This window comes from Schistocerca cancellata, chromosome 2 (assembly GCF_023864275.1).
Source record: "Schistocerca cancellata isolate TAMUIC-IGC-003103 chromosome 2, iqSchCanc2.1, whole genome shotgun sequence".
Taxonomy (NCBI): domain Eukaryota; kingdom Metazoa; phylum Arthropoda; class Insecta; order Orthoptera; family Acrididae; genus Schistocerca; species Schistocerca cancellata.
Genome location: NC_064627.1, coordinates 655874943 through 655947031, shown reverse-complemented (window position 1 = coordinate 655947031; position 72089 = coordinate 655874943).

The window sequence follows — 72089 nt, the reverse complement described above, 5'->3', positions numbered from 1 at the left end:
ACACTACTTCTAGCTACAAAGTCCTGAGTAACTTGGCTAAGTAAGCTGCACTTCAAGTCTTATATATTTAACGAGTTGATTTTGCTATCTATACATTCAAAAACAATTGCATTTGACAGTCGCCATTACTATGTTTCAATTTCATGTGAAGTTAGATGAAATTTTACGACTCAATTAGCATCCGAATTAAGTCGGTTTGTATAGCTAAGTGTCCTGTTCATTCCGGAATGTATTTTGATTAATGTTTCAAAGGTTCATAGTGCTTTTATCTCAAGGAACACAGAGTTGCCATGACGATATTCTATACTATCTCACAGACTGTGCACGTTGAAACAGAACGGATGTATAATAAGAACCTGTAGTCGCTGTTGCGTGTGGGTGAAGAGAACTGTATTTCCCAAACGAACTACTGTTTTCTTTTCATTGAATTTTTATATCTACGTATTAGACATCTATCATCCATTTTTCATCGATAAAGCCGTACTTGCTCACATGTGGATTCCGGGAAATCAACAAAGACCGATTTATGATAGTCTTATTGATCCCAGCTTCTGAGATCCTTGTAGCACCATCGCCTGCCAGATCACCAGGTTCTTCAGAAAGCTGCACAATAAACCTCAGAAAATTAATAGTATGTTAAATGGAAGAGTACCGTTAACTTATGTGAACATGTACCATTAACATAAGGAAAAAGTAAACTTAAGCCCGATTAAGTTTCAGGATTTCTGCAAAGATCTTTTAAAGTACTGAATTCTTTTGGTTTTCTGTGGTGGTTATTAGTACTCAGACTTCCGAGACTTCACAATAAGAATTCATTTACACTGATTCAATTGACGTGACAGTTAATCACAACCAGTTAGAGGGATTATTTCGTTATTTTATTTTATTTATTAATTTATTTACTTCACCTGGTCTGATTATGGCTGCCAGACCTCCTCTTAACACTGGACCAGGTTTTCACACATACAGTATCTTTTTTACACCACAGTTTATTATTATTACAAGATTAATCGATACAAAGTTTAATTAATAACAACATCTTGCTGTATTCCTGTTATCCTCCGCCAAGCTTCTTCACCCAGTGCATCTTCCTGATCGATGCTGCGATGTTCCATTACTTCATTTATGTGGTCTGTCCAAGAACGTCGTGGTCTTCCGCGCTTACGTCTGCCGGTAGTTTCCATTCATAAACCTTCTTAGGCCACCGATGATCTGACATTCTCATCATATGTCCAGCCATTTTAATGATTTTCTTTCAGTTCTATCACTATATGATTTGTCTTCATTCTAGCTCTTACTTCATCATTAGTTTTCCTTTCGATTCTTGATATTCTGGCACTCCTACGCCAATAATCCATTTCCACAGCTATTAGTCTTATTTTGAGATCCGCATTTAAGACCCATAGTTCTGGTCTATAGCATAGCACTGATTCAACCATTATCTTACCTACTCTTTTCTTATTTCTGTTGGAAATATTCTTATCCCACCAAAAAAAATTCATACAGCCTAACACTTTTCTGCCTTGCTGTGTTCTATATTTTACTTCTGTATGGCCCAATCCATTTTTATCAATATGTGCCCCGAGATATTTAAATTTCTCTACCTGCCTCATAACTGCTTTGTCATTGACGTGTACTTAAAATTATACTACAGTTACCTATGAAATAACCATTTTAATATATGACAAATACAGTAACGCAAGAAATGGCAATACTAAAAAATAATCTAGAGTAGTGAAATTTCGACAGTGGATTTGTCTAGGTAACATATTTAAGAGATTAACATTGTAAGCTCACAGGTTAATGTAGGCTTGAGATAAGCCATCACAAATGTGAAATCCTGGTACATCGATAAGCGATATAACCGCCAGAATTATGAATGCAAGTATGCGAACGTGCAGCCATTGTGTTGTACAGGTGGCGGATGCCAGTTTGTGCGATTTGGTTCCATGCCCGCTGCACTTGAACGGTCAACAGAACGACGGTTAATGCTGGTTATGGATGACGTTGTAGTCGGATGATGTCTCATATGCGCTCTATTGCAAACGGATCTGGTGATGGAACAGGCCAAGGAAAATGTCGACACCCTGTAGAGCATATTGGGTTACAACAGCGGTACATGGCGAGCAGTAACCCGTTGGAAAACTCCCATTCGTGATGTGGCATCAGTTTTGTCCTACTTCAAGTACCACAGGTACGCTGATGACATCCAGTTGTATCTAAAAGCGCAGAATACGTGGTACAAGCTTAACCCATCCAGAACCCAAGCGGTATTGGTTAGTCATTCTAAACTCATTAGCCTTCCCTTTTTAACCCTAAATGGAACAAATATCAACAGCTCTCCCTCAGTAAATTCTCTAGAAGTAATAATGGATGAATATCTAAATTGGAGTGAGCGCGTAACGGTAGTGTGCAAAAAGGCATCAGCATCTCTCTGTGCCCTACAAAAATATAAAACGTTCTTCCCTCTTGAACTGAAAAGAAATTTGGACAAATACTTATGCTTCCAATTATTGATTACAGCGACGTTATCCTGCAAGGGTCTTTCTCAGGAAAGCTGAGGGTGCCTGGAACTGGTTGTGAATATCTGTGTTTATTATATAAGTGATGTTAGACTCCTTGATCACATTTCACCATCATAAGCGCAGCTACCCTATCTGCGTGCAAACAAGTGCAGAGATTTACGAACCCTCTGTCTTCTCTACCGTCTTATCAACGTACACTTCCCTCATCTCTGTCTCTGACCTTAATGTTCTTGTCTGAACAACACGGCAGAAACACCCATTCCTAAAAGAGCAAAATACTTTCTGTCCCACTCCAACCGTCAGCCACATTCTCGAACTCCTCCTTAGAAGCAGGAACCTGACTCTGGAATAACGCTCCGAATTGTATTAGAAAAGTGAGTAACGTCTGCAGCTTCAGACGACAGTTACTGACATATCTACTAAAGCAACAATAATTACTACCACTGTATGTCTACGCACTCGTTACTCCTGTACGTTCTTTTCCAACCAGTTCCACTTCATTTCCCAGTATTAGTAACTGGTGCAGTCTCCTTAAATTTCCGTTCGCCAGAATCCGCTATATGGGAGAAAATCTATTTTGAACATCTATAAATCCTTTGTACATCTATCACTGTCATCATCATTATTATTATTATAATTCTCATTCCCATCACTGTCATTTTTATTATTATTGTCATTATCATCACTGTCATTATTATTATTATTCTCATTACCATCACTGTTGTTATCGTTATTATTGCCATTACCACCATTGTCATTATCATTATTATTGTAATTACCACATTACCATCACCACTACTACTACACTACCGTTATTATTACAATTATTATTATTAAAAATGTGCTCGGCAGATGGGGACGGAACGTTGAGTTTTTATGTGAAATCCATTCGGCCACGTTGTAATAGCCCAAAACATCTTATTAATTGTGACATTTCTCGCCAATAAGGTTAAAATTTTACTACTACTACTATAATTATTATTATTTCTTTCCTTTCTCAGACGTTATGTCTGGTTAAAAATGGAAAGTGGCGCAGACCTTTATCAAGCGTGACTTCCTTTTAACTGTACGGTATATGTTACATTGCATTTAGGAACTTTTGGGTAGCTGAACATGTATCAATAATTACAGATTTCTGTAGTTGTATGTATACGGTGGATGTAGCTGTATTGCGTTGATGTACTGGTGCATATTGTGTGGTATGACTCCTGTAGTTGATAGTATAAGTGGTATAATGTTAACTCTATCCTGATGTCACATGTCCTTGACTTCCTCAGCCAGTTGGATGTATTTTTCAATTTTTGTCCTGTTTTCTTCTGTATATTTGTTGTATTGGGTATGGATTTTTCGATTAGTTGTGTTAATTTCTTCTTTTTATTGGTGAGTATGATGTCAGGTTTGTTCTGTGGTGTTGTTTCATCTGTTATAATGGTTCTGTTCCAGTATAATTTGTATTCATCATTCTCCAGTACATTTTGTGGTGCATACTTGTATGTGGGAAGTGTTGTTTTATTAGTTTATGTTGTATGGCAAGTTTTTGATCTATTATTTTTGCTACATTGTCATGTCTTCTGGTGTATTTTGTATTTGCTAGTATTGTACATCCGCTTGTGATGTGATCTACTGTTTCTATTTGTTGTTTGCAAAGTCTGCATTTATCTGTTGTGGTATTGGGAGCTTTAATAATATGCTTGCTGTAATATCTAGTGTTTATTGTTTGATCCATGTATTGCAATCATAAATCCTTCTGTCTCACTGTATGTATTGCATTTTCTTAGCTATGTGCTGGATGCATCTTGATCGATGTGTGGCTGTGTTAGATGATACGGGTGCTTGCCATGTAGTGTTTTCTTTTTCCAATTTACTTTCTTCATATCTGTTGATGTTATGTGATCTAAATGGTTGTAGAAGTGGTTATGAAATTGCAGTGGTGTAGCTGATGTATTTATATGAGAGGTTGCTTTGTGCATTTTGCTAGTTTCTGCTCCTTCTATAAGGAATTTTCTTAAATTGTCTACCTGTCCATAATGTAGGTTTTTTATGCCGATAAATCCCCTTCCTCCTTCCTTTCTGCTTAATGTGAATCTTTCTGTTGCTGAATGTATGTGATGTATTCTATATTTGTGGCATTGTGATAATGTAAGTGTATTGAGTACTTCTAGGTCTGTGTTACTCCATTTCACTACTCCAAATGAGTAGGTCAGTATTGGTATAGCATAGGTATTTATAGCTTTTGTCTTGTTTCTTGTTGTCAATTCTGTTTTCAGTATTTTTGTTAGTCTTTGTCTGTATTTTTCTTTTATTTCTTCTTTAATATTTGTATTATCTATTCCTACTTTGTGACTGTATCCTAGATATATATGGACATTGTTTTTTCCATCGCTTCTATGTAGTCGCTGTGGTTATACAATATGTAATCTTCTTGTTTAGTGTGTTTTCCCTTGACTATGTTACTTTTCTTACAATTGTCTGTTCCAAAAACCATATTTATATCATTACTGAATACTTCTGTTGTCTTTAGTAGTTATTTGAGTTGTTGATTTGTTGCTGCCAGTAGTTTTAGATCATCCATGTATAGCAAATGTGTGATTTTGTGTTGGTATGTTCCAGTAATATTATATCCATAATTTGTAGTATTTAGTATGTTGGATAGTGGGTTAAGAGCAAGGCAGAACAGAAAGGACTTAATAAGTCTCCTTGGTATATTCCACACTTAATCTGTATTGGCTGTGATGTGATATTATTTGAATTTGTTTGGATATTAAGTGTGGTTTTCCAATTTATCATTACTATGTTTAGGAACTGTATCAATTTAGGATCTACTTTGTATATTTCCAATATTTGTAGTAACCATGAGTGGGGTAGTCAATCGAAAGCTTTTTGGTAAACAATGTATATGTAGTGTAGCGACCTTTGTTTAATTTTAGCTTGATATGTCACCTCTGCATCTATTATCAATTGCTCTTTACATCCTCATGCTCCTTTGCAGCAGCCTTTTGGTTCTTCATTTATAATTTTGTTCTGTGTTGTATGTGTCATTAATTTCTGTGTAATGACTGAAGTTAATATTTCGTATATTGTTGGTAGGCATGTTATGGGGCGATATTTTGCTGGGTTTGCTATGTCTGCTTGATTTTTAGGTTTCAGATAAGTTATTCCTTGTGTAAGTGTATCAGGGACTGTGTATGGGTCTGCAATGTAACTGTTAAATAATTTAGTTAGATGTGAATGTGTTGAGGTGAACTTCTTTAGCCAGAAATCTTTTCAAGGGGCTTTCCAATTGTGCATAGAATTAATTGCTCGGTCCGACTTCATGTTGTAAAATTATCACTTCAGGCATTTGTGGTATCATCTTGTATGCGTCTGTTTCTGCTTGTATCCACCGTGCATGTCTGTTATGTTGTACTGGGTTTGACCATATGTTGCTCCAGAAGTGTTCCATGTCTGTCATGTTTGGTTGATTGTGTATTTTAATGTGTGTGTTATCTATTGTCTGGTAATTTTTTTTGTTTTGTGTTGAATGTTTGGTTTGGTGTCCTTCTATTTTCACTTTTTTTATCTTCTAAGTCGTTTTGCCAATGCTTGTAATGTCTGCTTATTTTCATCTAATTTCTCTATCGCTTCTTGTTGTAAGATTTTACCTAACCTTTTTCGTTTTTTGTCTGATATTTCATTTCTTATAAATTGTGTTCGCTGTCCGATGTCTTTTCTCAGTTTTTCTATTCTGACCTGTAGCCTGTGTTGCCATGCTGGTTTTGTGGGTTTCTTCTGTGTGTTGATTGGTTCTGATCTCTGACTAGTGTGTATGTTTAGTGTAGAGAGTGCTCCTATACAAACCAGTAGTTGAAACTCTTCCATAGTTGTATTTTCATTTATTTTGTTGTGTATGATTGTGTTGACAGTTGTTATTGTTGTTTGGACTTGTGGGTTATTTGGTGGTCTATGGAAGAATTGTCTAATGTCTTTATTTGTGTCTTTGTATTCTATATGTCAGCTGAAATTTTTCTTCTATATCTAACATGTGTGTCACTTCGTGTTCTATTTGTGCTTGTTTTGGTGGCAGTCTTAAGATTTCGTTTTCCTCTGATTGTTTAACTGATGCGTGTTGTTCTTTGTTTGTTTGCTCTGGGATGTTTGAGTCCATTACTGTATTTTCTTTTTATTCTGATTGCACATTATTTTGTTGTACTTTTTGTTTGATGTTTTCTGATTCTGACTGGGATATCCTGTTATTTTTTATTATTACACGGATCTGATCATCTAACCGTTGTTCTATTAAAAATTTTAATTCTGGGTATCTGGTAATAAATGTTGTGTGTACTTGTGATCTGTATCCAGTTGTGTTGGTTCCTAAGTTTGTTGCTTGGTAATAACAGAACATGAGGTGTCGGTTAACTTCATCTGACCATCTCATCCTCTGTCTTTGTTTTCCTTCTAAAGTGGTTGCAGGTAGCATATCCTGCAAAACATTCCTGTGAAAGGGCACGGCCGATTTCCTTCCCCATCCTTTCCTCACCCGAGCTTGCGCTCCGTCTCTAGTGACCTCGTTGTCGACGGGACGTTAAACATTAATCTCCTCCTTCTCCTCCTCCTCCTCCTGCAAAACACCTCTATTTGGATTAAAATCATTTTCCGTGTGGCTAGCAGTGTCGTTACCATTGTGGACGGGCATAGGGTTCAAGCGTCGTCCCCGACCATGACAGCGATTGTCCGAGGCTTCATTAGTTCTGTCCTGAACCAACTAATCACACTAAAAGGGGGGTTAGCCCTATTAGTGGTTTGCTCTTTTCGTCGCCTTTTGAGACTGGCAGAACATACCGGAGGCACATTCGTTTCCCAGGTCTCCACGGGGTTTATTATTATTATTATTATTATTATTATTATTATCACTGTAGCGACAGCATCACAGTAGACCTGCTCGTATTAACTTTATTGGTTCATACTCAGTGTTACTTTCTCACTTTGTCGCTATAAACACCCAAAATCATTTTAACACTAGACAGGCGGGAAAAAACCGCATCCCCTAGTAGAAGTTGTGTGACAAACGAAGTTGGTAGCCGTGTTTGTAGATCTGAAAAATTATGATCATTAAAATTTTACACCAGACGCGCAACAGTGACGCTAGTAGCGCCACTGTTACGATGCAAATCATGTTTAATTTAAATACACGCTGTAACGGCCGTGAGCGATAGTTCCCTTTGAGATTGGACGCGATGAGTTGATGACTTTCAAGAATGTCTTTAAGGCAACAAAAAAATGGTTCAAATGGCTCTGAGCACTATGGGACTTAACATCTGTGGTCATCAGTCCCCTAGAACTTGGAACTACTTACACCTAACTAACCTAAGGACATCACACACATTCATGCCCGAGGCAGGATTCGAACCTGCAACCGTAGCGGTCACGCGGTTCCAGACTGAAGCGCCTAGAACCGCACGGCCACACCGGACTGTTCTTCAAGGACAGCTCCTAGCCAGAAGCCCTGTAACGTGCATTCCACTCACCCAAAATCACCGCCATTTGCAACTTCCGTGGTGTCAAGCGAGAGCTCATTGTTTTCTGATGAAAGCTGGGTCTGCCTCGGTGCCAATGATAGCCATGTGTTTGTTAGAAGGAGGCCGGTTGAGGGCCTCCAACCAATTTGTCTGTGTGCTAAACATATTGGACCTACACCTTGAGTTATGCCTACACCTTGAGTTATGATTCGACCTACTGTGCTGCCATTTGTAAAATTTTGATATTAAATTGTGAAAGTTGAATCTCAAGATTTGGCCACAATAAACGTGTCTCTTAGACTATGTTTGTTACGCATTTTGCTCATTCTTTTATAATTTTAACAGTGCCACGTTGTGACTGTCAAGCAGCCTTCCATAGCCAAGTTCATCATCAAGTTCTAATTTCAGTTCCATTTCTCATTCTATTCTTACCTTGCGAGGAACACAATAAACAATATGTGACCAAACATGCCAGTCTACATATTGTACGTTTTCCCAAAATTCCCTTGAACTGAACTATAAGATGGTTCCTTCAACAAGATCAAGGCCTATTTCCTGTGCGATCCTAATCGTACAAAGCTTTGGCCCCGTGTAACGACTGGAAATTCAGTTCTCCCCTTCTCTCACACGACCACCGAACTGTCCGACTTTCTCATCCAGAGTTGTAACTTTTCATCAATAAAACTCGTTAGTGGAAAATGGGAACTCATGTCGCAACAGCGAAAATCACTCCACGTGGCTATGGTCTCCTCAGGCCTCGTAATAACAAGTCAGCGTGATGTCCCAGTGCAGGATTTGGAAGACTCTCGACATGGAATGAGGCCCAAAACACGTCTGCTACCGTCCCTTACAAGGGAATGATTCAGGAATATACTATCCATTTGTGCACCTACGGCAGTCCGCAAGAGACCTGATACCTTTGTAAGGTAGTCTGCTCTGTCATCGCTCCCGAAATATGTCGAAATGGTTTTAGGAAAACTTCACTGACATGAGGTGCTTGTGTTTGCCAAAAACACCTGACCTGAATCCTATACAGCGTATCGAACTGTGCTTCATTTGAATCCACCTAAATTTGCATGAACTGTGAGATGCGGGTGAGTGATCATGAATCTCTAGGGTTTCACAAACATTTGGTTTCTCATGTATTCCGTGCTATGGATCAACATTCCTCCCATGACACCTGTTTCATGCCAACACATTTTGGAGCCAAGGAGAGCCACAACATTGGCTGTACTCCCCGCTCACAGCATCTGCTTTTAGTGACACATCAGGACAACAGACATTGTAGGCTGCCACAATTGCCTGATGTACAAAAATTTCTACTTGCTGTCTTGTCTGCTATATGGTCTCTGCAGTGTCGTCTGGGACGACATTGGATACCTCTCATAAATTCAGTAGAAGAATGTACATGACGCCTGGGAACTGATGGAAACCTCTGGTAATATCTTTCGTTGCCGTGTGAAATCTGGCCAACTGTGGCGACAGAAGAAAATCGATGGAAATGGTAGAGAGTAAGAGGTCTGAACAGCCTCCATAACTACTTCTAACAGAAACAAAGTAGTACTGCACACATAATATGTTATACGCACTGAATTCCGAAAGCGAGCTGCATATTTCGTCGCACGCTAAGATCATGGCGCATCAAGAGTAGCACTGCGTCGGGAAGAGAGGACATGTTGCGGGTTCCCTTCAGTCATAGTTCTAGTATGACAAGCAAAACAGATCATCACAGTGTGCGAGTGAAATTTCGCAGCAACTATAAACGTACTACAAAACTGAAGTATGCAGGACAGCACGACTCTTGTGGAAACACGTCTAAATTGCACACAGATTCAGTGTGAAATTCTGGCGGTATATGAATCAGACGTAAGACCGCGTCCAGCCGAAGTGAAATGGTGCCAACATTTGACCAAGGCGGCAGAGACGTGGGTGATGCTGAGCAGGAAGAAGACCGTAGACATCGACCACAGATGGCAACGTTCAGGCTATTGAGAAATTTCTGGGGGGGGGGGGGAGAAAGATTTTCTAACGCTGAGGACGTTCGCACAGTGGCTCTCAAATGGCTCCATGACAAAGGAGCGGAATTCTATGCTCTAGGGATTTAATAAATGGTAGAACATTCTGGCCTGTCATAGTAACGTGTAACTTACTTTTCGAAGTCCCCTGGTATATTACACGTCTGGCATACCCCATAGCTGATAAAGATCGGATATGCATGCTCCTTTGTCTACAGATAGTCCTCACTTCATGGTCAACTTCAGTCAATCATCGGCAGTTAGGTACTAAGTTCAGACACTGAGCCGCAGGTATTCCTTGCTTAAAACATCTACGACTTGAATGGTATTCCTCTTTAGTCCTGGCTTAAACTGGAGAGTGTCTGACGAATTAGACCACGCTGCCTGCCACACCAGCAGCTGGAAACTCTAGTTTTGGTACTGGAAGACGGATGACACTTCACACGGTTTGTCCATAAACTTTTGTAAACTATTCGCTCTAATGCACAGAGGTGTCCACACGGAATAATTGTGGTAAAATAGTTGGAATAACAAAGTCAAGCGTTATGAGGTGCTCTTTGTTACAATGAACATACAAGTTAATAATGGATTTGTCGCTTTTAATATACACTCCTGGAAATTGAAATAAGAACACCGTGAATTCATTGTCCCAGGAAGGGGAAACTTTATTGACACATTCCTGGGGTCAGATACATCACATGATCACACTGACAGAACCACAGGCACATAGACACAGGCAACAGAGCATGCACAATGTCGGCACTAGTACAGTATACATCCACCTTTCGCAGCAATGCAGGCTGCTATTCTCCCATGGAGACGATCGTAGAGATGCTGGATGTAGTCCTGTGGAACGGCTTGCCATGCCATTTCCACCTGGCGCCTCAGTTGGACCAGCGTTCGTGCTGGACGTGCAGACCGCGTGAGACGACGCTTCATCCAGTCCCAAACATGCTCAATGGGGGACAGATCCGGAGATATTGCTGGCCAGGGTAGTTGACTTACACCTTCTAGAGCACGTTGGGTGGCACGGGATACATGCGGACGTGCATTGTCCTGTTGGAACAGCAAGTTCCCTTGCCGGTCTAGGAATGGTAGAACGATGGGTTCGATGACGGTTTGGATGTACCGTGCACTATTCAGTGTCCCCTCGACGATCACCAGTGGTGTACGGCCAGTGTAGGAGATCGCTCCCCACACCATGATGCCGGGTGTTGGCCCTGTGTGCCTCGGTCGTATGCAGTCCTGATTGTGGCGCTCACCTGCACGGCGCCAAACACGCATACGACCATCATTGGCACCAAGGCAGAAGCGACTCTCATCGCTGAAGACGACACGTCTCCATTCGTCCCTCCATTCACGCCTGTCGCGACACCACTGGAGGCGGGCTGCACGATGTTGGAGCGTGAGCGGAAGACGGCCTAACGGTGTGCGGGACCGTAGCCCAGCTTCATGGAGACGATTGCGAATGGTCCTCGCCGATACCCCAGGAGCAACAATGTCCCTAATTTGCTGGGAAGTGGCGGTGCGGTCCCCTACGGCACTGCGTAGGATCATCCTACGGTCTTGGCGTGCATCCGTGCGTCGCTGCGGTCCGGTCCCAGGTCGACGGGCACGTGCACCTTCCGCCGACCACTGGCGACAACATCGATGTACTGTGGAGACCTCACGCCCCACGTGTTGAGAAATTCGGCGGTACGTCCACCCGGCCTCCCGCATGCCCACTATACGCCCTCGCTCAAAGTCCGTCAACCGCACATACGGTTCACGTCCACGCTGTCGCGGCATGCTACCAGTGTTAAAGACTGCGATGGAGCTCCGTATGCCACGGCAAACTGGCTGACACTGACGGCGGCGGTGCACAAATGCTGCGCAGCTAGCGCCATTCGACGGCCAACACCGCGGTTCCTGGTGTGTCCGCTGTGTCGTGCGTGTGATCATTGCTTGTAAAGCCCTCTCGCAGTGTCCGGAGCAAGTATGGTGGGTCTGACACACCGGTGTCAATGTGTTCTTTTTTCCATTTCCACGAGTGTATGTGGTTCCTATTAGCCGCAATTTCTTCAGTATTCTGTTCCTAACTGTATAAATATGATCATGATTTATGATGAGATATTTGGAGCTCGGTAATCATTAAAACGGATAATATGTGTTTTCCTTCTAAATTATTTTTCACAATGTGAGGCTCACAATGGTAACCACAAAGTAATTAACACGCAATGTGGGGCAATGTACATTGATGAACCAAGACATTATGACCACCCGCTTAAAAGCTTGTCTGTCCGTATTTGGACGAAATGCATCACTGATTCTGTGTGTCAGGGATGTGACAGCTTGTTGGTAGGTTTGTGGCGTTATATGTCTACGCAAAGGTCATGTAATTCTCGTAAATAATGGGCCGCTGATTTGCGTATGTGATGATGCCACCCGATAGCAACACAGATGGGTTCCACAGGATTTACATCAGGCGAATTTGGTTACCGAGACATCAAACTGAGTTCACAATAAAGCTTCTTCTCAAACCACGCTAGCACGGTTCTGGGTCCGAGAGACGGACATTTATACTGCTGAAAGATGACATCGCTGTAGGGAAAGACGTCAAGCGTGAAGTGGTGCATGCGGTTCGCCGCAGTCAACGTGTCTTCGATTACTACCACAGATGCCATGCATGCGCAGGAAAATGTCTTCCATAGCGTAATAATGCTGCCACCTGCCTGTGTCGGCGGTGCGCTGCACGTTTCGAGCTGCCGTTCACCTCGATGACGGCGTTTGTGGAGATGGCCATCGACCTAGTGCAGCAAAAATATACACTCCTGGAAATTGAAATAAGAACACCGTGAATTCATTGTCCCAGGAAGGGGAAACTTTATTGACACATTCCTGGGGTCAGATACATCACATGATCACACTGACAGAACCACAGGCACATAGACACAGGCAACAGAGCATGCACAATGTCGGCACTAGTACAGTGTATATCCACCTTTCGCAGCAATGCAGGCTGCTATTCTCCCATGGAGACGATCGTAGAGATGCTGGATGTAGTCCTGTGGAACGGCTTGCCATGCCATTTCCACCTGGCGCCTCAGTTGGACCAGCGTTCGTGCTGGACGTGCAGACCGCGTCAGACGACGCTTCATCCAGTCCCAAACATGCTCAATGGGGGACAGATCCGGAGATCTTGCTGGCCAGGGTAGTTGACTTACACCTTCTAGAGCACGTTGGGTAGCACGGGATACATGCGGACGTGCATTGTCCTGTTGGAACAGCAAGTTCCCTTGCCGGTCTAGGAATGGTAGAACGATGGGTTCGATGACGGTTTGGATGTACCGTGCACTATTCAGTGTCCCCTCGACGATCACCAGTGGTGTACGGCCAGTGTAGGAGATCGCTCCCCACACCATGATGCCGGGTGTTGGCCCTGTGTGCCTCGGTCGTATGCAGTCCTGATTGTGGCGCTCACCTGCACGGCGCCAAACACGCATACGACCATCATTGGCACCAAGGCAGAAGCGACTCTCATCGCTGAAGACGACACGTCTCCATTCGTCCCTCCATTCACGCCTGTCGCGACACCACTGGAGGCGGGCTGCACGATGTTGGGGCGTGAGCGGAAGACGGCCTAACGGTGTGCGGGACCGTAGCCCAGCTTCGTGGAGACGGTTGCGAAAGGTCCTCGCCGATACCCCAGGAGCAACAGTGTCCCTAATTTGCTGGGAAGTGGCGGTGCGGTCCCCTACGGCACTGCGTAGGATCCTACGGTCTTGGCGTGCATCCGTGCGTCGCTGCGGTCCGGTCCCAGGTCGACGGGCACGTGCACCTTCCGCCGACCACTGGCGACAACATCGATGTACTGTGGAGACCTCACGCCCCACGTGTTGAGCAATTCGGCGGTACGTCCACCCGGCCTCCCGCATGCCCACTATACGCCCTCGCTCAAAGTCCGTCAACTGCACATACGGTTCACGTCCACGCTGTCGCGGCATGCTACCAGTGTTAAAGACTGCGATGGAGCTCCGTATGCCACGGCAAACTGGCTGACACTGACGGCGGCGGTGCACAAATGCTGCGCAGCTAGCGCCATTCGACGGCCAACACCGCGGTTCCTGGTGTGTCCGCTGTGCCGTGCGTGTGATCATTGCTTGTACAGCCCTCTCGCAGTGTCCGGAGCAAGTATGGTGGGTCTGACACACCGGTGTCAATGTGTTCTTTTTTCCATTTCCAGGAGTGTAGTTCATCCGAAGAGCCGACACGTTTACATTGATCGACGATGGAGTCTCGATAGTCCCGTGTCCAATGCAATCTTAATTGACGATGTCTTTTGGTCTACATGTGAACACGTAGGAGTGGTCGACTGCGGAGCTCCATGTTCGACAATGTACGATGAACGGTGTGCTCCGAAACACTTGTGTGTACCCCAGCACTGCGCTCTTTCGGCAGAGATGCCACAGATCACCATCTGTCCTACTTTACAGAGAAGACGAGTCTCCGAACCCGACACTCTGTGAAGAGTCATGGACGTCCAGTCATTAAGCGGCTAGTGGTAATTTCACTGTCTTGCTACTTATTTCTGTAGATTATCGCGACAGTAGCATGTGAACACTAGACCAGCTCCTCCGTTTTCGAGATACTCGTTCACAGGCTCTGCGTAATAATGATCTGCCCTTTGTCAAAGTCGCTTATATCAATGGATTTCCCCATATGCAGCCCTGAACTTCGCTATGGTGATCACTCATCCATGTGTGCTCCGCTTACATACTTTTGTTACCGCGTCACGTTCCCCCAACGCCACCAGGCGCCTTCCAACATCGCTGTGAGCAGTGGTCATCATCTTTTTTTCTTATCAGCATAAGGTGCTACATTCACATAACAAAAGGAAATACTGAAATAAACCGTTTCTGCACGGTTAATTATCTACAGTAAATTGTTCAATTTTTCATAATTTTGTAAAGCCTCATATTTGTGTTATTCATCTGCGTCGGCTTTGGACGTCTGCGATACTTACCGTCATTCAGACATCGAACTAAACAACTATGTATTGCGCAAATTTAACGAAAGGCAACAAAGTGTAGTGATTGTTAAAATAAGCTAACCTACGTATATTAAATGAAATTTGTAACTGGTCTCAGGACTTCATGGTAGAGAGGTTGCAGCATGTTGTCTTGGATGGAGTGTCAATGACAGATATAGGAGTAACCTTAGCCGTGCATGCTGCAACAGTGTTTGAATCCTTGGTGTTAATGTTATATCCTATTATTATGAACTTGCGTTAAATGTTGTTGAATGTAAAATATAGCGCTTCACAAAACACAAAAACGTAGCATGCTATGACTAAAGTATGAATCATTCCATATGCCCATTCGTAGGTGAAGCAGGTGGTGGATTTCGTGTGATAGGTAGCATACCGGGAAAACTGCTGTCGGTTTACAAAGGACTAATAAAATATTCGAGTTACCAGTTGCAGAATGACGAATACGTGACTAATGACCTCAGCAGTTGAGTCCCATAGTGCTCAGAGCCATTTGGACGAATATGTAATAGGATGCATATGGGGTACTAAATGTATAGAAGAAAGGCTGACGAATGCTCATAGATTTGTTTCACACGTCGGAGAGAGTCGCTGAGATGGTGAAAAACGCTTAAATACAGATGCCAAACATCTGGCGAAACCCTAAGTGCATAGTTTCAGGAACGAATATTAAGAATCTTGTAGCACATTCGTATAGGTCAAGTAGGGAAAGCGAAAGAAAATTAACTAACTGTAGTCCGCACATAGGCATCTTAGCAATAATTCTTCCAGCACCCCGATAGGAATGAAAGAAGAGGAATATGTCATACGATGGAAAGTACACATTGTCATGCACTTCACAGTGGTATGCAGAGCATAGATATACATATAGATAAGAATGACGATATATTGATACCAACCTCAAATATGATCTGACTACCCTAGAAAACCTCCTAGCCCAATGACACGCTGTTATGTAGGTGTCATGGTTAGTGACTGTTGGAAAATTATTGATAGGCATGACGCCACAAATATTGCTTACTTATGTGAAGTATTATATTAAAAAGACTATTCATGAATACGAGTATAAGAGCTATGGACAGCCGTATGTTTGAAGATACAGGAGGAAAATGTACAAGGTAACCCTAAAGTCCGTTAACATTTGAAAATTTATTACTTCACGGAATAATCTAGGTAGAGAGGTAAGATCTGACATGAGGTTTTATTGAAACCAAAAAAGTGCACAAAATCAGCAATAGATGACGCCTCATAGGACACAAAAGCAGTAATTAGCACAACAATTAATTTTTATCTAAGACGATAGTCTTTGTAACTCATGGGTCTTGCCCACTCGTCTTTTGTAGGGTGCCTAAGGGAGTCTGCGTTTCCGGAATGCTATACAACAATTCAAGCAAATAACTTTAGTAGTTTTTTTCTATAAAGCAGATTGACAGTACTTAACTTTAACGTAAAAAGGTGTCACAAGCGGGAGGCGACACGCAAACAAAGGTCTCGTTATACACAACGTACAAACAAGCAACAGTTATGGATCACTAAGCACTCTCTTCTAGGCCGTGCAATGCTCCGCAAATACGTTCCACTATTGTCGAGTACTCAGTCCGGTGGAGGGTGGGAGGGGCGAAGCTTATATTCCCTTCCTGCAGAGGTCGCTCCTGGCGCGGCGCGGTCCTTGTCAGAGGGCTATGGCTAACGTCGTTTCACCGCCTTCTCTAGCCTTCCATTCTTCATCTTCGTTCATGCGCTTGTGGTTACCCCAGAACAATAACAAATGCTCAACATGGTGGCCGTCATTCATCACCAATACGTGTAGTCGAGGGACAACGTCGTGAGCAACCATGTACATCATGTCAATTGCTATCGTGAGAAATTGCCGTTGGACGTAGTATTGTACCATCCCTAATGAGGTCGGACTATTGCGGTAGACTTGTGACTTCAGGTGTGCACAAGGTCTTTCACAAATGCAGTAATATGGGGTGAAGCGCCATACCATATGAGAATCGTACCTTGCAGCAAGTGTTTATGAGCCGGGCTCGGGATAATGTGACTCCCTCTCTCCCTACAGCTCAATTTATACACCGCTCTCACGTGACGTCACTGGTATGTTGCTCTGCAGCGCCATCTACAGGCCGGTTTTTGCACTCGTTTTCGGTTTCAATAAAACCCCATGTCATTTCAGGCACGCGTTTCAATTTTTACGTATCTGCCTACCTACACCATTACGTGAATTAGTGCATTTTTCAAATGTAAAGACACATTTTGATCACCCTGTACTTCTTGACACAGCCATCGTTCGACACGGACTCATTAATGAATGTACATTCAAACCAGCAAGTGTCTGTCCAATAATGTTGCGAGACGCGTATCAGCGTAGGCGCCGGTCGCCGCTCTCTACCGCTTGCGGGTTGCGTTGGGTTGTTTCGGGGGAGGAGACCAAACAACAGGGTCATCGGTCTCATCGGTTTAGGGAAGGATGGGATAGGAAGTCGGCCATGTCCTTTTCAAAGGAACCATCCCGGCACTTGCCTGAACAGATTTAGGGAAATCAAGGAAAACCTAAATCAGAATGGCCGGACGCGGGATTGAACCGGCGTCCTCCCGAATGCGACTCCACTGTGCTAACCACTGCACCACCTCGTCCGCTCGGCCGCTTGCCGCAGGAGCGGTCGCAGTCTCATCCCGCCTCGCCTCGGCCCGGTTTTCTTTCCCTCTGCCTCCTCCCCCTGGCGGGGCGGGTCATTATTTCGAGATCGGAGCCGTCGATTTCCTTTTAATCTGGGGGTGTCCTCCCCACGGCGCGTAATGAGGTCCGTGTGTCACGTCGGCGCTGAGTTAGGACGCACCCTGCCCCACGCAGCAGATAAAGCCCGCCCCGCATGCGGCGGCCCTGCCGAGGCGATCCGACCCGGCAGTCTACCTGCCCTGCAGTCCACCCGCACCGCAGAGGCGTTCGTCGCTGCTGGCGTTATTTCTGTCGGACACTAAATCCAGGCCCTTACCTTCCCACAAACTATCTGATTTTCTAGTTCAGTATGAATTCCACTTGCAGCAGATTAACTGTACCGGAAGGACATTCACGTCACAGCTTATTTCACTACCTCAATAATACTGTGACACATACGCACTCAGTCAACACATATATACACTTACGTCCACATACGTTATCATACCTATCTTGAGGTGGCAAAATACATGGGGACGTGGCATGGGCTCAAAAGTCTTTGGAAGTCCCCTCCAGAGATACTGAGCCGTGTTGTCTCTTTTTTTATTTTTTATTTTTTTATTTTTTAGTGCAACCTACATCCTCAGTTATTTGCTGGATATATTCCAGTCTCTGCCTTCCTCTACAGTTTTAGCGCTCTACGCCTCTTTCTAGTACCATGGAAGTCTTTACCTGGTGTCTTAACACATGCCCTATCACTCTGTCCCTTCTCCTTGTCAGTGTTTCCCACATATTCCTTTCCTCTCCGATTCTGCGCAGAAACTCCACATGCCTTACCTTATCATTTCACCAAATTTTCCACATTCGTCTGTAGCACCACATCTCAAATGCTTCGATTCTCTTCTGTTCCAGTTTTACCACAGTCCATGTTTCACTCCAATACAACGCTGTGCTCCAGACATACATTCTTAGAGATTCCTTCCTCAGATTAAGGTCTATTCTTGATACTAGTAACACCAGCGCCAGTCTGCATTTGATGTCCTCCTTGCTCCGTTCGCCATTGGAATTTGGAAATTTGTGGTCAAATCTTATGGGACCAAACTGCTGAGGTCATCGGTGCCTAAGCTTACACATTACTTAATGTACGAGTAACTTAAACTAGCTTAGGCTAAGAACAACACACACACCCATGACCGAGGGAGGACTCGAACCTCCTTAGGGGGGAGCCACGCGAACCGTGACAGGATACCTGAGACTGCGTGGCTAACAGGCGCGACTCGACCGCCATTGGTTATTTTGGCCTAGGTAGTAGAATTGAACTTCGTCTACTTCGTGACGCTCAACAGTGGTGTTAAGTTTCTCGCTGTTCTCATTTTTGCTACTTCTCATTACTTTCGCCTTTCTTCGGTTTACTCTCAATCCAAGTTTTGCTGACATTAGAATGTTCATTCTATTTAGGAGATCACGTAATTCTTCTTCATTTGCCTCTAAAGCCGCTCATAATTGCGAAAGTGTTGCCAGTGCAGGATTTAGCGTACGAACTGACCTCTCGAGCCCGCGACCGCTACGGTCGCAGGTTCGAATCCTGCCTCGGACATGGATGTGTGTGTTGTCCTTAGGTTAGTTAGGTTTAAGTAGTTCTAAGTTCTAGGGGACTGATGACCTCAGATGTTAAGTCCCATAGTGCTCAGAGCCATTTGAACCATTTTTTGACCTCTCGATTACGTCCAATAAGTGTTCAATGTGATTCATGTCTGGTGACCTGGGTGTACAGAGCATTCGCACGAAATGTCCAGAATTTTCTTCAAAGCAGTCGTGGGCAACTGTTGCCCGATGGCATGGACCTTTTAAAAATTCCATCGTTGTTTGGAAACTTGAAGTCCATTAATGCCTGCGAATGCTCTCCAAGTAGCCAATCATAAACTTTTGAAGTCAATGATCGATTCAGTTGGATCAGAGGGCTCAGTCCATTCCATATAAACACATTATTATGGAGCCACCACCAGCCTGCACAGTGCATTGTTGACAACTTCGGGCCATGGCTTCGTGGGGCCTCCGCCACACTCGTACTCTACCGTCCGCTCTTACCAACTGAAATTGGGACGTATCTGGCCAGCCCACGGTTTTCCAGTCGTCTAGGACCCAACCGATACGTTCACGACCGTACGAGAGAAGCTGCAGGCGATCCTGTGCTGTTAGCAAAGGCAATCATGTCGGTCGTCTGCTGCCATAGCCCCTTTAATGCCAAATTTCGCCGTACTGCCCTAACGGATATGTCCGTCGTAAGCCAACATTAATCTCTGCGGTTATTTCATGCAGTTTTGCTTGCCTGGTAACACTGAAACCTCTACGTAAACGCCCTGTTAAGTTAAATTCGACGATCACTGCGTAGTCTGTGGTGAGAGGTAATGCCTGAAACTTGGTATTGGCAACAAAGTGTTGACATTGTGGATGTCGAAATAATGAATTTCCTAACGGTTTCTAAAATGGAATGTCCCATGGGTCTAGCTCCAACTACCATTCCGCGTTCAGAGTCTTAATTGCTTATGTGCGACCATTATCACGTCGGAAAACATTTTTAGTCGGGATAAATGACATAGCGCTTTACAGTGTGAATACACCTCAGTGAAAGTCAGTCAGAATCGTTAATGACTACAGGGCAAATGTTTTTAAGAGTAGTTTACAAGAAACAACTTGGGATGGAATTTATAAAGAACCAAATGCGAATATAAAATTTAATCTATTTCATGAAAAATTCATATCAGTATTTGAAAATAGCTTTTCGCATAAGCTAATCAGAAGGGACATTAAACAGCCATGTAAAAAAACATGGATCACTAAGGGGATTAAAGTATCTTGTGAAAGGAAAAAGGAAATGTCTCTTTTGGCAAGAACAAGTGGAGACCCTGCAGTAGTTGTACACTAACAAACTACTAAAAATTACTAGGAAAGGTTATTAAAATGTCAAGAAACGTGCACATAATGTCAGAAATCAGTACGTCTGACAACAGAATTAAGGCAATATGGAATATAGTGAAGCAAGAGAGAGGACAACCAACCACAAAAGAGGATAACACCGAATTGACTGGAAGGGTTATAAATGATAAATCACAGGCAGCAATTGTATTTAATAATCATTTCTTAAAGATAGTAGAAAGCATAGGGACTAACAGCTCAAGAGAAAAATCAGCTATATGTTGAAGAAGTAACTCTTATGAAATTACATCATATGAATGTACCACCAACTTCTACTTCTGAAATTAAGAGGGTCAGAAATTCTCTCAAGAATAAAAGCTCTTCTGGTTTTGATGGTGTTTCCAATAGAGTACTAAAGATTTGTTCCTATATAATAAGTCCAGTATAGTCCGAAATATGTAATGCCTCACTAACTCAAGGCATTTTTCCAGAGAGACTAAAATATGCGGTTGTTAAACTCCTGTTTAAGAAAGGTAATAAGAGAGACATTAGTATCTACCAGCCTGTTTCACTGCTGACATCATTTTCCCAAATTCTTGAGAAGGTGATGTATTCTAGAATAGTATCTCACCTTGGCAGCAATAATATCCTCATCAAATCACAGTTTGGGTTTTCAGAAGGGTTTCTCTACTGAGAATGCCAGTTACATGTTCACACACCAGATATTACAAGCATTAAACAGCAAAATAGCACCGGCAGGTATTTTCTGTGACCTACCCAAGGCATTTGATTGTGTGAATCATAGTATACTCCTAGATAAGTTGACGTTTTATGGGACCGGTGGTATATCCAACCAATGGATCATGTCATATGTAACTAAAGGAATCCAGGAAGTTGTACTTAGTAGTAATTCAACCAACAGAATCCAGGGTGCCGGCCGCGGTGGTCTAGCGATTCTGGCGCTGCAGTCCGGAACCGCGGGACTGCTACGGTCGCAGGTTCGAATCCTGCCTCGGGCATGGGTGTGTGTGATGTCCTTAGGTTAGTTAGGCTTAAGTAGTTCTAAGTTCTAGGGGACTTATGACCTAAGCTGTTGAGTCGCATTGTGCTCAGAGCCATTTTTGAATCCAGGGGCATAATTCTGACTGGGGAGAAATCACGTATGGGATTCCCAACGCTCAATCTTAGATCCACTACTGTTTCTCACACATGTAAATCATCTAGCGTCTAATGTACAACAAGCCCGAATTAGTTCTTTCTGCAGATAACACCAGTATTGTGATCACTCCTAGTATACATACAGAAATGGTGAACAAAGTTCTCAAAAATATGATTGTCTGGCTTTCTGCGAATGGTCTCGCCCTGAATTTCACAGAGACATCATATTCAGTTCTCCACCTCTAAGGGTACTGCACCAGTGATAAGTGTAACACATGGTGATGAAATACTACGTAGTGTGGAAACTTCAAAATTCTTAGGTGTCCATACTGACGAAAATTTAAACTGGAAAAAACACATTTTGAAACTCCTAACACAACTTAGTTCAACCACATTTGCACTTAGAATCATAGCAAATTTTGCGGAGAGAGAAATCAGTAAGTTGACATATTTTGCTTATTTTCATTCAGTAATGTCACATGGAACAATAAAAAATGGAAATGACCGTATGGCATCGCTGGCTGGCAGGCTCCATCCGGGGAAGTTCGGGCGCCAAAGTGCAAGTCTTATTTCGGTAGACACCACAATGTACGACTTGTGCTCCACTGATGTGGATGAAATGATGCCGAGGATAACACAACACCCAGTCCACGAGCGGAGAAAATCTGCAACCTGTCCTGGAATGGAATCCAGGCCCACTTGAATGGGAGCCGAGCAATTTACCACCCAGCTAAGCAGGCGAGCACATGGAATAATGTTCTGCGTTAACTCATATTTAAGAAAGAAGGCTCTCATCGCCCAAAAACGTGGTGTTAGAATAATATGTGTGCTCACCCGCGATCATCTTGTAGACATCTGTTTAAGGCGTTGGGCATTCTGGCTACTGCTTTACAGTATATTTATTCCCTCGCGAAGCTTGTTGTAAATAATCCACTACAGTTCAAAAGGAACAATTATAATACGAGAAGAAAAAATTACATTCCTTACTCAACATTGTCTTTAGCACAGAAAGGGGTGCACAACGCTGCAACAATTTTTTTTTACCATTTACCCAGAGATACAAAATGTCTAACAGACAACAAGGTAAATTTTGAAAATAAATTGAAGAAGTTTCTCCTTGACAACTCCTATTCCGTAGAAGAATTTCTATGTTTGTGATATATAAAATGTGGTGGGTAGGAATTGCTAACTCAATCTATACAACTTGTTTTGATTTCGTGATAAAAAATATAATTACATGGTGATGTTTAGAGCACAAATAGATGTACAAATTAACCTGCAATATGAATGTAAAATGACTCGTTCCACATCACGATGTTTTATCGTATCGAAATGATCCATGGAACATGGAAGTAACTAACTAACTAACTTCACATGAGTCATCTGAGTACAACTGTCAGCTCCGCTAATGCACCTTTCTTTAATAACTAGTGTACGTGATACTACCGCTGTCTGTATATGTGCATATCGCTATCCGATGACTTTTGTCATCCCATTGCATTAGCGGAATTTAATATGGGGATTTGCACTCCGTATGACGGCTTCCCCTTTACTAGGATCCTTTCAATGTGGTACTGAATGTCTGTGGAAAAATGGCAGCCCCTTCTTGACTCGTCAAGTTTCACATGAACTGAAATGTCCCTAATGGACCAGTGTCTCGGGTGACATCCGAGACTAGTCAGTGTTCACGTCACTGAGGTCTCCTGACCAATCCCACCTACTGTTAATTGTTCTATACTGACAACACGGTACTTCTCATCCTCTTTTATACTGGCAGGTCTGACTCTTTGAATTTTATGCCCAGGGCTATAGACAAAACCTAAGAAATAAGATAAGAGACTTCCGATGCCTCGTTTCCGACCAAGGTTTTCGGGACTTTTACCTAGGTTAACAGAAGAATCATGGAATTCTCCTCTCAAATATTCCTAATTGGGAACCCCTTTACTCGACTCTCCGACTGCTAGGACAATAGTCTAAAAAAGATGAAGTTGTACAACAGCTCTTCCAGCACTCATGTGTAGGAAATAAAACAAATAAAATAACAAAACAGGCTAGTTGCAACAGAATAATAATATAGCAGGATGTAGATACCTCTAATACTAATGTAACCATTGCCCTCCATTCTATGTGTTTCAGCATTCAATTACACCAAAAAAATGGTTTTCCTTTCTCTGCTTCGCAGCAAGATAATGCGATATGGAGCGCAGTCGTAAGACGTTAGACTAGCATTCGGCAAGAAGATGGTTAAATCCCCTCCGTTAGCCAAGATATAGTTTGCGTGGTTTCCATAAAGCGCCTAAGGTAATGTCTAGAATGGTCGCTTTGGACACAACGCGACCCATTTTCTTCCCCAATTTCTTCTCTTTTTTTGCCCACCTCGTCCTCGACAGGATGTTAAACTAATCTTCTCTTCGTTCGTCAGGCGATGTGATAGCTGCGAAGAAGATCTTTCCACCAATTATTTCATCCACTTAAAAAAAAATACTGACCTATACGACTTAATTTGAAACCTCAGACTTACGCCACGTATAAAACTAAACAGTACATTAAATATCCATTTTCGTAGTCATAATTCAGTGAAACGTAACTTACATCTTCAAAGTGGATATGTCAGTGGTCATGGTAAAAAGCTTTCACTTAATAAAATAAGCTATACAGTAACCTGATAAACATCATTTTAAAAAACATTTTTAACCTTTTCAGACCTGAATTTTTTCTGGAGGAAGGAAAATTTTTCTTAGTTCGGAAATTCTCTCTGGTAATTTTTTAATTAATTAAATATAATATTTATACAAGAATATGTGACGGTTTTCAGATATCATTTTGTACATTTGGCTTCATTTTAAAGATTAAAATAACTAATTACGAGATATTTTCTATTGTAATGAGTAGTAAAATGCTCATTCAATAATTGTCAAGCAAAATAACAATAACAGTATTTAATTATACAGTGAAATGTAGCGAACCAATCACATCATTGTATTCTAGTGGTCACGAGCTGCTGTGCACCGATACATTGACTTTCTGATATTTTGATAGTGATGCTCAACAGTTGACAACCTTTGTGCATTATAGAAGATTGAACGTTCACTCCGCAAACGTGTACCTCAGGTTTCCATTGGGAAAAAATACATCTTTTGCAGTTAAGACAGTGTAAACGTTAATGTAGCGAGAGGGACTGAAACGGTTTTTTATTTTTTGGTCATCAGTCTACTGACTGGTTTGATGCGACCCACCACGAATTCCATTCCTGTTCTGACCTCTTCATCTCAGAGTAGCACTTGCAACCTACGTCCTCAATTATTTGCTTGACGTATTCCAATCTCTGTCTTCCTCTACAGTTTTTGCCCTCTACAGCTCTCTCTAGTACCATGGAAGTCATTCCCTCATGTCTTAGCAGATGTCCTATCATCCTGTCCCTTCTCCTTATTAGTGTTTTCCACATATTCCTTTCCTCTCCGATTCTGCGTAGAACCTCCTCATTCCTTACCTTATCAGTCCACCTAATTTTCAAAGAAATGGCTCTGAGCACTATGGGACTTAACATCTATGGTCATCAGTCCCCTAGAACTTAGAACTACTTAAACCTAACTAACCTAAGGACATCACACAATACCCAGTCATCACGAGGCAGAGAAAATCCCTGACCCCGCCGGGAATCGAACCCGGGAACCCGGGCGCGGGAAGCGAGAACGCTACCGCACGACCTAATTTTCAACATTCGTCTATAGCACCACATCTCAAATGCTTCGATTCTCTTCTGTTCCGGTTTTCCCACAGTCCATGTTTCACTACCATACAATGCTGTACTCCAGACGTACATCCTCAGAAATTTCTTCCTCAAATTAAGGCCGGTATTTGATATTTGTAGACTTCTCTTGGCCAGAAATGCCTTTTTTGCCGTAGCGAGTCTGCTTTTGATGTCCTCCTTGCTCCGTCCGTCATTGGTTATTTTACTGCCTAGATAGCAGAATTCCTTAACTTCATTGACATCGTGACCATCAATCCTGATGTTAAGTTTCTCGCTGTTCTCATTTCTACTACTTCTCATTACCTTCATCTTTCTCCGATTTACTCTCAAACCATACTGTGTACTCATTAGACTGTTCATTCCGTTCAGCAGATCATGTAATTCTTCTTCACTTTCACTCAAGATAGCAATGTCACCAGCTAATCGTATCATTGATATCCTTTCACCTTGTATTTTAATTCCACTCCTGAACCTTTCTTTTATTTCCATCATTGCTTCCTCGATGTACACATTGAAGAGTAGGGGCGAAAGGCTACAGCCTTGTCTTACACCCTTCTTAATACGAGCACTTCGTCCTTGATCGTCCACTCTTGGTGTTGTTGTACATATTGTATATGACCCGTCTCTCCCTATAGCTTACCCCTACTTTTTTCAGAATCTCGTACAGCTTGCACCATTTTATATTGTCGAACGCTTTTTCCAGGTCGACAAATCCTATGAAAGTATCTTGATTTTTCTTTAGCCTTGCTTCCATTATTAGCCGTAACGTCAGAATTGCCTCTTTCGTCCCTTTACTTTTCCTAAAGCCAAACCGATCGTCACCTAGCACATTCTCAATTTTCTTTTCTATTCTTCTGTATATTATTCTTGTAAGCAGCTTCGATGCATGAGTAGTTAAGCTGATTGTGCGATAATTCTCGCACTTGTCAGCTCTTGCCGTCTTCGGAATTGTGTGGATGATGCTTTTCCGAAAGTCAGATGGTATATCGCCAGACTCATATATTCTACACACCAACGTGAATAGACGTTTTGTTGCCACTTCCCCCAATGATTTTAGAAATTCTGATGGAATGTTATCTATCCCTTCTGCTTATTTGACCGTAAGTCCTCCAAAGCTCTTTTAAACTCTTCTAAATCGACTCCTGTTTCTTCTTCTATCACATCAGACAAATCTTGACCCTCATAGAGGCTTTCAATTTATTCTTTCCACCTATCTGCTCTCTCCTCTGCATTTAACAGTGGAATTCCCGTTGCACTCTTAATGTTACCACCATTGCTTTTAATGTCGCCAAAAGTTGTTTTGACTTTCCTGTATGCTGAGTCTGTCCTTCCGACTATCGTACCTTTTTCGATGTCTTCACATTTTTCCTGCAGCCATTTCGTCTTAGCTTCCCTGTACTTCCTATTTATTTCATTCCTCAGCGACTTGTATTTCTGTATTCCTGATTTTCCCGGAACATGTTAGTACTTCCTCCTTTCATCAATCAGCTGAAGTATTTCTTCTGTTACCCATAGTTTCTTCGCAGCTACCTTCTTTGTACGTATGTTTTCCTTCCCAACTTCTGTGATGGCCCTTTTTAGAGATGTCCATTCCTCTTCAACTGTACTGCCTACTGCGCTATTCCTTATTGCTGTATCTATAGCGTTAGAGAACTTCAAACGTATCTCGTCATTCCTTAGTACTTCCGTATCCCACTTCTTTGCGTATTGATTCTTCCTGACTAATGTCTTAAACTTCAGCCTACTCTTCATCGCTACTATATTGTGATCTGAATCTATATCTGCTCCTGGGTACGCCTTACAATCCAGTATCTGATTTCGGAATCTCTGTCTGACCATGATGTAATCTAATTGAAATCTTCCCGTATCTCCCGGCCTTTTCCAAGTATACCTCCTCCTCTTGTGATTCTTGAACAGGGTATTCGCTATTACTAGCTGAAACTTGTTACAGAACTCAGTTAGCCTTTCTCCTCTTTCACTCCTTGTCCCAAGCCCATATTCTCCTGTAACCTTTTCTTCTACTCCTTCCCCTACAACTGCATTCCAGTCGCCCATGACTATTAGATTTTCGTCCCCCTTTACATACTGCATTACCCTTTCAATATCCTCATACACTTTCCCTATCTGTTCACCTTCAGCTTGCGACGTCTGCATGTATACCTGAACTATCGTTGGCGGTGTTGGTCTGCTGTCGATTCTGATTAGAACAACCCGGTCACTGAGCTGTTCACAGTAACACACCCTCTGCCCTACCTTCCTATTCATAACGATTCCTACACCTGTTATACCATTTTCTGCTGCTGTTGATATTACCCGATACTCATCTGATCAGAAATCCTTGTCTTCCTTCCACTTCACTTCACTGACCCCTACTATATCTAGATTGAGCCTTTGCATTTCCCTTTTCAGATTTTCTAGTTTCCCTACCACGTTCAGGCTTCTGACATTCCACGCCCCGACTCGTAGAACGTCATCCTTTCGTAGATTATTCAATCTTTTTCTCATGGTAACCTCCCCCTTGGCAGTCCCCTCCCGGAGATCCGAAGGGGGACTATTCCGGAATCTTTTGCCAATGCAGAGATCATCATGACACTTCTTCAAATACAGGCCACATGTCCTGTGGATACACGTTACGTGTCTTTAATGCAGTGGTTTCCATTGCCTTCTGCATCCTCATGTCGTTGATCACTGCTGATTCTTCCGCCTTTAGGGGCAATTTCCCACCCCTAGGACAAGAGAGTGCCCTGAACCTCTATCCGCTCCTCCACCCTCTTTGACAAGGCCGTTGGCAGAATGAGGCTGACTTCTTACGCCGGAAGTCTTCGGCTGCCAATGCTGATTCCTTATCAAGATTTAGGCAGTGGCGGGTATCGAACCTGGGACCGAAGATATTTTGATTATGAATCAAAGACGCTACCCCTAGACCACGGGTACCTATTCAAACGGTTGAAGTGCATATAAATCGCATGTTATTTGACCTGTTTGAGAGACTATCCTACGTTAAGGAAACTTACACAGGCACTGATCACTTCAAAGTTGGCTTGATATATACTCCTTAGTACTGTGAGCATTACTGTCGTTAGTAAAACAAAATTGAAAATGTAACCATATAATGGTATTGTTATTTGTTAAAGTAACGACTTAAACTACATTTCAAAGTTACATGTATTTACCATATTACACTCATTGTCATAAAAATGGCGTCCCAGAAGAATTCAACCGATCCACTGCGAACTGGGTGGATCCTTTACACACTTTCAGCTATGCCGGCGATTTCTTTTTCACGGTCAGCCACGTAGCGAGAGCGGATGGTACGTGTTATCACGCGTATCAGTTGATATACACTGAAGAGCCAAAGAAACTAGTACACTTGCCTAATATCGTGTAGGGCCCACGCGAGCACGCAGAAGTGCTGCAACGTGACGTGACATGGACCCGATTGATGTCTGATGTAGTGCTGGAGGAAACTGACACCATGAATCGTGCAGGGCTGCCCATAAATCCGTAAGAGTACGAGGGAATGGCGAACAGGAAGGCAACCTAGATATTCTCAATAATGTTCTTGTCTGGGGAGTTTGGTGGCCAGTAGAAGAATTTAAACTCAGACCAGCCTTCCTGAAGCCACTCTGTAGCAATTCTAGACGTGTGAGGGGTCGCATTGACCTGTTGGAATTGCCCAAGTCCGTCGGAATGCACAATGGACATGAATGGATGCAGGTGACCAGACAGGATCCTTACGTACGTGTCACCCGTCACAGTCGTATCTAGACATACCAAGGATCCCATATCACTCCAACTGCACACACGCCACATCATTACAGAGCCTCCGGCAGTTTGAACAGTCCCCTGCTGACATGCTGAGTCCATGGATTCTTTAGGTTCTCTCCATACCTTTACACGTCCATGCGCTCGATGCAATTTGAAACGAGACTCGTTCGACAAGGCAACATGTTTCCAGCGATCAACGCTCCAGTGTCGATGTTGACAGGCCCAGGAGAAGTTTAAAGCTTTGGGTCATGCAGTCATAAAAGGTACATGAGTGGGCCTTCGGCTCCGAAAGCCCATATCGATGATGTTTCGTTGTATGGTTCGCACACTGACACTTGTTGATGGCCCAGCACTGAAATCTGCTGCAATCTGCGGACGGGTTGCACTTCTGTCACGTTGAACGGTTCTCTTCAGTTGTCGTTGGTCCCGTTCTCGCAAGATCTTTTTCCGGCTTCAACGATGTCACGATGTCGCAGATTTGATTTTTTACCGGATTGCTGATATTCGCGGTACACTCGTGAAATGGTCGTACCGGAAAGTCCCCACATCATCGCTACCTCGGAGATGCTGATTCGCACCGCTAGCTCTTCGACTTTAACACCACGTTCAAACTCTCTGTAGCAGCGGTAACCGATCAAACAATTGCGCCAGACACCTGTTGTCTTATATAGGCGTTGCCAACAGCAGCGCCGTAGTCTGCCTGTTTACATCTCTCTGTATTTGAATACGCATGCCTATACCAGTATCTTTGGCTCTTCAATGTAAGATGTCACCAAACGGCAATGCTGGTCGGTAGGACAGCGTGGAGCGTCACTCGTGCACGACGTCGACGTACATTATGACCAGGAGACACGTATGTTAGCAAGTTGCCTAGTTGGATGAGTTTGAGATGGGCCGCATCGTGGGACTGCCGGTGTCCGCATGGTCCCAATATCAGACAGCGCACCGCACTGGTCGTACGAACACAAGCATTGCCTGCTGTTGGCGGCAATGGACACAGGAACGCACACACGGGTGACGTGTAGGATCTGGACGTCCGACACCCACAGGAAGGAGGTGTTGTATGTCACACGGGTGCAGATTCGACGGAAACTATAGGGGCCATTGTGCGCGCTGTCCTGCCTTCTACAAACAGTCTATAAGTGATAGTACTATTGGCAGGCGGCTGCATGACGTAGGTCTTGCTGCACGCCAACCGTTACGACGCCTGCCACTCACACCCCCGAATCGTCGCGCCCTACTATGCCGTTGTCCGCAACGGTGAACATGGGGCGCTTCAAACTGGTAGCATATTAGCTACTTCCATCTTGGAGGTGACAACCACTGGGTGTGCGTCTTGAGGCGCAGAGGAGGACGCCACTAAGAGCAGTTTCTCGTCTGCCATAATGCGTCCCGCCAGCCTGATGAGCCGGCCGCTGTGGTCGAGCGGTTCAAGACTCTTCAGTCTGGAAACGCGCGACCGCGACGGTCACAGACTCGAATGCTGCCTCGGGCATGGATGTGTGTGATGTCCATAGGTTACTTAGGTTTAAGTAGTTCTAAGTTCTAGGGGACTGATGACCTCAGATGTTAAGTCCCATATTGCTAAGAGCCATTTGAACCATTTTTGAACCAGCCTGATCATGGCGTGAGGAGGGTTATCTATGGATTCTATTTACTGGTATTGTTCCTAACGGGCTGTGTGACACCTGCCCTGTACGTGGAGAGGTCGTTCAACTGGTAGCTCTGCTGTTCATGAACGCCCACGCCCATGTCCTATTTCTACAGGACGACCGTCATCTTCATCCAGCTGCCACTTCCCGAGTGTGCTTTGCAACAGTGGTTACTCTGTCACGCCAACCACGTCGCCTACAGAGCCACCAGGAATCAACCTTCACCCACCAGTCTGTAGGCTCTGCTCGCTCAGGCAGCACCCCCTGTTACATTGGGTGCTGGCTGAGGTGCAAGCGGGATGGAGTATCACGTGACTGCATGCGAGACCGGTACGACTCCATGCCGCACGTCTTAATGCTTGTATTCACTACCATGTGGGCACATCGGGATAGTTGCATGTACGTTTTGTGTTCGTGTAGCGTAATGCATGCTGGTCATTCCAAGATGAAAGAGAAATCATTTCACATGTGTGGTACCACCTACCTGCCTGCCAACAACGATCGCAATCGGTCTTGTCCTTCTGTGTATAGCTCTTTTTATGACTGAGTGTATAGTTAATAATGTCTTCCCGACTGTTCCACGGAGTTGTTTCCAGTCTATGTACAATATTTCGGCGACCGACCCGGCGCGTTGTTAAGGCGCCGAGAGTTTTGCTGTTATGTGTCCTCGCTGCCTGCACTACTACCAGTTCATATTCCAAGCAACGAGCACACTTAATAGTAAAACTCTCGGCACCTTAAGAAGCCGGGTGGGTCAGTCGTCGAAATATTGCACATAAACTGGAGACAACAACTCGGCAGAAAAGTCTGGAACACACTATTTTGCAGTAGTGCCGAGAAAATCTGAGAGATCACAATAACATATATTTTCCAGTTATCCATTGACAACGTAACGTTGGAAATTACTAGGTATCATTGATGATGCGAACATGGATGTGGTTAGTGCCAGTATTAGATTCCTGGTGATGGCCTTCTTCTGGCCGAATAATGAATAATTTGTAGACGACTTAAAGCCCTTGCTTTGAAAAAAAAAATTCGTTTATCAAGTATATAGGGACTGCGAGGTGCCTTACACCCGAAATAAAATAACTCAAACCACAAGATTTATGCAAAGTTAGTCAAACTAAGCACTATAAACACTTAGAAGTTAAAATTTTCCACATCCCTGGACGACATCAAGAGGTAGGGGGGATTACAAGGACACCGGCACAAAGAGAAATTGCAACAACAAGAAATAATTGTGCGGCTTAAATGAAAGCTGGTAGGCGATTTCCTACATCTCAAAGATGATGTCTATTCAAACTTCACGTCAGCCGCAGAATATTATGTGAATGGGTGGTGTCGGTTCGTTCGATCATGTCCGAAAGACCACGCATTCATATAATTGATTTACCTTGAAGGGCAAGAAATCCACCACCTTCAGCACGGATGCATATACACGCCTAACCTCCTGCAGGGATATGGCAACAGCGAGCGTTGCAGACGCGGACGGGCACTGCGGATAGGTGGTACTAGGTGGGAATGGTGGTTGACTGAGAGGCGTACCGAGATAGTCTGCGCAGCTGTGATGAACAGTGTCCGAGTGACGCAGTGGTTAACGCAGCTGCCTAGTAAGCAGAAGGTCCCGGATTCTAATCCCAGTCCGGCACTTATTTTCAAGCGACGCCGCTGATTCTGCATCAAGTCCCATTGTAGCTGATATGAATAGCCCCTTGCCTCTCCTTTCCTTCCTACTCCCCCCCCCCCACCACACCCACCCTCACCACTCCACTTTCCACTTACACAATAAGTCGCCCAAATATTGCGCTAGTAGCACCACTATGACGGTCCAAATAGGGTTTGCTTTAAATAGACGCTGTAGTGGTTAGTTACTTCTGGTTTTGGACGTGGTGAGTTGATATTAGTCAAGGATCCCCTTAAGGCGATAATCTGCACCTCACTGACTTTGAACGAAGTCATGTAATAGGTCTATGAGAAGCTGGATGTTCTTTCTGCGCTAATGCAGAAAGACTTGGTAAGAACGTAGCCAATGTAGATAATGTACGGTCGCAAGAAGGCTGCTCTTCGGAAGACCACGTGGCATTACTGACAAGGGAACCTCCCCATCGCACCCTCCTCAGATTTAGTTATAAGTTGGCACAGTGGATAGGCCTTGAAAAGCTGAACACAGATCAATCGAGAAAACCTGAAGAAGTTGTGTGGAACTATGAAAAAAATAAGCAAAATATACAAACTGAGTAGTCCATGTGCAAGATATGCAACATCAAGGATAATGTGGGCTTAGGAGTGCCGTGGTCCCGTGGTTAGCGTGAGCAGCTGCGGAACGCGAGGTCCTTGGTTCAAGTCTTCCCTCGAAAGAAAAGATTAATTTTTCATTTTCAGACAATTATTATCTGTCATGTGAAGCACATGCCGTCACCAGTGTCGTGTAGAATATATCAGACGTGTTTTGCTGTGGAGGAATCGGTTGACCTATGACCTTGCGATCAAATGCTTTCGGTTCCCATTGGAGAGGCACGTCCTTTCGTCTACTAATCGCACGGTTTTGCAGTTCGGTCGCAAAACACAGACACTAAACTTATTACAGTGAACAGAGACGTCAATGAACGAACGGACACATCATAACTTTGCGAAAATAAAGAAAGTAAAATTTTCACTCAAGGGTATATTTGAACAAAGGACCTTTCATTCTGCAGCTGCCCACGCTAACCACAGGACCACGGCGCTCCTCAGCTGAAACGCGCCTTGATGTTGTATATATTGCAATTGGACTACTCACTTTGTATATTTTGCTTTTTTTTTCATAGTTCCACACAACTTCTTCCTGTTTTCTCGATTGATCTGTGTTCAGTTTTTCAAGGCCTATCCACTGTGCAACTTATAACTAAATCTGAAGTGGGTGCGATGGGGAGGTTCCCTTGTGAGAGGAAAGACCGCCGTGTTCGGCGTATAACTCTGCAGCAGCAATGGGAGCAGTATTTGCACCACAGAAGCTCAAAGAACTGTTAAATATCAGTTATTTCAACTACAGTTACGAGCCAGATGATCTGCAGATTCTATTCTACTGACTCCAAACCACCACCATTTGCGAGTTCAGTGGCTCAAACGAGAAATGATTGATAGGCAGGATGAAGTTCTGTCGTGTTTTGGGGTGAAAGCTGGTTCTGCCTTCTTGCCAGTGGTGGCCCGTGTGCTAGGAGGAGGCCAATTGAGGGCTTGCAACCTATCTGTAGTCTAGACACCAATGGACGTACACCTGGATTTATTGTCCGGACTGCGATTTCGTATGAGAGCGGGAGCACTGTCGTGGTTATCCCACCTACTCCGACTGCAAGTTTGTACGTGAGTTTGGTGATCCGACCTGTTATGTTGCCATCCATGAATAGCATTCCAAGGTTGTGTTTTCCAACAGGATAACGCTCGTCCACATACCGCTGTTGTTACCCAGCATGCTCTACAGAGTGTTCTGTTGCTTTATCCCGCTCGATGACCATATCTGTCTCCAATCCAGCTCATATGGGACATCATCAGACGACAGCTCTAACGTCATCTGCAAACAGCATTAACCGTCGCTGTATTGACCGACCAAGTGCAACAGGCTTGGAACTCCACACCACAAACCTGTACAAGACAATGTATGCAGGCTTTCATGCTTGCTTTCAACATTCTGGTGGTTACGTCGGTTATTAATGTACCAGGGTATCACATTTGCAATGACAAATCTCGCGCTTACATTAACTGGGGAGTAAATCTCTTTAGTATGTTACCCAGGCAAATGTATACCAGAAATTTCCTCACTCTGCACTAATTATTTTTTGCTACTGCGATTTTTTTTCGACAATGTGTTTCAAACCAAAAATTTTACAGCATTGCGAAATTAAGTTATTTGCAAAGAAGCTATCATTTTTCACTATTTTAACGAAACTATACGTGCCTCCTCTCTTTGTTGGCCTTCCTATTGACGGCGCACTGCATAAATCATTCTGCCTGTCTGACGCAGTAGCAACAGCAAAACTGTACACGTCAGCGTCACTTTCCCAAATAAACCTCATTCGTTGCTGGCCTGTCACCGGCACGCAAGCACCATGATAGGATATTTCGTCACATATTTCAACTTTATGTTATACAAGTTCAAAGCGCTACTAAGCCGAATAGAAGAGTCTTTCTGCATAAATGCTAAAGTAGTTTTTCTCTTCTGGTATTAGGGAATACACACTGAATATTTGTAGCATCATTTTGCGGATCTTTTGGTATAATACTGCTACAAGCGAGCAAGCAGATTAAGCAGATTCCTCCAGTGCAGAGTGTGTCATAATAGGACATACTTCTGCTTCCACAATAGACCTGTCTGTTATTGAACTTTCTCATCAACTGGCCAAAAATTTTGGTTGAGGACGATAGCAGTAACAAACTACTGTTTCGAAAAGATATTCGTTGCAGCTATTTTATTAGATTACAATTACTAAGCAGCTATAGCTTTCATTCGTACAATCGTGCCTAAGTCATTTACATTTGCGTTCATGTGTGTTGTAAGAAGAAAATCTCCAATTGTTATAGGTGCATTATTTAATAGATTTCATCACATGCTGTAACCGAAACTTTCTAGCATTAATATAACAAATCTACTACAAATAAGGATGTTTAAGTTCCAAATTTAGTTCTCAGTAAATTACTCGAAAGCTATTAGAGGTAGCTTAATGGAGTCACGTAGTTATTTCTATGTTGAAAAGAAGCGTCGTACAGATTTTCACATTTCTAAGTCTAATATTTAGCGCCTTCAATTTTTCTTAAAACTGCAGATTCTTACCAAAATATTGCTTAAACACGTTGAGACTTGTGCCAGTTAATTTTGACATACATCTGTATATTCTGACCAATTTCTGTTTTCCTAGCTTTATTATTTTGCGTCACTTACTTTTTTCTTAAAATGATGTATTTACGTTTAATATTAACTTAACCTGAAACTTGACAGTTCAAACATTATTACACTAAAGCAAATGTTGACCAAGATTGAAAAAACAACTTTAACTTTTAATTTCATTCTTAATTACGTTGCAATACTTGTGTGCTACGCACAGATACGTTATGGTGACGTGGAGCTACTAGCAGTGAACTGGGGTTAAGTACTGGCACACTCGCTCGCTTCTGTATCTCACAAACGATACAGCACTTGTTTCGCCACACTGTGACAGCAAAACTGCCAACTTTAACATACTTTAGACCTAGAATGGTAATTCTTGTGCCATATGAAACTGAAGAAACAAACTTGCCCTTACCGCAACTTCAAAGACTTGTATTGTTGAAACAAGTGGAACTACAGAACGAAAAGCAAAAGCTAGAATAAATAACAAAAGACAAATCTGCTCCAACAGATTATCAGTATAAAACACAAATATCGTATTGTCAAATGTTTCTTAAATGTTTGTATCCTCTCCATTCCTTTGCTTATTATCTGCAAGAAACAAAAATACAATTACTACATTTTACTTGTCCTGTTGTAGTTACGTGACTTTCAGTTATAATTACACTGCTTTTATGTTGATTATTACGTTTGAATAGTACACGGTTAAACCAAGAAAAACACCTAAATGAATCGTAGTATTTCCTGCCACTTCTGATCACCGGGAACCTAGCTTTCACTAATTTCCAGCCGTCTGTCGGTAGGTTAGTTCTTCATCAGGACTCTCACTTTCTTCTTCTTCTTCTTCTTCTTCTTCTTCTGTGTCTCTCCTGTCCTCAAAATTATACTGTATGTGATCTTTCAGGTGCTTACAGATCTTGTGCAACACGGCAGACGTTTCTATTAGGATGGGGATTCTCTCTAAAGGAAGTCTTACACATTTACCGATGATCGGAAATCGTTACAGCAATAAGGGCAGAGGAATGTGTCTTAGGAAGATACGTGCCCAGTTGTTGTTTCTGTGGCAGCAAAATCGACACCCTCAACACACATTCGACCTGGAATGACGAAAGTCTCTCCACTATCGAACGTTCTTTCAGTGGCACGGACCAAACTGAATAGTTGCTGATCAGTGTTTCTTGCTGGTTGAAATGAAGTGGCTAACCATGGAGATATTCCAAACCCTGAATCACCGAGTAAGCAAACATCCCTGTTGTACCCTGAAATAGTATTGCTAATTGTGTTACATCTCCATATTCTAGCAACATGCACACTGCCAGGCCATTTTCCACTTATTTTAGCAAATTTCTGACCAACATCTACGGTGGTGTGGACATTAATAGACTCATAAACTTTGCGATAGATGTAGTCCTTACCATGTAATGCTGGTTTTTTAAAATTTCTCTATGGATACAATCCAAAGCCCTTATAACATTTGGTAGTAGAAATACTTTTTTCCCATTGTAGCTTAGCTATATTAATTTCCTGTGTTTTAGACGGAAATCGAATCAGGTTGTGAGTTTTTAAAACTATCTAATCCATGACATCGTTCGCCGATTTACATATTTTTGTCTGGTCAATTCTAAAACGCTCGGACACATCTATCTGGAGTCCATTACCGCGTACACAACGGAGAAGTACCTCCATCCGTGTGCGAGAAGTCAAGGCTCCTCCATATGTTTCATTACGTACCAGCATAAATTCCACAGTTAAAAAGTTCACGTTTTCAGTTTCAAATCGTAACAGCTCTTTACATCCACTAACATCCCTCCACATCTGATGTCATTTCTCACGTCTGAGCGGCAGGAACATCGACATGAAATAGACTGTGCATGCCTTATTTTCTTCTTACTAGAAACATATATGTATCTCAATGAGAAAACTAGAATCTACTCTTTATTTATAGCTCAAGTCCAACCCGTCCAGAAAATACAAGATACATATTCGCATATTACAATCCACAACGATTATTCACATACAACTCTGATATATCTTAAAATCGTGCAAGACTTAGCTACCACTCGTTTTTATTCGCGTTACTCGTTATGGAACCCTTTTAGCTAGTGCAAACATTGGGTAATTCACTAAACTTGAAAGCAGGGTTGTATACTTCGTTTTAAAGTAATCTGTTATCGCTAACAGAAACTTTAGGAAAAGATAATGTGACGCTGGAAGAACTTTACAAACAATTGCAAATGAGGACAATATCAAACTTCGTGTCGATAATATAGCACGTATCTAAATATAGAGTATCTGTGGCGTTATTAGGCGAACCTCAAAGAAACTTTGGACATTTCGTCTGCAAGTAGGTAAGATAAGAAAGAAGTGTGAAATTTAACTTCCGTGATCACATTAAAAATGGAGAACGATCTCAGATTGCACATGGACGGGGCCGTAAATCGACCGTGAGCTTTTTAACTAAGTCAGACAAGACATAAAAGCATTACTTACGCGATTTTATGTTTGTTATTGACAATTATTTTATTAATTTTTAACTATACTTCTTTACGTGTTTCGGATAAATCAGTCATTAGAATCACATTACAACAATTTCGACACACCCAAACTCGTCAAATTTCCATGTACAGCGGGCCTATGAGCTAGATGACACGTTTATACGTCTACATAAATACTCTGCAAGTTACTGTACAGTGCATGATGGAAATTGTATTGACGTTTCTCTTCATCTGACTCTGATAATAATTAAATCCTGTAAGAGTAAATGTGTACAGCAAAAAAAAAAAAAAAAAAAAAAAAAAAAAAAAAAAAAAAATCTATCTAGATTAACCTTTCAACTAAATATTACCGGAATAAGTCTCAACCTTTTTTGCTAAACAGAAGATCGTCGAACCAGTTGTTTGAAGCCCACTTCTATCGAATGCCACTTGCCCTAATGCATCGGCTACAACTAAAAATACTTTGGTAATACTCGATTAGAATATTGCCTTCCTTTCCAAATTCCACATGGTAAACGAACATGCAAGTCTGAAGCACGGACAGGGGGGTAAAATATCGGAGAGTGCAGGTGCTATTACGAACAAACGCCGTTATCGGAAGTGCTTTCCGGCGCGGCATATTTCCTGGCTGCGGCTTTGCCGGAGGGACTTCCAATACACGCGCTGCCAACTTCGTAACTCTCATGGTTGGCCGTTTGTAGTCTTGTTTATGATTTCACTTTTATTCACGCCAACACATTTTTATCGCATAAACTTTTTTGATTTCACTTCCGTTTCGCTAAAAGACATTTTTCCCGTGAACTTCATGCACGAATTTATAAGCCCTCTTTGTACTATAGGCAGGTAACACAACTTCCCTTTTCCAACACTGTCCCTGGTGAAATCGACATTTAAGCCTCACGAAAAGTATTACTGTTGGTGGTCACTGGAAAAACGAATCTCTATGGCGGTTGTTGGTATCTGAGGACTCAAGGGTCGTTGTAATAATCTTCGCTCGTTTTGGTAAGTATAAAGGCATATTTCTTTCTGTTTGTTACAAAAATACATAGCTTTGCCAATGGCGTTATAAGAAAACAAGGAATGATTAATTCAGGAAAGCCATAGCATCCGGTAACATACTTACTTGACAGTATACGGAAAGACAGGGCTTTTCTCATCTGTTTTTTTAACTCTTTGCCATTAATTTATACTATGGCCGAAACTCTCAGTTTTATCTAGTTTATGTTGCTATCGATGCTCTCAAATTGTTAACAGAAGTACAACGTAACTTAACATTAAAAATGGGGATGAATACTCGAGAAAATGTCAGGTATGACAGTTATATAAAGGAAAAATAGCTTTTGTAAACACAAAAAATAAAAGGGCCTCTCATAATCTGCAGGATACACGAACAGTGAAATTATAAATGTCAGGGAAGACAAGTTCTTAGCTGAGCTATTTCAAAATTTTATTAGAGGTCATACACATTTCTGAACTGAGGCGTTGAAGAAAACAAAAATCGAAATGAGGGGGTGCGATAAAACGTTCAGATCCTTGAATAGTTTTTCGGTTTTTACTAAGCCTAGGAATAACGTTTCAGCTTAAACTTGTGACGGCTTGAGACACCAAGAAAAATAACTGAACATAAGCAGAATTAGTGAAGCCGGAGTCGGAGATTCGAATTACGTAAAGACCTGTAGGTGACAGTAGAAACTGTGGTAAAGCAACAGATCAGCAATTTCTTGTTACTCAGTAGAAACTTTTATCTAACGTTAAGTACGGTAGCTGTTGAAATTTACAGAATCAAATTGCATGGATCACAATGCCGACAGCGCAGGATTACAGCAACTACGTACCAGGTGATTTTAATTAAAGAGCAGCTACCCACAGGGGTCCAGTGTGGACTGTAATTAACATATGGCAGTGAAACTTGGTGGTTATGCTAATGTATTAACCCGGAACAGATTCATGGTGAGAAAAACATAGTTCCAGTTTTTGCCACCAAGTGAAAATCTGGCGCTTCGAATGCAAGAAAGACGTATAGAAATGTTTTCATTTATAATGGATTAGGAACGGTTAGTGGGCAGAAAAGGAGAAAGAGAGAAAGGTTATACGTTGATTTCATTATTAACCGTCGCTTACGCAATTTGTTCAGCATGAGCACTGGAGACGTCAACGAGATGCTCCTTCCGTAAGACGATGTGATCAACAGCTGCCCGCAGCAGTTCTGGTGGAGTCTGAGCAACGTCTTCCTGTGCACGGGCCTTCAGACCGGCTGGAGACCGAACGAGTCCCTGGTACACGCGATCTTTCAGATATCCCCACATGCTAAATTCACGTGGATTTACACCAGCTGGCCAGCCGGAGTGGCCGAGTGGTTCCAGGTGCTACAGTCTGGAACCGCGCGACCGCTACGGTCGCAGGTTCGAATCCTGCCTCTGGCATGGATGTGTGTGATGTCCTTAGGTTACTTAGGTTTAAGTAGTTCTAAGTTCTAGGGGACTGATGACCTCAGAAGTTAAGTCCCATAGTGCTCAGAGCCATTAACGCCAGCTGATCTTGCAGGTTGATCTTGCAACTGGAAAGCTTCTGCAGGTAACACATTACGGGGAGGTTGCATTAAGCAGATCTTTCACTCGTCGAGACATGAGGTGTTGCCGCACATTGGACGAAAATAGTGGTTTCCACACAGTTGCGCTCTTCCAAAGCAGGAATCGCATGCTGTGTAATGTGCAGACGTTACGGTATGCCCGAGTGTAATCTCTTCGAATAAGAACGGGCATGAATAAAGGTGCTTGTAAATACACACCACAGGAACGCATACGTATAAACTAGTATTAATCGACGTTCGCCTGCTGCAGCTGGCATACAGAGGCTGTAAACATCGTAGGAACCATTTTTTTTAAGAAGTTAGTAAATTTTTACCATTCGAAAATGTTAATGCGTTGTATACATTCGTTGCAAGAGAATTGCCTACTGTTACCACGACTGTCTGGTACCACGACAATCGGTTGTCAGGTTTCACAAGCTAGCTTGAGGAATTAAACCCCTCCCTAAAGCTGAGGCAGATAAAATGGTTCAAATGGCTCTGAGCACTATGGGACTTAACATCTGAGGTCATCAGTGCCCTAGAACATAGAACTACTTAAACCTAACTAACCTAAGGACGGTACACACACCCTTGCCCTAAGCAGGATTCGAACCTGCGACCGTAGCGGTCGCGCGGGTCCAGACTAGAACCGCTCGGCCACACGGCCGGCCTGAGGCAGACAGACAAAGGTTAAGGTTGACCTCCACAAAGTATTAAACTCATTAATTGACCAGAACCAAAAAAAACATCGCATGTGAAAGCCCATGTCACGGGCGGGACAAGTTTTACGATATTTAAAGTATAAAATATTTATTTAACTAATTAACTAATATCTCACAGATAATTGGATAAACAAATTACACAAATGAAAATTTCAGTCACATTTCTCTTGGTTGCTTGACGTGCGTCGTGAGCGGTATGGGACGTGCTGGTTATCGATTCAAACAAAAGGGTTCAAAGTGTTTTAAGCACTATGGGACTTGACATCTGAGGTCGTCAGTCCCCTAGACTTAGAACTACTTAAACCTAACTAACCGAAGGACATCACACACATCCACACATCCATGCCCGAGGCAGGATTAGAACCTGCGACCGTAGCAGCAGCGCGGTTCCGGGCTGAAGTGCATGGAACCGCTCCGCCACAGCGGCCGGCTTCAAACAAATCCAGGACTCAACCACAAGACATCAAGAATTCATTTCTGATACACTGGGTTGAATACTAACACTGAAATGAACCCAACAGCACACAGCGGAAGAAACGGAAGATAATACTAAAGCGTCTGATAGGAACAGTCAACAATAGTCACGACGAATAATTTCGACAATATAGCCGGGTTAGTGGATCATCGTTTTAGCAGAACGTGAATGTCAACCACCGCTGAACAAAGGTGTATGATAGGTCTTACTTTGATTGGTGCACACTCCGACGGATAGCTACCGGTACCGAGACACAGTCTTGCTTCCACACCGGCAAAATAGAGGAAACAAAACTGGTAGAACTTCCGTAACGTCTTGAATCAGACACCTCTATTCAAACCCAAAGCAAGTAAGCTTATCGAGGCCACGTCCACACTAGACGTAGCGTCGACAACCGTCGCACTACTCGCGACTGTCGACCTTCCCACTCACCCCCGAGCAGCGCGTGCAACGAGGAACCGCTTCGTGCAGAGGACACAGCGCCCCCTTCGGATCGCTAGTCAACAAAAGATGGCGCGTGACGGGAATTGAAATTGACGCTGCAAGCGACATTAAGAGGCAGAGGAATCGAACTGTGAAGAACAATCAGTTCACTGTCTATATGGATACTCTCGTCCTTGGTGTTTAGATTACTGCTAATCGTAACTCCACTACTTCTTTGACCAACGGAAAGAAACAGGGCCATTATCCGAAAGTTATCTACTGCATGGAATGGAAATACAATGCTCATCAACCACAGATATATGGGCACGTGCGTCTTTCACGTTCGATAGACGGTTGTTGTATAGGGCATGTGGTTCATCCTGTATAACTTTTACCAACCTGGCACGTAATTGTGTATATGCAGAAGGTTCGTAAAAGTAGTTCGACCTTCCTAGTTCCTAGAAAGTGACTTGCCCAAGGGGCAAAAAATCACTCTCATTTGAGGTTTTTTCATTATGCTGGTATTTTTAATTCTTTTTCATTTTTCGACATAGGGAAGTAAAGTTGCATCATTTGGACCATGTTTTTGCTCTTACTGGTATTGGTCCGGCCTTTTGATTTGCAGAGCTTTTTTAATCTGCCTAATCAGATAAATACCGAATAGTTAAGTGAGATGCTCTCTGCTTTAAACGAAACAGGATACTGAGTTTTCAGCATGTTCATGGACCTTCCAACACATCATTCTGTTAAGAATAAAGGAAGAGCTCAGAACGAAGGTTTGAAAGACGTATTAATGTATAACAGCTCTTTTATTTCTTTAATTACAGTCTATGATTACAAGAAACTGTTGTCAGTGAATTTTTCATGACCATAGATTGGAACTAAAGAAACAAATTCTCTACTTTCTATATCACTGTTTCTGTTGGCGACCATGTCGCAGCTTGTGTAATAGCTCTACTGTTCCCAAATGACAGCTAGTAATCCATCAGAATTGTGCAAAACATTTAATCATTATTTCTTGTTAATAGTTAGAAAGTGAAATAAACAAAATCACTGGTAAAGCCAACTGTGTTGTAGTTTCACTTGATATTGTTCCTAGACATCTGTGAATTACATGGATATGAGACAAAAGTAGTGAGGAAAGTAAATGTAGGAGTTAAAAAGCTCCCACAGGTATGATGAAACCCAAATAGGCTTATAGAGACTCGTGCACCGCGTGTTAGTGCTGTACTCGGTCGCCTGTGCAATGAGTCGCTGTCACTTTAAATTATTCCATTTTATGAAAATGAAGAAAGAGATTATATTCAAATATTAAGCCAGTTTCGTAGCTGTCAACGTTTGCAACGATTGTTGAGAAGGCAGTGCAGTAAAGGGCACTAACACAGTTCAGAGTATATAATTTGCTGTCTTTTTGCACTGACTGACTCTTAGTTGGTTTGTTGGTTAATTCCGCTGAGGGGACCAAACAACGGGGTCATCGGTCCCATCGGATTAGGGAAGGATGGGGAAGGAAGTCGGCCGTGTCCTTTCAAAGGCAACCATCGCAGCATTTTCCCGAAATGATTTAGAGAATTCACGGGAAGAAATCAGGATGGCCAGAGGGTGGTTTCAACCGTACTCCTCTCGAATGCGAGTCCGGCGTGCTAACCACTGCGCCACCTCGCAACTGATTATTCTATCGGTTGTTAGAATATTTTATAGATTGCTTTCTGTGTGAGGTACTTACAAGACTAAATGAGCCGTTTTAGAACTAAGGGAGCTAAGACCATGGCCCCAAAAGGGCATCAATCGGGATTGGAGTTTCGGCCGCAACGGAATTGTAGTCCATCAGGAAGTGAAACGACAGCCTATTCATTAGGTAGAACCAAAACTTTTTTATCCTCTGGCTAATATGCTTATAGTACAATCCAGAAAAACTCCGTGGCTGAAATTTGAATTATCCGTCATCACACACAGGCACTAACGATGTTACGGGGCTTACAGGTCTGCTCGTAAAACTAAAGAATACTTGTAGCCGTGAAGATTAACAGCTTTTTGACACGTAGCAAAAAGACGCATCCTCTGAAAACACAGAAGAAAACTGCGGGGGTCATTTGTAGCGTTGCAGACCTAGTGAATGCATTTCATTCGCGATGTGGAGTCAATAGCGGTGAGAAGGTGGCGTAGTCGGCGGTCTAATAACCATCTGCCTAGCGATAAGGTTTGGTTCGTACCTACATTAGTGCAGGTTTTGTGTTATTCCGTTAATTTATTTAATCTTTAGGAATCAAGGAACTTACGTAACGAGCAGTTCGTGATTCTTATTAAGATAGTTTCGGCCCTTAAAAGGGCACAGCGTGTCTCTTCTCTATTAGTTAATATCCCGCCTAGAGGTTTCAACTTCAGTGGCTGTAATCTGCGAGGAATGGAGTCTATGAGGTGGGTAAAAATTCTCTCGTTTTTCTGTCAGCTTTACCAGGCAGATAGACTGAAGTTCCAGAGGTCATCATGGGTTGATGGTACGGTGTCAGGCCAGATTCCTCGCCCAGTCGTTTCGTCTTTACCCATAGGCATCCTGTAAAGCGTGCAGACGAAGGCCAATTGAGATGCGAAATCTCATTCCGTTCTGCAGACCACTCCCGGACCATTACTGACTTGCGTATTTGGAAACTGCTCCTACAGAAAACAGCTTACTTCCTCAGGATACAGTTATCAACATCAAGGTGACCATCTATCCTGTGAAGCACTTCAAGTCCACGAGAGTACATCGAGCCCCAAACCGCACCAAAAGACGTCCACTGAGACATGACTCATGGATGTATTTAGATTCAAAACGGGTACCTTACGGCCCGTATACTTACACTGGATCATCATTCGCTGAGGACAATACCAATTCGTCCGAAAATATGACGTTCCTCCAGTCTTTACTGGAGTTGTCCTCGGTTAACGGTAATCGACAGAGTCCATGATCATCTCGAAACCTCTCTTTAAAAGTCGCACATTGTCCAAGTAGTCCAGCCTCCCGAAGCCAGTGCTGTGCCATACCCATCGACCTGGGAAACGCAGTTATGTGTTTCAGCTGAACCGCATTTAAAAAAAGGTTTATCCTGGACAGGAATCATCACTTAGTATACGTCGAAGCGTTGTTCCCACATGCCCTGTGGATTCTCCAGCATCTTGATTACATTTTATCCACAGTCGCGCAGTGTGCTAGACTAGATTAGATTAGATTAGTTTTTCGTTCCATAGATCCGTACTGAGGAGACCCTCGTGGATGTAGAACATGTCACTTTTTTAAGCTGAAATAACAATACTAATAGTATGAATATATGCAAAACACCATTTGTTTCTATTAAAAAATTCGTCAGTGGAGTAGAAGGAGTTGGCCACTAGTAAGTCTTTCAGGTTCCTTTTAAACTGATCTTTATTTGCGACTAAATTTTTTATGTTTGCTGGAAAATTATTGATGAAGAGTGTTTCTGAGTAGTGGACCCCTTTTTGAACTAAAGTAAGTGCTTTCAAGTCCTTGTGCAGACCATGTTTGTTCCTGGTATTGTATGTATGAACTGAGCTGTTTGTTGGAAAAAGGGATATATTATTTAGGACAAATTTCATTCAGGAGTAAATATACTGAGAGGCAGTAGTTAGTATACCCAGTTCTTTGAAGAGGTTTCTACAGGACGTCCGTGAATTTACTCCACCAGTAATACGTATTACAGGCTTTTGGACTCTGAAAACTTTTGTTTGACTTGAAGAGTTACCCAAAAATATTTTACCATATGACATTATGGAATGAAAGTAGGCAAAGTATGCAAGCTTTTTCAATTTTATGTCGCCTATATCTGCTAACACTCGAATTGCAAATACTGATTTGTTAAGGCGTTTCTGCAGTTCTGTGGTGTGCTCCTCCCAACTGAATTTATTATCAAGTTGTAATCCCAGGAATTTAAGACTCTCAACCTCTTCTATCTGCTCTTCTTCATACTTTATGCATACAGTGGGTGGAAACCTCTTACAGGTTCTGAATTGCATATAATGAGTCTTTCCAAAGTTTAATGTCAGTGAGTTGGCTTTAAACCATTTATTAATATCCATGAAAATATCATCAGCAGTTCTTTCTAGAACTACACTCGACATGCTATTTATTGCAATACTTGTGTCATCTGCAAACAAAACGAACTCTGCTTCTGGCAGTGTAACTGATGAGAGATCGTTAATATACACAAGACAAGGCAATGGCCCTAAGATGGATAGTTGTGGGACACCACATGTAATTTCTTCACATTCTGATGATGACTGATGACTTAATTCACTAGTCCCTTGCAGTGACACCCGTTGTTTCCTGTTAGCGAGGTATGACTTGAACCATTTTGCAGCACTGCCCTTGACACCATAGAATTCTAATTTATTTAAAAGGATGTTGTGGTTCACACAACCGAGTGCCTTTGACAAATCACAGAAAATACCCGCTGCTTCTAACTTGTTGTTTAATGAAGGAAGTACATTTTCACTGTAGGTGTAAATAGCGTATTCTATATCAGAACCCTTCAGAAATCGCAACTGTGTTTTGATAATATGTTATTTGTGGTCAGACGGTTGAGAAGCTGCCTGTACATTACTTTCTCTAAAAATTTTGAGAATGCTGGAAAAAGTGAAATCGGTCTGTAGTTTGATGGTATCTCTTTATCCCCTTTCTTGAATAGAGGCTTAACATCTGCATATTTTAGCCAGTCAGGAAATATCCCAGCTATAATTGACTGGTTACACAAGTAACTTAGAATTGTACTAAACTCACAAGAACATGCCTTAATTAACTTTGTTGATATTTCATCGTAACCACTAGAATGCTTTGTTTTTAAAGATTTTGTTATGGAAGTTATTTCTTTTGGTGAAGTGAGTGACATATTCATGTACTTGAAGCTATTTGTAAAAGCTAGTTTCAGATATTCAAGGGCATCATTTACTCATCCTGACAGTCCCATTCTATCAGTAACGGATATTAAGTACTTGTTAAATAGATTTGCCACACTATGCCCATCGGTTACTAATGTGTCATCTACCCTTAGTGCTATTTGCTCGTGTTCCTTTCTGGTTCTACCAGTCTCCTCTTTCACTATATCCCATATTGTTTTTATTTTATTCCCTGACATTGAAGTCTTCTTCTTGTAGTGTATTTGTTTAGATGCCTGAATTATTTTTTTAAATATTTAACAGTATTCATTGTATTTAGCTAAATTATCAGCATTGGTGCTATTCTTGGTCGACAGATACATTTTTCTTTTTGTCTTACAGGAAATTTTTATTCCTTGTGTAATCCATAGTTTTATTATAGACTTCTGTTTAATTTGAGTAACTTTTAGAGGAAAACAGTTTTCAAACATGGTACTGACATTGTTCATGAATGTGTTATATTTTTCATTCATGTCATGAGCACTATAAGCATCTTTTTAGTTCCTATCTTTGAGCAGTTTTCTAAAACACTCAATTTTTGGTTGATTGACTACTCTCCTGTACTCAGATTTAGCAGTCTTGATAATCTGCTTAGAATTTACATCTAAAACAAGGAGCTGCATGTCATGATCTGATAGTCCATTTATTACAGGTTTTATTTTATGATTTTGTTCCTCTGATTTGTCTATAAAATGTTATCAATGGCTGTCCTTGAGTATTTAGTCATCTTAATTGGAAAGTTTACAGTGTGAGTTAGATTGAAAGACAACATTACTAACTGCAGTGAATGTTTACTGGAATATTGCATTAGAAAATCTGTATTAAAGTCACCAGCAATCAAAATTTCTTTGTTTCTTCCTGTTAAATAACCCAAAAGAGCTTCTAGATTATTTATGAATAGATTATAATTTCCTGCAGGTGCTCGGTAAATAGTTACTGTTATATAGGATCTGTTATGAAACTCTACTTCTGTTGCACATGCTTCTAGATGCTACTCTAAACAGAATTTATTAATGTCAATGTTCTTGAATTTATGGCAGTTATTAATAAATGTGGCAACTCCCCCTCCCTCCATATCTACTCTGCAGAAGTAGGAAGCTAGCTTAAATCCTGAAATGTCTAACATATCTATGTCAGTGTTCACTTGATGTTCAGAGAGGCAGATTATGTCAATTTGGTTAGATGAATTCATTTTATCGATAGAAATCAGTAGTTCATCAACTTTATTTCTGAGTCCCGGAATGTTCTGGTGTAATAAAGATAACTGATACTGCACACTAATGGGATTGTAGCTACTTTGGCGAAGATGAATTGGCAGTTTCTGATTACTTTCTGTTAAACATTGTTTAAATGGAGGCTGTATGCTAAAATCTGACTCCTGTTCATCTGTTTTCTCAAACTGAGTGTGTCTGCCAGTCTCTCTTACAACTCGTTTCCTTTCCCCCTTCTCTATTCTAAAAAAGGCATCCCTCTGACACCTGTGACCACTGGTATTTTACCACTTGTGACAGTGTCCGCCCTTAAGTTTTCTGCAATCAACCCAGACAGTTTTCCGTTCTGTTTTCTATTGAGGTGAAGGCCATGCCTAGTGTAGTCCCACCTATCGATAGCATCCACAGGAATCAAACCAATATGGGACCCTATATCGGTCCTAAGCAGCCACTCCAATTTCACCCTCCCTACGGAAGAGTTCAAATGAGGCCGATCATGGCGTCTCAACATAGACACAAATCCCACACTGGTATGCTTCGTTGCTGATGCTATCTTCACCAGGTCACTCTCTATGGAATATTAAGAGTCTCTGTCAATGCTATTTCCCGGACCACCCACTATAACCATGGCATCCTCCTTTGTGAAATCCTTGCATAAAGAACCTACATCCTCTGTTACCTGACCCTGATCTGCACTAGGCTTGTAAAAGTTTTTGACCTGGTACTCTGGACCTAGATTTTCCTGCAGTAGTTGGCCAACGCCTCTACCGTGGGAACTACCTAACAACAAAACTTTATTTCTCTTTACAAATTTCTCTACCTTTCTCAAGTCCTTGAAAGCTTGTTCTGCCCTTTCCACAGCTTCAGCTACATGAGGCTCATCCGATTCTGACTGAGGCAACAGGTCAAATCTATTTTCAAGATTTGTGACAAAGCTGTCTGATGCTCTCCTTTGCTGTTCCCCCTATTACCTGTTGCCACTTCCCATCTCTGTTCACCATTCTCCCTCTTTAACCTGTCCAGATCCTCCCTTGCCTTGTCTAGGTCAGCTTGAAGAGCTGCAATTTTCCCTTCCTGTTCCAGTATTTTCCTATCTCTACTGCAGATCCTACAATACCACTGCTGAGCCTCATTTATGTCCCCATTTCCCACGCCACTCAGGCAGCCATACCATGCCCCGGCCTCCGACGTTGTCAAACGCCCTTCCTCCACAAGAATAATGATGCTGTCACTAATAGCCTGTTGACGATCAGACATGGCGCGTGAATAGTGCTACAGCAGTGTGGTGCTGGTTTTGACCTTGATCGTATACTGTCTGTAGCTGTTGTCGAGCGAATGATGCGCTTGCAGAGCTAACTAGCCGCGACATACTATCTGCTACCGTGTAATATAAATGAAACAATAATTCCAACGTATTACGTCAAACGGAAGCAGTAAATTTAATATTTTGGCTCCAATAGAGGTGATTCTCATTGATTTATAGCCAAAATTCTGTTACAAATTAACTGCACATCATCGAAATCAGCTTCATACAATGCATAGGAGGGCTTCATGGACAACAAACTGCTGAACTAGAAGAATGTGTTCCTTACAGCGGATAAAGTATCATTTGGATTCGAACATCGGACACTTTAAATATAAAGTCTCCACGTTGTTTATTCAGCTACAGTTGTCATTTACGAACTTGTATGTATTCAGATAACATACGCTACACATGTAGATAATACCAGCAATTCTTCTTACGGAAAAGATTTTGTGCCTTCCTGGAGCAGATCTGGAGTATTGACAAGGCAGTTTTCCTCAAACTTTTGTAGTAATATTTACTCGCCACACGTCCCAAAGTAAAGAGAAAAATATGGCATGTTGCATTTCACCTGTGTAAGTGTAAGTGCTCTACCCGACTTGTAAATCTGGCTGCAATTTCCATCACCCAATTGTATTGCTATCAAGTGTACATTCTCTCCACTTAGAAGTGTGCTGCTGTTTAGCTCCAGAGTGCGAATGACTTTGCTGACGTAATCTGCGGAGCCGTTTTATTCGATACCATTAATAACTGTAGAATAAAATGGAGGGCGAGAACGTGCTGATTTCGAACAGTGTCTAGCGAACTCCCATCTTGGGAATCTATTGCTATTTGCGTACAACTGGTGTTCAATAAGCAAAGCAACACAATTTTTTTCACGGACAATTTCTGTTGAGAGAATGCAGAATTTGTTGTGGGACATTGTGAAATGTTCCTGCTTCCGTGTCTATAGTTCCATGAAGTTCCATTAGATGTCTGCGCTATACATAACCTTGAAAATGCCGTCTGTAAAGGAGGTGGGTTCCAAGCAGTAGCTGTTCAAAATGGCTCTGAGCACTATGGGACTTAACATCTGAGGTCAACAGTCCCCTAGACTTAGAACTACTTAAACCTAACTAACTTAAGGACATCACACACATCCATGCCCGAGGCCGGATTCGAACCTGCGCAGAGAGTTGTCACTGCATTTCTTTTGGCGGAAAACCAGGCCATCGCGACTATTCATGGACGCTTGCAGAGCTACGGAGAGCTGATAATGAATGAAAGCACAGTGAGTCGTTTTGGGCAAGGCGTCTGTCATCACTGCAACAAGGTCGTGCATACCTATCCTACAGGGTGTTTCAAAAATGACCGGTATATTTGAAACGGCAATACAAACTAAACGAGCAGCGATAGAAATACACCGTTTGTTGCAATATGCTTGGGACAACAGTACATGTTCAGGCAGACAAACTTTCGAAATTACAGTAGTTACAATTTTCAACAACAGATGGTGCTGCGGTCTGGGAAACTCTATAGTACGATATTTTCCACAAATCCACCATGCGTAGCAATAATATGGCGTAGTCTCTGAATGAAATTACCCGAAACCTTTGACAACGTGTCTGGCGGAATGGCTTCACATGCAGATGAGATGTACTGCTTCAGCTGTTCAATTGTTTCTGGATTCTGGCGGTACACCTGGTCTTTCAAGTGTCCCCACAGAAAGAAGTCACAGGGGTTCATGTCTGGCGAATAGGGAGGCCAATCCACGTCACCTCCTGTATGTTTCGGATAGCCCAAAGCAATCACACGATCATCGAAATATTCATTCAGGAAATTAAAGACGTCAGCCGTGCGATGTGGCCGGGCACTATCTTGCATAAACCACGAGGTGTTCGCAGTGTCGTCTAACGCAGTTTGTACCGCCACAAATTCACGAAGAATGTCCAGATAGCATGATGCAGTAATCGTTTCGGATCTGAAAAAATGGGCCAATGATTCCTTTGGAAGAAATGGCGGCCCAGACCAGTACTTTTTGAGGATGCAGGGACGATGGGACTGCAACATGGGGCTTTTCGGTTCCCCATATGCGCCAGTTCTGTTTATTGACAAAGCCGTCCAGGTAAAAATAAGCTACGTCAGTAAACCAAATGCTGCCCACATGCATATCGCCGTCATCAATCCTGTGCACTATATCGTTAGCGAATGTCTCTCGTGCAGCAATGGTAGCGGCGCTGAAGGGTTGCCGCGTCTGAATTTTGTATGAATAGAGGTGTAAACTCTGGCGCATGAGACGATACGTGGACGTTGGCGTCATTTGGACCGCAGCTGCAACACGGCGAACGGAAACCCGAGGCCGCTGTTGGATCACCTGCTGCACTAGCTGCGCATTGCCCTCTGTGGTTGCTGTACGCAGTCGCCCTACCTTTCCAGCACGTTCATCCGTCACGTTCCCAGTCCGTTGAAATTTTTCAAACAGATCCTTTATTGTATCGCTTTTCGGTCCTTTGGTTACATTAAACCTCCGTTGAAAACTTCGTTTTGTTGCAACAACACTGTGTTCTAGGCGGTGGAATTCCAACACCAGAAAAATCCTCTGTTCTAAGGAATAAACCATGTTGTCTACAGCACACTTGCACGTTGTGAACAGCACACGCTTACAGCAGAAAGACGACGTACAGAATGGCGCACCCACAGACTGCGTTGTCTTCTATATCTTTCACATCACTTGCAGCGCCATCTGTTGTTGAAAATTGTAACTACTGTAATTTCGAAAGTTTGTCCGCCTCAAAATGTACTGTTGTCCCAAGCATATTGCAACAAACGGTGTATTTCTATCGCTGCTCGTTTAGTTTTTATTGCCGTTTCAAATATACCGGTCATTTTTGAAACACCCTGTATATCCTGTGTGTCGACCGGCCATACACAGCTGCGACTCCTGTGATGTTGGGACGTGCGTACACTCTCATTCGAAGTGATCAATGGATACCAATCACACACCCCGCTACGCAAATGGACATCTGTGCTGGTGGTGCTGACACACTCATCCGCCAGTTGGGGTACTGAAAGGTGTGTGCCCGTTGGGTTACTCGCCGCCTACCCACTTTGTTTGGCCCAATGAAGGATGTATTGCGAGGGAAGCAGTACGTGGATGTTGGAGATGTTATTGACGCAACAACACGTTGGCTTCGAATTCGACTGGTACCATGCGAGCATACAGGCCCTCCGAGTAAGGTGGCGTAAGTTCGTCATGTTGAACGGATAATATGTTGAAAAATAGGTTTTTGTAGCCAAAAGAGTGAGGAATAATATGGGTACCACCGCGGAAGATTCTGAGACTATGTCCTGATTTATTATTATTGTTGTTTCTTCGTGCGGTAGAAAGTTTAGGAGCAATTCAGATTCTATTTATTAATCCACACAGCCAACATAATGTATTAATTAAGTCGTACAGTCAATACTTAGCGTAGAAACAGACCTATCAGAGGAAAAGACTGACTGAATTTCTAAGCAAGTGTTCCACTAACATATGGCTGGATAGCCATGACCATAATTTAAACTTAAGAAAGTTAGGCTGAAAACAAAATAAAAAAAACAATCCTCATATGTACACTTAAGAATTTTCTGAAGAAAGATAATAGTAATTAAAATGTAATAATTTGAAGGATATCGTAAGATAAAACTCAAAACATTATAAATGGAGAGTATGACCGTGAGAAAAAGAACGTACACACATCGTTCAGCAATGAGTATCAACAGGATGTGGCAAGTGGTCTCCAGCAGTTACATTTCTTGGACGTAGTTGGTGGTTCGTTATTTCTGTAAGTATATTAATGTTTACGGACTGTACTTCGGTTGATTTGGGACACAACGTCGTGCAGGAGCACTGCAAACCATCACACGATTTACTGTGCATGCTCGTGACACTGTTACAGGTCGCTAAACAAGAATAACCCACTTGGACAAGAATAACCCACTTGTTATTGAAACTTTACTGACGAATCTTAGGCTTCGACCAGGATCAGAATATTACAAACAAACTTAATACAAAATATCAAACTGTAACTCTGTCACAGGTGCTAAATGTTTATTCTAAATGAGTACCTTACCAGAGAAAAGGGCTGTAAAATTTCGCTCATTTTTGTGGTCTTTAGCAGGGAGGAAAAAAGCTTTCCTCTAAGTTGCTTTGTTGGGAAAGTCAATACTTTTGCCGGCGGTATGATAACGCCCCGGAAGGCAATATTTTTTATGGCTGGAGTAGGTAGGTGGGGGAGAGGCGGTCTCATTAGCTAGTTGTGCATCGCCCCGGCGGCCAGTTTGTTGGTAGTGGGGCGGTGGGCTCGTGGGCCGCTGCAGAAGGCGAGGCAGAGGTAGAGGCAGCTTGTGGGAGGAGGGTGTTATCTGCTGCGGCTGCGGCTGCGGAGCGGACAATGTGCGAATCAGCAGCAATTGTAGCCAGCAGATGGCGCGCGCCGCAATTTGTCGCCCTAATCGGCTCAGAGCACGTCTCGCCGCGAGACTCAGTCCCCGCTCAGCAGCTGCGACTCTCAGTGAATTAACGAGTGCCGTCTGTCTGTCTGTCTGCCTCGCTAGAGCAGTCAGACGGGCCTCTGTTCCCATTCCGATCTGCAGCTCAACATCACACACGCCCACACACGCCAGGAGCATCCGGTAAGTGAGCATCCTCTCATTCCACCACACCACAGACGAATATTACGCCGTTTCCGCGACCTACAACCCTTCCCGGACCATCTCACTGTCGTACACAACCATGACATCCATCTCACTGTCCTTGTGCTCTTCAGTTCGGAGGCTGGTGTGAAGCACCGCTCTAAGCTAGTCTACCCTACGCAAGAATGTTCATATTTGCATAACTACTACAACCTACATCCAGTAAAATATAAATTTTGTCTCTACCACGTAAAATTCGTGATAAAATGGCATGATGGTTTCATGAACGTGTTCACATCTTCTGGTAAAATACACAAGAGTCTTCAAAAACCTTAATGCTTTAAAAAGGTTGGAAAATGAAATGGAAGGATTAAACTATCTCTGTCTCACTTTAGACTCAGTCCCCTTCATACCCTGCTGGCACCCTTGAACCAACACATTTGATTCCTTCTGCACGTCATCTTCTTCCAACGCCCAGCGTAATCACCAGCTCTCGGGACGTGTTTACTGGGAATGATTATCCACGAACGATCCATTGTTAAAAAGATTTTTCCGATGAAAACGAATTTGTAAATAACCTTGGAATGAAACGTCGTCCTACAATTTTGAAAATGAGAATAAAGACAGTTTAAATATTGACGTCTAATACTGTTCAGACTTTGCACGCTACTTACAGTAGTCCACATTACCTTTAATTGGCCGGCCGAAGTGGCAGTCGGCTCTCAGCCGTGGCAGCGTGCGGACGGCCCCGCGCGCCGGCCAGTGCTCCGCTGCAGGCGTTGTTTACTTCCGCGTCGTAGCTTCAAGGCTTGTGTCCGTCCACCATGAACAACATGTCGAGCGCTTACCGCCGTGCGACCCTTAAAGTTTCCTTCCCAGCTGAACATGCGCGACCTCGTGCACATGAAGTTGAAACGTTCATACGTGAAGAAGTTCGTTTAGATCCTAACCACGTTATCGGAATCCATTCTTCGATCATGAGTAGTGTCGTTGATATTAAAATGACAAACACCGAGGTGTGTGAAGATGTTATTCGCCGCCATGCCAATGGACTTAAGTTCAAATACTCTGATGGTCACGTCGGAGCTGTAACACTTGAACTCGCAGAGTACGGTCAACGTACGATTAGGGTGTTTGAACTACCTTTTGAAGTGCCGAAGGACGAAGTTGTCTCTGCGTTACAACCATACGGTAACGTCATCGGTTACGTAGAGGAAAAATGGCAAACCTTCACGACCTACCACGTCCTTAATGGTGTGCGTCAGGTCAAAATTGAACTGAAGAAACATATACCATCATATCTGACAATTGGCGGGGTGCGAGCCATTGTCATGTACGACGGCCAACCCCGAACATGTGCGGGTTGTGGACAAGAAGGCCACGTCAGATCCGCCTGCATGCGACGCCGCCTGATCCAGACGCCGGTCGGAGAGGAAGCGTCCCCAGCGGTGATCACTCAGATCCCTGTCACATATGCCAAGGTTGCCAAGGAAGGTAGCATCTCTCCACAGGGTCTTCCTGCTTCGTTGCCGTCGTCTGATCAGGTAGATGCAATCGCTACTGAGAATCCTTCTGAGGTGCCACAGACGCCAGATCCTGACCTGCCGAATCTTCGCAGCAATGTGACTGAAAATGCTAATGAGATGCACGTTGATCCGGGAGTGGTACCAACTTCTGCTTTCCTTCAGACTGGTCCGGAGTCAGACGAAAGCCACCCGCAATCAGACTCTAAACGACATGTTCGAAAACAAGGGACGACACGAAAGAGAAAGAAACGTAGCCGTACACCCCCTCATGAATCCATTCTACGGATGGATACCAGGAATGCAGACCCGAAGATGGACGGTAAACCGCTCTTTGATGACCAAAAGTCTGATGCGAACGACCCGCCACAGGCGACCACTGGCAACGACCACCCCTCCTTACTGGCGCCATCGCCCCCACAGGTCGACGTTGAAGAGAGCCTATATGCTGTGCCGAAAACTACGTCTCCTCTCCACGTGGATGATGTGCACAGCCGATGCCCTACCGCAGAATCAGTCTCCTGGGCAGACGACGTGGAGATCGACGGGACTGGAGTGGACGGTGCTGATGATGGGGCGCCCCCATCGGTTGCGCCCGCGCCCGCAAACTCTCCACAATAGCAGCCTCTTCAGTGGACCGGCAAGATCGGCGACCTCTCGCTCCTAAAGAAAAAGCCCCACCTGTGCCTGTGAGACTCCAACACCAGCATTATTGTGTCGCAACGGTTAACCTCGCGACCATTCGTGCGCCCCACAAACTAGCGCTGCTCCGCGATATGATTTATGATGCGGACATAGATATTGCGCTTTTTCAGGAAGTGCATGTCGCCGATTTTTCACCACCACATGGCTTCACGGCGCATCTTTCTCCCGCTTCGGACACCGGTAGTGGTGTTGCCATCATCTTACGCGAAGGTCTTCCAGCCGAAGATGTCCTATACCTCCCCAACGGCAGAGGTATGGCCCTTACTCTCTTTGGTGTACGCATCGTCAACATTTATGCGCCGTCGGGCTCCAGCTACCGTCGTGAACGCAATGCCTTCTTCGCGACTGAAGTTACACCCCTTTTTATGGGACCACACGATGACTGGGTCATCGGTGGAGACTTCAATTGCACCCAGCGACCTCAGGATCAATTGCCGCGTCACTCACCATGCGCAGCTCTGGAAACAGTCGTCACGCGGCTACAATTTGTTGACACGTGGAGACATGTTCACGGTGATCTTTTGGGCTTTACGTACTACACTGCGCATTCCTCTAGCCGACTGGATCGCATCTACATCTCGCGATCCCTTATTCAACACACTCGACAGGCTGAAATCTGGCCTGTTGCTTTCTCAGATCATGAGGCTTACTTCTGTGATGTTGTTCTCACAAGACAGGCAGTATGGCACGGACGTGGTTTATGGAAACTGAACACGGCACTTCTTAATTCACCTGACTGTCGACTTCTAATAGAAGACACTTGGATCACATGTAATAGACGCCAACCCACGTATCCGTCTACCATATCCTGGTGGATCCAGTGTGCAAAACCTGCTCTTCGAAAAACTTTGATCCGGTATGGCAAAGATGTTGTCGCCTGGAGGAAGAGCACTATGGACTTTTATTACAGGATCCTACGAGAATGCTCCACGATGCCAGCCTCCCCTGAGCGCCATACAAGGGTGAACCATGCTAAGGCCCAAATCTACAATCTCATGCGAAGGCATTTGGAAGGAGCGATAGTACGATCGTACTGCTGATCGCATGCCTCATGAACATCCGTCGATGTACCATATCATCCAAGAACGCCAAAATCGACGCCGAAAATTGATTCACGTCCTAACAGATCAAGAAGGGCGTCGCTACGTAACCCAATCTGCAATAGGGAATGTGCTTCACGCCCACTACCAGCAGCTATACGCCGCAATTCCATATTCACCAGAGTTGATCGAGGAAGTCACACAGCTCAACTTCGGTGGTATCCCAGGCGATGCGGCGATTGACTTGATGTCAGAGGTGACTGATGAGGAAGTCCGCGATGCGATCCGGGCAGGAACCATCAATCGCTGCCCAGGACCCGACGGTCTTCCCCTCGAATTTTATCGCACCTTCCGTGATTTGTTAGAGTCCACCTTCACCTCCATCTGTCGGGAACTGATGTCTCCGGAAGTACCAGTGCCGGACGCTTTCATGGAAGGAATTATTATTCCTGTACATAAACCGCATGGTGGCAACAATAAAAGTGATTATCGGCCCCTCACCCTCCTTAACAGTGATATGAAAATCTTCACTCGCCTTTTGGCAGCACGACTTAAAAACGTTGCCCGATATGTTGTGTCGCCAGACCAAGCATCTTTGGGAGGGGATAATAATATCCGCACGGCTTTATGCCGCTACAGGGATATGATCGCCGTTACCCAGGCGCAACGCCTCTCTGGGGCACTTGCGTCTTTGGACTTTAGTCAAGCTTTTGATAGGGTTGACCATTCGTTCCTTACGGCCGTTCTCCACCATATGGGTTTCCCAGTCGCCGTTATCACGGTAGTGATGCGCCTTCTGCGGGGTGCCTCGTCCAGGATTATGTACAATGGCAGACTCACTCCACCGATAAAAATAGGTCGATCCGTACGTCAAGGTTGCCCTCTATCAGCGATTTTGTACGCCTTTTCCTTGGAATCCTTGCTATGTGGACTAAGACAACGTTCGGTAGGGTTGTCCATAGATCGCTACCGATTCTGTTGCACGGCCTATGCTGACGATGTAGTCATCTGTTTACGTAATGCCGACGAGGTTCGAGCTGTTTTGACGTGGGTAGCGACTTATGGTGAGGCGTCGGGCAGCTCTTTAAACGTACGTAAGTCACAAGTTATGTTCATTGGCACGGGACCTCCCGTGGAGTGCGTTACACCTCTCACCACCGTTGATACCATTCGCTGTTTGGGAATAGATTTTTCATCTGATCTCCGGCGTTCAGCCACCATCAACTGCCGACGCCTCCTTTTAATGATCAGAGCAGGTCTTATGGACCATCGCCTTCGATCCCTAGATATTCTCCAACGAGCTCGATATGTCAATATATATATCGCATCCCGAGTTCCCCATGTAGCACAAGTTCTACCTTTCCCGCTTACTGTGGCACGTCGCATGTTGGCAGCGATGGCATCTTTCGTCAGCTCTGGGTTGTTGTTCAAAGTTAACTATGCAACCCTTACTCTTCCCCGTGAACGAGGTGGGATCGGTCTGTTTCACGTGCCGGATAGAGCTCGCGCCCTATTTGTCAGCTCCCAGATGACGGTATGGACACGTTGCCCAACGAGCCTCACTGGTCTCCTCCTGTCAGCATATTCGCCGGTCTCACTGTCAGCCCCAGTGATGATCTCGGATGTTCCGGCCCAGTTCCATTATATACGGTACTCCTTTCTTGAACTCAGTTATCTACGCCTCACCTTACCAAGACCGCTTTTACTCAAGACAAAGGAAGTATACAATGTTCTCCAATTAGGTCGTCCACTTAACGCGATTGAACAAAAGTTCCCCCAGCTTGACTGGCGTCATGTATGGCGCGCGGTGTTCGCCTGTTACCTTGACACGAATGTTCAGTCTGTCTGGTACCTAACTGTCAATGGTAAGCAAATCAACCAATTTCGCCTTCATCGTATCCACCTCGCCCAATCACCTCTATGTTCCACGTGTGGAGTGCCAGACAATGATGAACATCGGTTTGTTTGCTGACCGGCGGCGGAGGTTTGGCACTTGGTTCGACGTATTGTGGCTTTTCTAACGCGGTACATTCCGGATCGGATTACTCCCCTTTCATTATTATTTCCGGAACGTGACTATTTTCCTCGGACAAAGACCAATGCTGTGAATTGGGTTCGAGGACATGCCATTCACTACCTATTTGGACAAACTGTAGACTCTGTACTCGATTTTTGGACATACCTCAATGACCGTCATTATGTCGTTGTCCGTGACCCAAAATACAGACAATTTTTCTCGAATTTCCTTGGGAGTGCTTTCCACGACCCGCCTCGCAGCTGGAATGTGTTAAGCCAAGAGAGAAGAAGGTTTCCTGTTTGAACCAATGAACATTTCTGAACAATTCAACGGAACACATCAATTTCGAGAAGACGTGACTCAACATATTACCAGCGGGGCGCAGAAGGCCTCTGATCAAATACGCAACAAAACTACACAGAAAAAAAATAAAAAACAATAAAAATAAAATTAAGAAAAAGGAAGATTTTGTTGTTTGTAAGGATAGCCCTAACCTTGATTTCCCATATTTCCCCTGGTATATAGGCAGCTCTCTGGAGTAGGTTTAGCCAGGAGCCAACGCCTGAAGTGGACCAGTTTTTTTTGTTATAGGATGAAAAGTGGCGGTGGCACTTAGGTCTTTTTTGTTTTTTTTTTGTTCCATTTCATTAAGGGACTTTCAAAAAAAAGTTGGTAAAAAAATAAGTTAAAAAAGAAAAAAGAAAAAAAACAAAAAAAAAAACAAAACAAAAAAGGAAAAAAAGTGGCCTAGCGGTTCTACGCTCTGCAGTCTAGAACCGCGTGACCGCTACGGTCGCAAGTTCGAATCCTGCCTCGGGCATGGATGTGTGTGATGTCCTTAGGTTAGTTAGGTTTAACTAGTTCTAAGTTCTAGGGGACTAATGACCTCAGCAGTTGAGTCCCATAGTGCTCAGAGCCATTTTTTTTAACCTTTAATTGCAGCAGCTTGGTTTACTTAAAACATTGATGAAAGACAATGAAGTTACGAAGTTACAAACTTATTTCTTTCAAGTCAGTTTTACATTAGGCTAATTGCGTTTTGTGTAACTGGACTAATCCTCAACTAAAGAATAGATAAGTATGTTTTCTTGATAGAAATATTTTTCTGTCTTTCGTTAATATGACGTATTCCCTGATTTCGTCTAATCGGCGTCGGATTCGTTTTGAGGCATTGTGAATCTATGTTGTTGTACTGTTGTATTCTCAAAGTACCTATCACTCTAGTATAGTAAGAGCAATTTTTTTTAAAAAAAAGAAATTAATTGTAAGATGGCCAAGCGTTACTTCGAGGAGTCACTTTTATATTTATACCTATGACTTCTAAACTACAAACTGTGCGTTGTCCTATTAGAAAGTGACATTCCTCTTTCTTGCGAAGTAGAAAGCATCTTGATTACGTATTTCAGTCTCATCCGTGCTTTTTTGCATTATCGTATAGTTTATTTTTCCAGCTTAAGGCTGATAGTTTTTAGTAGAGTTCAAATGGTTAAAATGGCTCTGAGCACTATGGGACTTAACTTCTGAGGTCATCAGTTCCCTAGAACTTACAACTACTTAAACCTAACTAACCTAACTCGGCCACTTTAGTAGCATACGTTAGGTAAGTTGCGAATGCAGTCGATCAATCTTTGGCAATACATTCGTTGCGTATTTAGACTGGATACTGTATTACTCTTAAATATTTCTCAGCGAACTGGAATGCTGAGTATAATTGCCCATTACCATCCAAGTAAAATGGTGATAACTTCGACACATTACATCAATTTTTTCACGTGCAGTGGAGTTGTAGGTGTCGCTTTGGTGATGTGATGAGCCTTGCATGACAGTCCGTTAACTAACTCAGTAGCCCACAGTCTTTATTTTTGTCAGTACGGTGTTGGTTGGTAGGAGCGGTGTATATGACTGGTAGGCCGGTGTTTGTATGACGCCGTGCTCTGCCTCGTAAACAAGCCCTCGCCGCCGGTTTGCCCTGTATTATCTCCGAGGCTGAAGTTCCGCCCGCCTGCCGCAGTGCTTCATGGTCCGTGAAACGGCTCCAGCCCACCCACCTCCCTGCTGTCCCCTCCCCTCCCCCACCCCTCCTCGACCACTGCGTCACCGCAGCAGACGACGTCTCTTTCGGCGTAGCCACCACGGCGTTTCCTCTGCGACTATGGCCTCTCAAGATCTCGTATCTCGTTTCACAAGGCCACAGGCGAGGGCGTTGACTGCCATCTGTAGCTGAGCTGTTTATACCACTATTTTTCCGTGCGCTATTTCCTAGTTTTTCCATCGTCTGTCATGAAAGGAGTGAATTATGTCTGAAGTCCCACACCATTGCTCTGCGCAGACTAAGTTTACTCTGCGGTACTTTAATTCCTTACACTGTATCGAATGACAGACAGAGCGACATAACATGGTGGTTGACACTGAGGTTAGCTCCGAAAAGGATATTTTCTATGTCTTTTGTCATCCTTCCCGGCTGTGAGATGTTGATGTTCTACTTGCTTCCTTCCGCAAGCTTCAAAGTGGTACGTGGTAAGTAAGATGAATTTCCCCCGGAGTAGACAACCTACGCAGCGTTACGAGCATGCTAAATACCACACATGTACCGTACTGTTAGCTATCCACTACTGCCGGAGGTGATAGCTATTAAAACTAACACAGATATGTGTAGAGTATGCTCTAAAAATTGTTACAAGTGAAATGATGTGAGACATGCCTTATTCCAAAAGCACTGTCCGGCAAATGTTTCGAAAACACAGACTACTCCACTCTCACTCGCTACATAAGAGACTGTAGACAAAATGTTAAGGTAACAGAGACATACGTAGGAAGGAGACACAACGATCGTTCTAATATGCAGGTCATGTAATATTTGGTTTATTAGGGCAATTTAGCTCAGACGCGAACATCCTTAGATATTGTGACTTTTAGACCTTAGATATTTATTGCTCTCGTGACAAGGCGTAAGATGTTTAAAGCACCGCTTGTTACCACCGTCAACGAAGTGTTTAAACCCCTAACGTATTAACACCAGGGTAATAAATACCTGAGAATGCACGCCCCTGATGAGCGATACTACTCTGATAAATCACATAACAGGCGTCAAGTGCCATCTTATCCGTAATGAATGGAAATACACTATCTGTACATTAGTTAATACGACGGGCGTTCCATAGGTAATGCAGCATTTTTTTTCTGAATGCAAGTTGGTTTTATTCACGTCCTTACGCCACCTTACTGCTAGGGCCTGTATGCCCGCATGGTAACACACTACTGGTGGTCGTCGGAGCCAACGTCTTGCAGCATCAATTATCTGCCCGTGGTTCAAACGGCTCTGAGCACTATGGGACTTAACATCTGAGGTCATCAGCCCCCTAGAACTTATAACTACTTAAACCTAACTAACCTAAGGACATCGCACACATCCATGCCCGAGGCAGGATTCGAACCTGCGACCGTAGCAGTCGCGCGGTTCCGAACTGAAACACCTAGAACCGCTCGGTCACCGCGGTCGGAAGTTACCGAATTTCACCCTGCAGCCCAGGTAACCGAAGCCAATACACACTACCATGACCCATAGAAAAAGTGCATCACAGTTCTAATTACACTTCAAAATTGTCATGAAAAAACCAACTCTCGTAATGAATGGGTCATAATGCAACACATGCCCTGGGGAAAATCGTCGTCTCAAAAGACTATAGAGGGGCAGTTGCTGAATGCTCGTTCCCCTCGAGAGGAGTTCAAAAACTGTCGAAAATCGTGGCCCTCTTACCTAGCTCGTCCCTCCCATCCGTCCCTCTGTCCATCCATCCACCTACGAGAAGGACACAGGCTTTTTTAAATGGCCATCTGTTCCACCATGTGTTGCGCTCTACGTATCCCCGAATAACGTCGGGGTTATCCGAGAATACGGCTTCATATTGTTTCAACAGGTGTGATAATTCACTTTTCTGTATCGGGTTTAAGTACTGAGATTTTTTGACTTTCATTTCTTTTAAGCTAGGTATTTGCTGCGCTGCTGGCATATGATCATTCCCAATATGACAAAAACCCTCTTGTGATTGATTTTCGTCTACCCTCAACATCTGTTTTCCGATAAAATAGACACGAACTGCCTGGAAAATCTTGCAATGGCTTTCTACGGTTTTCACCAGCTCTAGCATCAGTTGTGTATCATGGTCCCTCAAGCTAATGAGTGCACGGGGGAGGTCAATTTGTTTGTCCCTCTCTAGTACAATATCCCAACCTAGCTTGACATGTACCGATAAATTATTTACTGAAAGATAAGTGCACAATATTGCTCCTTTTGTGGAAACCACTTTGGCAAGCACCTGATGCTTAATTATTTAACTCTTTGTCCTGGTGATACCCACTACTTTGCAATTCTGTACCAGCAGGATGGGTGACCTCTTAATTTGGTTCACACGTCTGTATAAACTGCTATCCATAATCGAAACCGATGCCCCAGTATCGATTACTAACTGCATCTGAATGCCATTTATGCCGCCGATTTTTGTAGCTCGTCCTTTTTCGACGTATTCCTTTTTGTATTTGCGGGTTTCCTCGGACTACTCTTGCCTAAGCTCTTGATCATCATAATATCTAACCATGTTTACGAGATTGTACTGTGTGCTTTCACTTTGTACTGCGACCTCCTGCCGAAGGCTTACAGGAGCCGTGCATAGTTTGACGCTTGTGAAGCTTGATTTTGTTTGTTTTCAGTTACCTCCGCAGTACGTGCACTATGCGGTGGTGTTTGATTTTTTCGCTACATTGCGAAGGCTGTCTGTGCGGTTGATATGATTTCTCAAGCACTGGCACCGCTGTAACATGGTTTAACCGTACATTGTCTTGGTTCCAGCCACTGGGTCCGTGACTCTTCCAAGAGCCGTCTAAAGTGAGCATGTTCTTATTCCGGATGGAATTCAATCCATTGACACCCCTCCATTTGTGATTTGAATTGTTGTATTTGCTTGGTAGTTATCATTATTGATATACCAGACTGCTGTCTACTGTTACTTTCAGAATGAGATTTTCAATCTGAAGCGGAGTGTGCGCTGATATGAAACTTCCTGGCAGATTAAAACTGAGTGCCGGACAGAGATTCGAACTCAGGACCTTTGCTTTCGCGGGCAAGTGCTCTACCAACTGAGCGACCCAAGCGCGACTCACGCCCCGTCCTCACAACTTTACTTCTGCCAGTACCTCGTCTCCTACCTTCCAAACTTTACAGAAGCTCTCCTGCGAACCATGCAGAACTAGCACTCCTGAAAGAAAGGACATTGCGGAGACATGGCTTAGCCACAGCCTGGGGGATGTTTCCAGAATGGAAAGTTTGGAAGGTAGGAGACGAGGTACTGGCAGAAGTAAAGTTGTGAGGACGGGGCGTGAGTCGTGCTTGGGTAGCTCGGTTGGTAAAGCACTTGCCCGCGAAAGGCAGAGGTCCCGAGTTCGGGTCTCGCTCCAGCACACAGTTTTAATCTGCCAGGAAGTTTCATATCAGCGCACACTCCACTGCAGAGTGAAAATCTCATCCTGATCCCCCATGTCTCCGCGATGTCCTTTCTTTCAGGAGTGCTAGATTCTGAATGGTTCGCAGGAGAGCTTCTGTAAAGTTTGGAAGGTAGGAGACGAGATACTGGCAGAAGTAAAGCTGTGAGGACCGGGCGTGAGTCGTGCTTGGTAGCTCAGTTGGTAGAGCACTTGCCCGCGAAAGGCAAAGGTCCCGAGTTCGAGTCTCGGTCCAGCACACAGTTTTAATCTGCCAGGAAGTTTCTACTGCTACTTTGATTAACATTGTTTTCGAATATTGGTTATAGTAATCGTTTTTCACATTGACACTGTTGTTATAAGGCTTGAAACCAGTACCTTTATGGTTACCATCAATCCGACGATTATTCTGGTTTCCGCCTCCTTTCCCATTACTGTGGTTCGATCCGTTACTTTCATTTGCTCTCTGTTTTATGAAATCTAACGAGTCTGCCACAGCAAGGAAGTTTTCGAGTTCTGTTTGTGGCACAGTTTTTACACATAAGTATTGAACCTCTTACTGGCAAATATCTGACAACTCTTCCAACAGCCGTCTCAGATGTTTCTCATCCCTTACTATCTCTTACTGCCCTGTGTACAGTTTCTTTATCAATCTTCTGTTCTTCCTGTGTATACTGAACTCTTTTAAGGTCTTCATAAAGAACCCTAGTCGAATCTGTTGACCATTGACACTGTCCGCCCCAGTAGCTGAGTGGTCAGCGTGACGGATTGCCGTCCTCCGGGCCCGGGTTCGATTCCCGGCTGGGTCGGAGATTTTCTCCGCTCAGGGACTGGGTGTTGTGTTGTGTTCATCATCATTTCATCCCCATCCGGCGTGCGGGTCGCCCAATGTGGCGCCGAATGTAATAAGACCTGCGCCAAGGCGGCCGGACCTGCCCCGCGAGGGGCCTCCCGGCCAATGACGCCAAACGCTCATTTCCATACCATTGACACTACACCCCTGTAATAAATAATGGGAAATAGAAGAAAATTTTGGTGATTTTATGATGATTTTGGAGCCTTTAATGAAGTATTACAATATGGAGGAAACTTCTGAACATCAACTGGAACTACGCTGATGCTCTCGGAAGCAAACATCAGTTTCCATTTAGTTCTTTGCGTATAAGTCCAACGAAAATTAGCGAAGCAACCTGAGCCCCAGAAGGGCAGCTACCCTCCTAACTAGCACGTTACGCGGGTTGTGGGCGGAGGCTGTGGCGGCCTGAGGCTTTCCATCGGCGCCTCGCCTCTTGAAGCGGAGCGTACCTGGGACCGTATATCAGCAGCCGTCACTGCTGCCGCTGCCGCTGCCGCTGCTGCCACCCTCCTCCAATCGCGTGGAGCGGTTTTCGGGCCAAGGAGAGACCGTTCCCGCGGAGGAAATTAAATTAACGCTTGGATTAATGCCTCATCCACATTGCATCGCCATTTGTAGGGCCGTGGCGAATGTTCGTCCGTGGCCTCCCCCATCCACCCCGGTCTCTGCAGTTTCTTTCTTCCTCTCACTACCTTTCCCTGCAGGCAGCAGAAACCTTCCTTGCCCCCACCCTGCTCTTTAATAACACGACGTAATTTCCTGGAGGAAGGAAACAAAGAGCCATAAGAATAACGATTTTCTTTCCCGCGCGTTCTCGGAACAGCCTTCTCCGGAGGGCAGACGATAATGGCAGTTCTTTCTAAGGACCTGTCTATTTCCTCACTCGCAATTGTCACCCCCTCTCCCCCCTCTGCCCCCTTCCCCAGATGGTTCTCGTGCGAAGTAGTGCCGTATCGTCACCTGAATTATACTAGCAGTTCCACTCCATGCGGTCTGAAGTTCCAGTTCCTTATAACGCCGTAGGCGGGTGAGAGTGCACTGAGGAGCGTTGCACACTGAGGAGTTGGGCTACGGCTGTGTAGGAGAGGGAAGGGTGGGCAGATAAACTGAATTTTTACGAATATGCAGCGCTAATTTAAGCGAGTACTACGGGGGATGTTCATAGACTTTGAATTATCATCTTTAAAAATTCTTACTATGACCACGAAACCTGCTGATACACCACCTCTGCATATTCACCCAACAGACTGACATATTTTTCTCAATGATGCATGACTTGGTGGTCACAGCGTGAAAGTCGTGTATCTCAACCAACTTTCGGGTAAGTATTTGAAATGGCTTCACTTCGTTTAGCAGATACTTTTTATGCTATTGGTAATCGTACGCGGGCTATTCGGAAAGTAAGGCCCAATGGCGTGCGTAAAGGAAATAACAGTGAAAATCTGACGAAGCTTTGCACAGATGTGTTGGGCTGTGTCTCTATTATGCCCATCGATAGCGTTACGTCTCTCTTTTCAGTACTGAGCGCTGAGAGAGCACGAAAAAGTGCTTAGAACAATAGTGTCTTCTGCAAAGCATGAGGGCCTGGTATGAGATTTCGCCTGACGGCATGCAGCCCACATAACATAACTGTCATACGTTTCCTTCTGCATGACAATTCTCGGCCGCACTCTCAAGGGGCAATGAAGATGCTCCTGCAGCGTTTTCGATGGGAAGTGTTTCATCAGCCACAATAGAGCACGTAATAGACTCTCCCTGAGTTTCATCTCTGCTCACATGGACCGCTAGCTATGAAGACAACGTTCTGGCATAGACAACAAGCTGTAGCCCAGCACAGAGCATCGGCGGACAACACAGGCGGTTTCCTTCTATGACGAAGATATTGGAAAATTGGTGCAATGCTACGACGAATGTCTAAATTGGAGCGGCGACTATGTAGAGGAGTAGCTGGAAGGTGTAGCTAAATCTTGAAAATAAAACGTTTTTGATTTTCACGGTGGTTTCCATTTTTCGGCCAATCGGAGCTTACTTTCCGAATAGGCCTCGTATAACCATGCCTGGGGGACGGATTACGTGGCGAATCAACTTCACTGATTTTATTTCGCTTTATCTTGTATCAGCATCCTATGTTGCCCTTCACCAACCCAGTCACGGGTTTAGCATTGTGATGTAAGAATGGGTGATTAACTGGGATTGCATGTGGGATCGTATAGCTTTCTTGGTCCTCGTAGTAGAAGCGTGAAGAGGATCGTTGAATTTTAGCTTTCCTAACTGGCTCGAGGTGCGACCGTACCAGAGACATTTTGTCCCATTCTCTTTAAAAATACGTCATGAGATGGGTCAGTACGACCAAGGTCAGATAGTGGAATTTTCCACCGAACTCTAGTTCGAAATTTTGTTAGGTTAACTGGTGGGAGGCTGAGTAATGAGCACTGGCATCTTTTGCTTCTACCAGAGTTGGTAAACCGTTTGGTGCTGCAAGATCGTTTCCTGTGTTGACTGAGTGGCGGCCACTCCGAGTCTGTGAGCTGGGAATAGAGCTCAGTATCTGGAATGTTTTAGAAAGTAACTAGCAACTGTAAGTCACGGTCTGTCGCTGTGGCAAGTAGCACGTGCTGTTCCGAACGCACTGAGACTCAAACTTTTTGGCTGGTAATCTGGTTCGTCGTTTTTGTTTCGTAATCCGTGCAGTAACTAAATTCATTTCTCAAGGGAGTTATATAGCTAAATTTCGCGTGTGTAAATTTTTACCGATTTCCAACTTAGTTTTTGGAAGGGCAACTTGGTTTCTTGTTAGCCAATCCCGTTAGGCTTTCGCTGTTGTGCTGTGCGGATTTTCTTGAGCACAGTGGAAGATCACAAGGCAGGTTTGACGTAAACGGCAAGCAATTCTTCTAATGTGTTCATAAGAGCAACGATGGCAGAATGCCCTGTAACAAATAATCTCCACAGAATTTATTGAGAACACATTAGGGAACCATAATATTAAGGTGAATAGTGTTTGTTCAAAAATGGTTCAAATGGCTCTGAGCACTATGGGACTTAACATCTGAGGTCATCAGTCCCATAGAACTTAGAACTACTTAAACCTAACTAACCTAAGGACGTCACACACACCCATGCCCGAGGCAGGATTCGAACCTGCGACCGTAGCGGTCGCGCGGTTCCAGACTGAAGCGCCTAGAACCGAATAGTGTTTGTTACAATAAAATAATCAACTTTAATTCCAAGAAAGACATATTGTGTGTGGCAATCGGTTTCAGTCTTGAAAGACCAGGCCATAGGAAATCGCCATCTGGGAACCGCGCAGATACTTAGCTGAACTGTAGTGTATGTCGGAAGGCACTGTCGTTAGTTTTTATTTTATTTAAATTAGATTTAGATCGCTGTATTTTCCAAATATGTTACCAAAAAATATTATCTTGTTTGTTAAATCATTGCTGAACTGCAAGAAGAGATAACCTCGTATTTATAAATATGCTATTCACCGAGTACGATTCGCTAGTCACACGGGCATTAAGCTGCTTCTTCCCCACCTCCTATGATTAGTAATAATAGCGGTTCTAGTTTCAAAAATGTTGTTTTAAAACATTAATGAAGCTTATTTCCTAATTAGTCGTATTGAAATCATTTAATCAGATAAACCATAGGGCCAGATATCATGTTTTCTTATTGACTTCAGACACTGCGCTCAGTGTATTTCACCAATAGAATGGCACTGCCTGCTGTTGATGGGAAGCACAATCGCTCTACTAATCCCATTTTGTTTCTGGCTTAAGGTGTATCCTACACTTAGAATAATACTAAAGTTCAGAATTAAACGACTTGGACTATCCGTGCACTTTCCACAGACTGACCCAAACATCCATATGTCGCACTCTCTACATCATTATGTCATGTCTGCTATACTCATCATGTAATGCTGTAACATCACCTGCAATCTCTCAACAGGAACAAGGACACTAAGAGCAATCGACACGAACGTCGTCATAGTCGAGTGGTGCCATAGGCTTGTAATACTATGCGAGCATACGACGATAACAACGCGAGAATTTCCATGTGTACCATAACCGCCCACACCTGCCTATAGACAAACAAGAAGTTAATTACTGTTTGTTTTTTTCGGAGTGATAATTAAACCTTCATAACTGCCCCTTGTAAACAGCCTCACACACGAGTGACGAATCGCAGCGATCGGGTGCAGTATCGCTTCAGATAAGTTGCTAACGTAGACCACGCAGCGATTTCCCATGAAATTTCAGTCGGTATTACGAACGCAACTGTGTAGAATTCTATTATGAAAACTCAGTTGCTATGTTTAGCAGCAGTTGTTGTTGATCTCCCTATCCCCACAAATAAGTCTAAAAGTGAATTTAAAAAATTGAAAACGTAATTTAATTAACTTGTTTTGATATATTTTCCTGGGATTTAAGGTTACTTTGTAGAATATATTATAATTTTCACTGATGCCAAGTTGATTGTGTAAATCTATGCAGTGTGTTAGCAAAATATGTTTTTCTTTTATTAGCCCTCAATTCATTTTTCATTCATTAGTCTTACAATTTAACTTCAAGTATTTACAGTTTTGTTTTCCAGCCTCTATGTGTCTACAGAAATGTTGCCAATAGCAGCACTATGTGTTGCACGAGGGAGATTTATATTATATTAAATGACAAGAGACTTGAGTGTAGCTGCATAAAAGATCCGCTCTGAACATTTAATTCGAAATGTCCACTTAATATTACGGTACGTTATTCTGTTTAGAAGTTATAAACTATAGTAATAAGGCGTGTAATGGTTTCATAAATAACTGTTTCATCAGATGGGGCCCAGTTATTGTGACTATTACTGTGAATTTCTGGTCAGTTCTACTTCTACGGTACAGACTTCAACATGTCAGTCAGTGCGAAATCGTGGGGAGGGGGGTATTTTGTATCACTTCTGTATATAACTGGCAACTTCAGCCTCCAATTCGATTCGTGGTCCCTGAAACTATGCTTTCTAAAGTGCTTACTCATCGTGGGCAAAGTGGCACGAAACAGAACCGGACACCGACGCTTAATAACTTGAGAAACGAGACGCAGCCATATTGCGTCGCTGCTAACCAACTAGGCAGACTATCAGAAGCGCGAATAGCATGTGATCCATCATTCTGGCTGGGATTTCCGTGCAATCAGCGACAGAAGGCAGTGATTTGCTCACACACATACGATCTAAGGAGCGTCGCTCGCGTGTGGGTCCGCTAAGTAAGAGTACAGGCGATGGCGCTTTCATTTCACTCGTACTCAATCCCGAATCCGCTCGCTAGCCCCGGAGTGCAAAAGGCACCCCAGATGCGTCGTGCAGATGCATATTCATAGCAAGCCCGGTAGGTGGCCAGCTAGGCTGTGGCGGTGCCCGTAAACAACGATCACTTCTGCGTGACGTAACGAAGACGCCGGGGAGAAAATGGTGGGGCGTTCCTTTCAGATCTGAGATACGCCGACGCTCCCCCTAATACGCGCCTCCGAAAAAAAAAGAGGGGGTGGCGTGGAAAAGAAGACTCAGAGCGCTGTGTACGCCAGGGCATGCCGCACTCCATTAGGCAGTACGTTATCGCTCGCTGCGGGCTTTGTGCTCACTTTGCCGCACAGTGGCACACCAGCCACCACGCAGCCTCCTCCTCCCCCCTCCCCCCCCCCACCCCACCGCCCACGCCTCTCCCCCTTCACTCACCTCCCGTCCCTCACCAACTCATCCCGTGACCAAGAAGAGGAAACTCTGCTATTCTTCACCGCTTCTGCAAGATTTATGTTTCAATTTTGCTGCGTAGGCCTGCGCACGCACCACGGACAATGCTGCGTGTGCTTTGCGTCGCCTACCGTTTT